We start from the raw sequence: 72,089 nt of genomic DNA on the forward strand, positions 1-72,089 counted from the left end.
ACCTGCGGCGCCCTCTTGCACCCGTCTGTTCTGCCTGTGAGGTGTAGGGCACAGTGGCATGGCTCCCATCCTGGGGCATAGTAATTTGATCAGGGCCCCTGCTGTCGTCAGACGAGGTGTCTAAGGCTCGCAGCCTGGCGGCAGCACGCCTCCTCATTCTCACACATGCAGGCGGTGATGTGGCCGGTGACTCAAACATGAGTGGCGATGCTGGCTCTGGGTGAGGTGATGCTGGCTCTGGTTGAGGTGAGGCTGGCTCTGGTTGAGGTGAGGCTGGATCTGGTTGAGGCGAGGCTGCCTGTGTTAGTGGTGCGGCTGCCTGTGGCACTGCTCCCTGGGCTGAACTTGTGCTGGCCAGAGCTGATCTGTGTGGCCGGTGTGCCCTCTCTCCTGCAGCATGTCCTGTCCTGCGCGATGTCACATCTGTGGACAGAAATGCAACATCGGCTCAGTGTACCTGAAGGGCTGCATTGCAAGCATCACAATTAAATCATGTTACACTCTCAATTTGTCCTCTGCCTGCTTTTGGCTAATGTGTGTAACATGCCTTGTTGTCCTGTGCCATTTACTTCATGGTTGGGGTTTCCCTGACTACATCTCCCAGAATGCATTGCCTGTCTGCACTAACACATGGACTGGAGTGGGATACTCATTTCACAATGGGGGATGTGGGATAGGGGTAGGGGGGGCTACATTGCTGTGCATTCGTCTTACCTTGTTGGGTGGCGGCTCTGGCAGAGCTGTCAGCATCCCCAAGGCCTACGACGCTCTCATTCTCGATTGTGGCCCCCACCAGCTCCTCAAGTTCGGTGAGGGCAGGTGCCCTGTTGGTTCCACCACCAGTCTGGCTGGCCTCCTTCTGGATTTCCACCATCTTTCTCTTGGTTACAATCCTCAGGTCATACCAGCGCTTTTTGAGGACCTCTATGTCCCTGTGGGTCACTCCCACAGCATTGACCTGCGCCTGGATGGCCAGCCAAATATTGCGCTTTTCAGCCTCAGGCACTTGCAGGGACTGCCTCCCAAACAGCTTCTGGTGCTGCTTCACCACCTCCTCCACCAGCACCTGGAGTTCCTTGGGGCTGAATTTCATCTTCCTCCTCCTTTCCCCTCCATCTCTCACTGTCCTCTGCGTCGACATGATGGTTTTTTTGCTGCACAAACAGGCACTGGCTCCCTGCCTCTCCTCTGCACTCCAAGCCTCTCCAGAGTCTGTTAATTGTGTGCACCTGCCTGGGTGTGGCCACTTCCTGGTTGGGTGGGGTGTGGTTGCACAGGATTGGCTGTTTCATCCAGTCATGTGATTTTTTCCCCCGAATCGGTAAATACCGATTCGGTATTTACCGATTCGGTAAATACCACCTCGGTATTTACCGATTCGGTACATTCCGATTCTTGATTACCGAATGTTACCGATTCGGTAATTATTACCGAATTTTTACCTACATATAACTTACCGATTCTTAAATACCGATTCGGTACGGTTCGGTATTTAAGAATCGGTAATTTTTATTTACCTACATGAGGCCCTATGTGTTACAAATGTAAGGGGCTAGCATAGAAGCCCCTGCGTCTGTACAATTAGTCTGTAGACTATAAATCTAGTTATAAGCAAAGTGCCCACCAAGCAAAATGAAATTTGTTAGAAATGACGTTTCTAGTTGGCTCAGGTATATAATCCAGCAAGGCCGAACCCACCACTCTAGTCAGGGTAAGCTAGATATACAACATTCATAACTTGTGCTCACCCTCTGGTAGTTTCGCACAGAGCAGGCAGGCTTATTAACAGAGGCAATGTGTAAAGTATTTGTGCAACACAAACACACACAGTAATCCAATGAATACACCACAAAAAGACTCCACATTGGTTTATAAAAATTGCTCTTTGTATTGTCAAGGAAACAAGAGCAAAACGATATAGTGAAATCAATACTTTCAGGATGTGTGCATTCAAAGTATGCAGGTTTCAAATGAAAATACATTGCGATAATAGATTCCTTTCTTGTGAGCTACATTATGTAAACACTAGCAAGGAAGTTACAGGAGCGTTCTCGTTGTAAGGAGCACCAGCCTCATACTCCCTCCCAACTCTCGTAGAGAAAGCCTCTACCGGGTCCCTCGAAACCGCAATGTGGATAATTCACCCTCAGCCGCCCACGAGGTTTTGTACACCAGCGGTAAAGACCTCATGGGTTTCGGGGAATCACAGTATTTTTCCTGTGAAGAAAAGTGGGCTTGCAGCAAGTCGCGCTGCGGCTCCCTCCACGGCTGGAGACCGGACACAACGTCGTCAGGCATGCTCGAATCCAGGAAGCAGGCATGTCCTGCGGTTGTCAGGGCAACGTGGGTCGTGAGGTGCGCTGGAGTGCTGCGGCATCTGTTGTCGAAGCAGAGTGCCCAGGTGGGCATGGATTTTAGTGCTCAGTCGCAGTCTCCGATGCCATAGAAACCTCAAATAGCAAACTCCTTTCTAGAGTATGACTTTTCAAAAGGGGAAAATACAAAGCGCTCGAGCTCTCCTGATCAGCGGCCGGGTGCAATGCTTGCTCAGTGTATACCACGAGTGGGGAAACACAAAGAATTCGATCAGGTTGTCGTCAAGACCCCCACTGCTGGATACACATATGGCAAAGTCTTGGTTGACCATGAGACTTTAGAACAGGGGCAAGTCAACAAGCTCTTGGAGAACACAGTTAGTCACAAATGCAGAGGTAGCAGGCAGCAGGTAAATACATCAAGGCAGGTAGAAAAGCTGCAGTCCCTCCTGTAGCTCCACAAGCAGCAGGCCAACACAGCAGAGCAGTTAGCCAAGTGGCAGTGGTGCAGATCAGAGCTTCCGAATCCCCTCTACTTCCACGGACGGAATGATTTCACAGTCACACACGCATACACACATCACACGCTGGTGGGGCCCATTACACCAACATTCATCCTAAATCACTCTATCCATGTCCTGTAAAGGAGAAACACTTCCACAGTCACCTTATCCAATCTGCCTGTACTTTGAGGTCAATGCGACCAGCTAGTTGCTTGTAAATCTAGCGAGAACATTTCATAGATTACATAAATAAATTCAATAAACATGACAAGAAATAACCACCCGAGACAGAAATTCAAACAGATTGTTCATTTATCCAAATTTGTAGAAAAAAAGCCAATTAAATGCAAAATTCATTTCTCTCATATTTACCTATTCTGTCTAAATGTCAGATCCTAAGTCAGAACCGGTCCTCAGTAGGAGAAACAGAGTTTCCTGCAGTCATGTAGAGTCATCGTCCTCTCCGTCAGCATGGGGACCTCGGATCATCAGCTCGGAAGAAGTGGCGCTTGACCTCTCTAGTCTGCTAAAATTTATACTAAATTTACATTCTATAAAGTTACAATTCTTTGTTCAGAACGGATGAATGGCGGAAATAATGTCATCTTGGTACATTTTCGATATTGTGCGAGATTTTCTCACACCTAGATTGTCCCAAATAATGAATAGCAGAATTGAACGTCCATGACTAATTCAATACATCTACGGATGTCTCTACTAGGTAAATTTGTTTCAAAAGTGAGTTCATTACAAGTTCATGTGCAACATCTCCATCTTCCAGGGGCACTTGGCTGCGTTCCTGGACTTGTCATCATGTTTATGGCTTTTCAGTTCATCGGAGGTGCAAGGTCACAGGCAGAGCAAAGCCTTTTTGTAAATTTCCATCTACTCGAGTGCAGGCTGTAGATGGTAGCCATTTTCGGGTAGGCCACATTGGACAACTTAAGTAAAAATAAACATAAAACAGAATTACTGCACGGAAATGATTATACAGTGTTATTCCCCTGCTAATACCCTTATGTGTGTGTATTTATCTAGCCATTTGCGACATAAAAAGCCATTAATGCATTTTAATTTAAAGCGCAAACACTATAACATCACATAAGCAACATTGATTTCTGTCAGTTTGCTCACCAACTTAGTTCACTTATTATTGTAGCCCTGCAATAGCATTCCCACGTGTAATTCTCTTGTTAATAAGGTTGATTAGACAACATTTGACAAACTTTTAATACTTAATAATTAATCAGTAGTACTTTTAGTTATAACATGCGAAAATGAAACAGGTATTCGGTTTTAAAGTAAAAACCCTGCTCCATCAGCAGTCCCTCCTGGGAGCACAGCAGTCCCTCTGGCAATATGCAGATGTAGAGCCAGGGATGTCTGGTTACAGGTCCAAATGTGTATGAATTGGTGAGGCCAGAGCCCCAGTAATTATACCCCAAAGTGCCTTTGATCTAGGGGGTGAAATCAAAGGAGTTCTCTGAAGTCAACAAGGGTCCATTTCAGCCCAGCCCTGTCTGCCAGGCTATTGGTGGGGGGTTATTAGTACCTTGTGTGTGGGCAGGACACTAACTATTCAAGTGGGGTGTGAGCCCCTCCCACCCCGCTTAGCCCAGGAAGACCCATCAGAATTCAGTTGAATGCTACCGCTTGACAGAGCTTTTTGTTTATGAAAACAAATGTGTTCCTCAAAAACAAAAAACAAATGGCAGTTAATAGAGCCAGTGCTGAATCATGCGCAACAGAGCAGACACGCGAGCCGACGTGAGAGCCTCGGAGATGAAGACGGGAGCTGTGCGTGGTGCGTGGTGCGAGGGGGCGGAGCTTCTGGCGGCAGGCAGGCTCGTGTGACGGCATTGGTGGCGGTGGCGGCTGTGTGGCGGGCGAAAAGAGAAAGCTTTGCCTGGAGTTGGCCTGGAGTTGGCATGGAGGCGGTGATGGCACTGGGATAACGCTGTTGGGGGTCCCACGTCCTTTCCTTCGGATCTCGTGGCAGGAGCCGGAGGGAGCCAGAGGGAGCTGGTGAGGCTCACTAGAAAAGTAAGTCTTCGACTTTCAGCTTTTCTTTGTGGGCTTAGCCCCTGCAGCCCCCAAGACGCCATCCGCCACCTATTAGCATCTCCTTGGTTTTGAGCTAGCCCGCAGCCCTCTCCCCTCCCCTCTGAGCGTTTTCCACCGTGCCCAGGCTAGTGGTCAGTGGATAGTGTGTGGCCACTATCGCGCACTGTCCTGCACAGCCCCGAGTCACCAGTCCTCCTCGCCCCACCTTCTCGCCTCGGCTTGGTTGGCTCCTGCCCTGGTTGCCCCACCTCAGCACCACGCCGCCCTAGTCTAGCTCTGGGCCTATTCCACCTGGTTTCGCTCCCCCCTGGTCCGTCGTCCAACCAACAACCCTGCCCACACCCCGTCCTGACCATACTGGCCCCTTGTGGGACCCCTATACACACTCCGCATACTACCTTAGCCCCATTTTTGTATTGGCTGGGGGTGTAGGGGCCACAGGGACCGCAAGGCAGGCTACTGTGGGCAGGGAGTAGGAGGGCGGTGGATGAAAGGGGGGGCGTCCAAGAAGTAGTGCTCGCAGCTACAACTCCGGTGAATCTACAGTAGAATCTATAGTAGATTTAATAGAAGCAGTCCCGTCCCGTTCTGGGCGACGCAGCCACACCAAGCGGAGCGATGAGATCCGGGAGAACAAGGAAGGTGCTCTCATCACGAAAAAGAAAATAAAACAGCTGGTAGCAGCGGCAGATGGAGCCGTGGTGCAAACTCTTAATCAGTCTCTGACTACATCCCCATCTGTACCTGCTTCGTCGAATCCCTTCCCTTCTGGTCAAGACTCGGTCAGTAACAGATCCCTTAATTCTCCGTCACGCCTCAAGACCATTCAACCTACTTCGATCTTGGAATTTTTCAAAAAAACACCTCGACCACTTAAGCCCCCTAACTCCTCGCAAACAACGGAGGAGCCCAAGGCTGGCAACTTTCAACAAATAACAGAGGTAACTGTCCACACACCTTTAAACAGCAAAACCATATCGTCACTGACAACCTTCAGCGCCAGGTCACCAGAGGAGGATTTGAAAATGACCCCAACGCCTCCTATGGCAACCCTTTCGGTTACCCAGCAGTCCTTATTTTGTCATCCACTTTCTCCACAAGAATGCCATATGGATATGGTTGATCCGTACCTGATGAAAGCTCTTTTGGTTTATCAGCGGCATAAGGATTTGACACAGGGCTTCTTCGGCCGGAAAGAGAGTTTGTTGAACCTGGATCTGTGCCAGAGTGGATTGCTGAACATTTGGCATTGAAAGAGCTATTGCAGACAACTGGACCTGCTTTATTGGAGTAGGATTCAAAACTCGTTTATTATCCAAGTTCTTGAACAGTGGAAACAATTTAGGAGGTAGCTCCACGGGTTTAGTTGTCAATTTATTTCTTTGTTTGCGTTGACGTTTTTTCTCTCTCTTACTAAGAGGATGGAACGATTGAGAGATAACCTTAGGAAGGGGCGAGCCCGAGATGAGTAATTTAGGATCCAAGACTGCCTTGGGGGCGTCGACCACTTTAGTTGAGCAACTCGCATTTAAATCTCCTACTTGGACTTGAGCATTTTTAGCCTGTAAAGATACTTTCCGATCCTGGGGAATTAAAATCTACCCCCATTTCAATCCAGGCTACCCCACTCTCCGTCACGCCTCAAGACCATTCAACCTACTTCGATCTTGGAATTTTTCAAAAAAACACCTCGACCACTTAAGCCCCCTAACTCCTCGCAAACAACGGAGGAGCCCAAGGCTGGCAACTTTCAACAAATAACAGAGGTAACTGTCCACACACCTTTAAACAGCAAAACCATATCGTCACTGACAACCTTCAGCGCCAGGTCACCAGAGGAGGATTTGAAAATGACCCCAACGCCTCCTATGGCAACCCTTTCGGTTACCCAGCAGTCCTTATTTTGTCATCCACTTTCTCCACAAGAATGCCATATGGATATGGTTGATCCGTACCTGATGAAAGCTCTTTTGGTTTATCAGCGGCATAAGGATTTGACACAGGGCTTCTTCGGCCGGAAAGAGAGTTTGTTGAACCTGGATCTGTGCCAGAGTGGATTGCTGAACATTTGGCATTGAAAGAGCTATTGCAGACAACTGGACCTGCTTTATTGGAGTAGGATTCAAAACTCGTTTATTATCCAAGTTCTTGAACAGTGGAAACAATTTAGGAGGTAGCTCCACGGGTTTAGTTGTCAATTTATTTCTTTGTTTGCGTTGACGTTTTTTCTCTCTCTTACTAAGAGGATGGAACGATTGAGAGATAACCTTAGGAAGGGGCGAGCCCGAGATGAGTAATTTAGGATCCAAGACTGCCTTGGGGGCGTCGACCACTTTAGTTGAGCAACTCGCATTTAAATCTCCTACTTGGACTTGAGCATTTTTAGCCTGTAAAGATACTTTCCGATCCTGGGGAATTAAAATCTACCCCCATTTCAATCCAGGCTACCCCACGGCACTAGCTAAGCAGACGCCCACTCAGATAAGCCTGTGTCGGACCCTGACCAGTGATAGAAGTAAACCATATTCAATCCTACAAAATGCTGTAGGAGTCACATCCCCAATAGGAAACTCATGGTCCATGCTCCCGAATTGCAACGAAACTCAAGACAGGGGATGGTTATCAGCAGCTTTATCGTGCCTGACCATTTGGAAAAAACTTGTTAGAACTTAATCCTTTGGAGGCTGTAAAAGCTAACATCCCCCAGCCTCACTCTATAAATTGTATAAAACATCAATCGGAGCCGTGCCTCTCCCTGTGCTCATGGAACATTAGTGGCCTTCACCTTAAAATGTCCTCACTAGAGACCCGAAACTTTATTCTTAGCCATGATTTAATTGCGGTTCAGGAAACATGGGCCACTGGTAGTTGTCCTATTGAAGGATTTATTGAATTTTGGAAACCAGCTGTCAGAGTCAGCAACTATGGTCGCCCCAAGGGAGGATTGTCTATTTACATCTCATGCAGCCTAAAGGGCCCATCAGAGCTATTAAACATCGACGAGGATTGGCTGCTTGGAGTTAAAGTTAGCTCGTGGAGACAACAGCGACCCCTATTGTTGCTTAACGTTTACATCAATCCAAGCGCCCGGACAAAAAGACCTCACCTAAATCGCCTCTTTAATATTTTGAGCGACTTGGCTGTGGGTTTTCCCGACGCCGACTGTCTGCTGACCGGGGATTTCAATACCAACTTGTTTCAGGGAGACCCGTTGGACCAGGAAGATCTCCCCTCCTTGTCTTTGTCGGCACTGAAATTCCAGTCCAAACCTTCAAATCATTCATACTGTGCTTTGGGGGAATTCTGTGTGTTGCAACTCCTTAGTGCAGGTTTCATTGTAATGAACGGCAGGTTTGCTGGAGCAGAGTTTTCTGTTGAAAATCTATTGGGTTTTTTAAGCTCTGGTTTGTCTATTGTCGAAAGAAATTAAAATTATTAATTTATAACTACTAATTATTTGTTTTGTGTAAATGTTCTGATTAATCAATACGTACTAATAAGAGAAAACTATACGTGGGGATGCATTAATGTTGCTAAATAATAATGTGCGGGTTTAATTAAATAAATGTTGCTGAGTGCTGTTTATTTTAAAGCACAAAAACGCTTTTAAAATGTCGTGTACCAATAATTTTCTTGTGTTGCAAAGGCTAGATAATTACATACACATAAGGGTATTAGTGGGGTTAACACTGTTTAATCACTATGCTGTGGTAACGTTGTTTTTGTCTCTTTTAATTAAGATGGTACGTTTTGGCCTAGTGAAAGATGGCTGCCGTTTAAAGCCTGTATTTGAGTAGTCGATTTGTGATGAGAAGGCCTTGCTGAACATGGTCGAGAGTCATCTGACCACAGTCTTCGTCTGGTTAAAAAGTTTTCCGTGAGGACAGCAGCTCTGGGCGGACATCCAAGTGTCCTTGGAGGACAAAGGAGCCACAATGAACTTTGTGATTACAATGCTGGTTCCGAGGAAATATGAACATAAAAAGAAACATTTTCAAATTTTAGTTCCTTCTTCCGTCTTTTTATTTTTGTGATTTTTCTGAGCGGAGATTTTTCCAAATGTAGCGATGCTACATCCTTTCCTGCTCGCTCTGCTCAGCGGTTCAGCGGATATCTAAAACATTTTATGTTGCCTTCTTTTGTTAAATTTATTATAAATATTGTTAGCCTAGAGAGGGTCTGTGGTCATTGCATTTTGGATTCTGAGGCCACTTCTTTCCAAACTTGCGTTGGTGAAGATCGATGCTGTGAGGACGGTGACTTGGGAGATTTCTACTGAGAGACCTGTCCTGACCTGTTTATGACATTTAGCTAGAATAGGTAATTATGAGAATAATGATTTTGCTTTTGAATTGATTTTCTTTGAACTAATTTTAGATAAATTACCATTATTTGAAATACAGTGTTGGTGGTTATTTCTTGTCAATTATTGAGTACTCTATTTTGATTATTGTTGATTATTATTGGTTAAATCATGACTCAAGACAGTGTCAATTAGGTCTTATCGACCTTAGTGTAGATGCAGGGTGTTTAGAAGGTTTTCTCTCCACAGGTTCAGTGCTGATAGAGTAATCGAGTATATGTTAGTGAAATGGGCCCAAGCGTATGATGAGTGTATGTGCGTGTATCTGTGAATTTACTCTATCCGTGGAAGTAGGGAGAATTTGTACACCCCAATCTGCACCAATTTCCTGGTAGCAGAATTTGATGGTTTTGATGATTGTCTTGATCTGATTAGATTGCTTGTACATTGGCTTTTGATTTATTGATTATTGATTGATGTTGGTATATGTACTAATACTATATGTTGGAGTCGTCGTGTTGAGTTTTATGTAGTGCTTCTGGAATTTGGGAGCTGGTAGTAGTTCCGTAGTAGGGCAGAGGGAAGTATATGCTGCTCTCGGGAAAGACGGGATTGTTGGTCCTGTACGTATGCAGGAAAAACGTGTGACAATTGAAGTTGCGCGTCACATTGTCTGTGTTCGGAATTAGTGACATCGTTGTGTGTTACTATTAGAAATATATTTCTGGTATGAAAGGAGTGTGTATGGTAGCGAAGGTTATTTATGAAACTCTGGTCTTAAGTCCCAGGGATCCGTAAGGTTTGCCGTTAAAGCTTATCGCGGGAGAAGTAATAGGTATTCTCTGAGCTTGTTTGAAGGACTGGGCAGAGGAAAACACTGCTTGGTTAACGTATGTTATAATTCTGTAGTGGGGCAGATTGTTCGCTGTTCTCGGGAAGGCAGGATTCTGTGTGTATGTACTACATTTTCTTGTATGAATGTATATGAATGTATGAGCATTTAGTTGATTGAAAGACTCTTTGGAGCAGTCCTAGAGGAAACAGTTAATGGATGCATGTTAGAAGGGCAGAGTAGAGGGATGTGCTACTGTGTCAACGAGAGTATTAATTCCGTACTGAAACAGAAGTGAGTGAAAGACGGGATTCTTGTGAAATAGATTTTCTTTACTATTCTTTGGTTAGCGAAGCAGACAATGGAGATGTTTATATGTTGTAACTAATAGATTTTGTAGAATCTGACACGAAGTCTACTGAGAAGTTTTGTAAAGGAGGGGTAGACGACTGACAGGAGACAGGAGCAGGAGAGACTGCAGCGACTGTTGACGTCAGAAAGACCGCGCTCTGATTGGATAGTAGATCAGAACAGTGCTCGCGCTGAGATTGGTGCGTTGGTGTGAGCCACGCAGAGATTGGAAGGAGTCACTCTGTACTCTAGTGACGTAGACGCCCCAGGATTGGTGCGTTAGTGTGAGTCGCGCTGTTATTGGATAAAACATCGTACTATTCAGTTGTATTACGGAAGGGATTAGAAAGTTTGGTAAAAGCTAAAATGTATTACCAAGAAGAGAAAAAGAAAAAATCTTTGTTCGGAAAAATAAAACGATGGTTTGACAAGGATAAAGATGTTAAAACGAGAGAAGGTGAATTGTTACCGCCATCGAAAACGCCTGCATCCTTTATGGCTGCGAGATATGGGTATCATACCTGTATATGGTTGGAGAATTGGGTTAGGTATACTAAAGAAGATGGTGTCCTAGCATTCCCAGAACATGGTTCATTTAATTTGGCTGTGTTAAAAAATTTGCGGGAAAAGATGTTGTGTCTTGACCCAAGACCAAGGCCGACACAGTTTGAGGCTTTAGTGGAATGGGAAGAGGAAGTACATGAGCGAGAAAAACAGAGGTCTGGAGGAAACTATAGATACATGTTTGGGAGGAGACATGATCGTGAAACTCATCATGATCGAATGAAGAGATGGCGAGATGCTAGTATGTCAGAGGGATTATACCCTATGAGAACAGTTGAAGAGAAGGGTACAGAAAGGGTTCCTGAGGCAGAAGTGAAAAGATATGGAATTAATGAGTATGAGGATGAGGTCTTGAATGACATGATTTACAAAAGACCACCTCCATATAGACCAGAACCAGAAGAGAGCACACCAGTGGTTTCTCCGATAAGAGATACATTGCGTATCATTGAGACAGAAAATGTGAAACCTGAGTTAAGAAGTGGTAATCCTTTTAGGGAAAAAGAGAGAGAGAATAGAAGTGGTGACGAGAATACGAGAGAATTAGCCAGAACTACATCGGAGTTGACTGAAAAGATTAGAGAGCTGACAAAGAATCTAGAAGCTGTTACGGTGCCTGTAACCATAGGTCCGGTTATGCCTGTTTTTGATAAGCAGAGGACGGGTGAAACTAGTTTGGTGATTCCATATGTTGGGAATAGATTGACAAGTTTGGCTGGTCCCTCAGGAGATTCAGGAAAAAGGACAGAAAATGATGATTTGAGACAATCCAGACATGAGACATGTAGTGAAGGATTAGAGATACAGTCTAATTCGAGATTGGATGCTAGTGAAGCTAGTTGTTCAGGGATGCCGATTTTAGAACCACAGAAGAAAGTGGTTCCAGTGAGAAAATCTACTGAAATAACAGCTGAAGATTTGAATGAATGGATGAAAGTTCTTCAAAAGAAGGATAAAGATTCACAGGCAATTGATGTGGCTAGGTTACGTGTAGAATTAGAAGAGCTTGTTGCAGGGACAGTTCCTACGGAAATTCTGAAAAATCATCATGATGGTGAACTGTTGTTTATGTGCAAGAACATCGCCTTGAGAGCTAAAAATACACATGACAGGTTAAGAGCAATAGCGAATGAGCAGGGAGTTGACATTGATAAGGTGAAAGCTTTGCAGAAGTCTTACAGGATGGATTTCACGGATAAAGATATTGAGAATCTGAATGGTGCTGGTAGAACAGGACAGATTAAAGAGATGATCGCGTTATTGCGAAAATCGGGTGATGTTGAGAAGTGGAAGGATAGGTGGTACAAGAAAAGGGAAGAATCAGGGGATAGGACTTATTCAGCATTTCCTGTGAGAGAAAAAGAGAAAACAGTGGATGCTTATCCCATGAGAGAAATACCTGGAGGAGGATATGTACATGTTCCATGGACCAGACAGGATATTTTATCATTTACGAATGATTTCCCTCGAGTGAGAGAAAAGCCCGTCGAGTGGTATAGGCAGGTAGACAGGTTTGTGAAATTGTCAAAAGTGCTGTGGATTGACCTGAATAGTCTGTTTGATATAATTGTTCCAGCAGACTTGTGGGCTGAGTGTAAAATAGTTGTAAGTTGGCCTACTGAGGAATATCCAAGAGACCAGAGAACAGGAGCACCAGATCTAGAGGTAATGAGAAAGTATGATCAGGTGATGGTGTACCTGAAAAGTAAAGTACCTCCGAAAGAGACAGACTGGGTTAAAATAGATCGAACACACCAGGAAGCAAAATAATCAGTTCATGCTTTTTATGAGAGGCTGATACTGGCTTTTAAACAATTCAGTGGGGATGAACACCGGGGTGACAAAGATTTGAGTCATTTTGTATACAGATTTGTATATGGCCTGAGACCTGAGATTAGTGAGAGAATTCGTGAGCATACAGTGGACTGGCAGAGTAAGAAAATAGATGAGATTTTGAGACATGCAAAATACTTCAGTGATGAAATTGAAGCAAAACAGAGAAAGCTGAAAGAAAAAGCAATGTGGGCACAAGTGAAAGTTGCGGAAAGACAGGAAGCACAGTTGGTGGAACAGGCGAATAATGCAGGAAATAATCCAGGGAATAGGCCCAGGTATGCAGGGAAAGGAAAGGGGAATCTTGAGGAAGCCAAAAAGAAGTTCCCGTGTCACAACTGTGGCCAACTGGTACATTGGAGATCTGAATGTACCAATCCACCATTGGCGAATAATGAGGGTAAAATATTAAATCAACAGGTGCAGAACGAGGGGATTAATCGACAGCAGCAACAACCTTCTGTTGTGAAACAGCAGAGTCAAGAGCCAAAACCGCCCTTGCCGCAGAATAGAGGATCACAAAAGTACAATCAGGATTCAGGATTCTACAATGATGAGCAGGTAAACAAACCAAGGCGTTCTAACCAGGTACAGCAGTACTTGTTAAAGAATGAAGGGAGTGAGTCTGAAGGTGATTATTTACGGTGCCGAAGAGAGGAGGAAGGGTGCATACTTGGTGCAACTCTAGAAATAGACCAGGCAGGACCATTTGTAGATGGGAAAATAAATGAAGAAGGTGTTACTTTTTTAGTAGACACAGGTGCGACAAGATCAACTGTTAGGTCAGTAGATATTAGAAATCTTCCTCTCTCGGATGAAGCAATCCAAGTAGTGGGTGTAGCCAATACACAAATCAAGACACGTCTTACTGAACCAGTAAGAGTACAAATAGGGAAATTTTCAGACATGCACAGATTTATTGTCTGTGACACTAGTCCAGTGAATTTGTTAGGCAGGGATCTGCTTTGTAAGATGAACTGTACAATTTTTTGTACACCGGATGGAATAGCTTTTGAAACACCAGATGAGGATGTTTTGTACCGAATGACTCTAGAAAATAGAGAGAGTGAGTTAATTGGTGCATATGCTGTGTTTGATCCGGAGGATTTGCCTCAAGAGCTGAGAGACACAGTGAAAAGGACAGTTTGGGATTTTACTGGAGAGGATGTGGGATTGATGAATAATGTAGATCCTGTGAAAATTGCAGTGAAAGAAGGAATTACTTATCCTAACATTCCTCAGTATAAAATGACACCAGAAATAATTGAGGGAATAACTCCTATTATTGAGAAAATGATTCAACAAGGAGTTTTGAGAGAACTACTGAGTAGTCCGTGTAACTCACTGATAATGGGGATAAAGAAACCTAATGGGAAGTTCAGGATTGTACAGGATTTGAGAAAAGTTAACAAAATTGTGGTGGCATGTTGTCCCATTGTGCCAAATCCGTCAGTGATTTTGTATCAGATTCCACATGATGCTGAGTGGTACACAGTGATTGATTTGTGTCATGCTTTCTTTTCAATTCCATTGCATCATGACAGCCAGCCGATTTTTGCATTTAGGTTTGGCCAGCGTATTTTAGCCACAGGGGTATACGGAGAGTCCTTCGATATTCAATCAGTTATTGAAAAAATCATTGGAGAGCTTGATTATGCCTGAAAATTCAGTACTAGTGCAGTATATTGATGATTTGCTTGTGGCATCAAAGACACGTGCAGCTTGTGAAGTAGATACCATAGCTTTACTGAATCATCTGGCAGATGGAGGGTTAAAGGTATCTCCAGCTAAATTGCAATTTTGCAAGAAAGAGGTGCATTATCTTGGACACAATATTGAAAAAGGTCTAAGAAAAGTGACTGATGACAGGATCAGAATTATCAGAGAAATGAAAGCTCCAAAGACCCAGAGGGAAGTGAGAATGTTCCTGGGAATGGTGGGTTATTGTCGTCAGTGGATAATTAATTTCTCCCTGATAGCAAAGCCACTGATTAAGCTGACAAAAAGTGAGATGACAGATCCATTGGAACTAGATGGAGAACAAATGGCAGCATTTGAGGAGCTGAAGAGCAGAATGTGTGAAGCCCCTGCTTTGGGTATGCCAGACTATGAGAAAGAGTTTGAATTGTACTGTAGTGAGAGAAATGGATGTGCACTTTCAGTGTTAATCCAGAAGCATGGATTACTGAGAAGGCCTATTGCGTACTTCTCATCGACACTTGACCCTGTAGCTGTGGGTTTACCAGGTTGTCTGAAATCTGTGGCTGCAACATGCAGAAGTCTGGAACAGAGTGAGGGAATCATAATGGGATATCCTGTAAGGGTATTCGTACCTCATAATGTGGCAATTCTTTTGACAAGAAGCAGGACTCAGTACATGTCACATAGTCGGCTGACTAAATATGAGAAAGTCATTCTGGGAGCATCAAATGTGACTCTGGAGAGATGTGTGAATGTGAATCCAGCGACATTATTGCCGGATATTGAAAATGTGGGTGTGAAGACAGAAGATGATCACAATTGTTTGGATGTGCTGGATTACTGTACAAAACCGAGACCAGACATAAGGGATCTTCCCTTGCTTGAGAGTGATCATGTGCTGTTTGTAGATGGATCATGTCTGAGGAATGATGAGGGTGTGCTGAGTGCAGCATATGCAGTGTGCAAGGTTTCAGAAATGATGGAAGCATCACCATTGAAAGGAGTGAAATCTGCACAAGTTGCAGAATTGGTGCCATTGACGAAAGCTTGTGAAATTGGGAAAGATCTGAGAGTGACTGTGATGACTGATAGTCAGTATGGATTTGGAGTTGTGCATGATTTTGGCCAACTTTGGCTACAGAGAGGTTTCTTGACGTCGAGTGGGACTCCAATAAAGAATGCTGAAGTGATTGGGAAATTGCTTGAGGCGATACAGCTGCCTAAAGAATTAGCAGTTGTGAAATGTGCTGCTCATGGACAAGGAGATGATTTTGTGACAGTTGGAAACAGATTTGCTAACGACATTGCACAATATTGCGCGAAGAACAATCACTCAATTAATAGGGAACGAGAAGGAGAAATGTCTTTTTGTTCTGTGATGTTTACTAATGTCCTAGAAACGTGGGATGAAGTGAAACAGTTGCAGGATGAGGCAGGAAAGGAAGAAAAGAAAGACTGGATCAAGGCAGGTTGTGCCCCAAGAGAAACAGACCATGTTTGGGTCTATAGAGATGGCAGAACAGTCATGCCTAACTCTATGCTGTCGACAATGGCAAGGATGTATCATGGCCAGGGACATTTGGGAAGGGATGCGATGATCAGGTCTTTTAAACAGACTTGGTACAATGCAAAGTTCAGGACAATTGCAGAGAGCATCTGTCAGAGATGTTTGATTTGCCAGCAATTTAACACTGGGAAAAAGACAGTGGTGAGTCTGGGAACGATAGGCAGAGAAGGTGGTCCTTTCACGAGAATGCAGATAGATTTCATTGAAATGCCCCAAGTGAACAGATTGAGGTATGTTCTAGTAGTAGTCTGTTTGTTCTCAAGGTGGGTGGAGGCCTATCCGACTAGGAGAAATGATGGAATAACAGTGGCAAAGTTACTGTTAAGAGAGTTGATTCCTAGGTACGGGTTTCCAGTAACGATTGAGTCTGATAGAGGTGGACACTTCTATAATGAGCTCATGAGTTTGATTTGTGAAGCATTGAGCATACAGCAGAAGCTACATTGTGCATACAGGCCAGAGGCTTCTGGCGTTGTTGAGCAGATAAATGGCACAATCAAGAACAGGATTGGTAAGATGTGTTTAGCCACTGGAATGAAATGGCCTGATGTCTTGCCTCTAGTGCTAATGACTATTAGATCTACTCCAGATAGAACTACTGGGTTGAGTCCGCACGAGATTTTGATGGGACGTGCAATGCGTCATGCATTTGTACCTGTCAATAAATTGATGACAATAACTGATGACATGATTTTGGATTACTGTAAAGGCCTGGCTGACGCAGTTCATTCTGTGTTTCACCAGATTGGAGAAGAAGCTACCACACTTGAGAAGAAGCAAGCTCATGATCTGAGTCCAGGGGACTGGGTGAGGATTAAAGTACACAGAAGAAGAAATTGCTTGATTCCAAGGTGGGGAAGGCCAAGACAAGTTATTCTGACTACGACAACTGCAGTGAAGTGTGCTGGTGTGAAAAACTGGGTACATGCGAGTCATACTCTGAGAGTTCCAAACCCAAAGGATGGGACTGGTAAAGAGTATTTTGAAGAGTCAGATTCCAGTGATGATGAAGACACAGAACCAGTGAGAAAAAATCGAAGTTCAGAAAAAGAAGCAGAAAAAACTTCAAGAGAACCATTGAGAATCTCAGAAGGGAGATCAGATTCTGTAAGAGAGCCTGAAGTTCCAAAAAGCAGTGGAGGAAAAAGAAGAGAAAAGAGTAATTCCACAGAGACTACTCCTGAATCAGAAGAGGAGATTGAAGAACCACTTGAGATTATACCTGAAGAAGTAGGGTCAGAAGAAGATAGAGAGGGACAGATTGCGGAAGACCCCCGAGGAGGTGTAGGGAACATTCCTGATAAGCTAGGTGAAGGGACAAGTAGACAGCAAGAAGATTGCGTGTCGGAGACTCGAGGAGGGAAAGAAGTAGGGAAGTCTCAAACAGTGGTGAAAAAGACTGTGGAGCGAAAGAAAATTACTGAAGAACAAGAGGCATTTGAAACAGAATCGGATGAAAGTGAGAATGAAAAATCAGAAGGTCGAGTTCTGAGAAAGAGAACTTGGATTGGAGAAAGAAATAATACAGAAACAAGACCGAAAAAGGTTGTAAGAGGAGATTTTTGGCCTAACAACAGAGTAAAGAGGCTGAGATACAGACTGATAAGAGCAAATACATCGAAAGCTGAACAAGTGAATGAGGTGTCGAGTCAAAATGAAGTGAAGAAAAAGGAGCAAAAGAAATCAAAAGAACCCGAGGAGATAAAGAGAATTAGAAGACCCAACCAAAAGTACAGATCACCGGAATGGTCTTATGTGGCACTGTCTGAAGGAGAAGAAGAAGAAACAGTGAATCGAGACAATCCGGAGGGGATCTTGAGAAAAGTGGTTGAGGAAGAGGAAAAATCTGTTGGAATCTTAAAAGTTATCCTGACTGACATTGGAGAAGAGTCGGATGCACAGGATGTTGTGGATGATCTGATACAATTTGATGTTGCTGAAGAAGAAATGAAAAGTGATGAATATCCAAATTGAGTGAACTGAAGAAATCACTTGGAAAAAAGTGAAAAGGAGAAAGTCTGAAATTCAGCTGTCTGAAGTGATCCAGAAATAAAGAATAGCAGTAGTGGAGTAGTAGAGGCTAAGTCAAAAGACACGGTCAAAGTAGTAAAATGGCTAACATAGAGAATAACCAAAGTAAATGTGCCTTCTTGAAAAGATGGTGTAGAATGTGCTGCTGCTGTACTGGATTATTAATGCTACTATGGGGTGTTTTAGCCTTATTAGTTACATTTAGAGTTACAATAGGTACATTTGAGATGCATACTGAGAATGAGACTAATGTAGAGAAAAGTTCACAAAAAGTAGTTCCAACTAGAATTAGTAATACTTACATACATAAAGATAGGTCAATTAATGATTTTTCTAGCAATGTTTTTTCGAAATTGTTATATGAATATGTGAAGACAATGGAAGTTAGGGATTGCTACGTTTGTATGCAATTACCTGCATCCGTTTGTGTTACTTATCACCATTTACCAGCTACGTATGGAATTTCTTGTAGTGTGTTAAGTAGTGTTTTTTATTTGCTAGGGAAAATAGATTATGAGATGTCTAACAAAGATAGTATTTTTGGGCAATTGCCTATGAATAAAAAGCTGAATCCAGCTAAAGAAGCTAACATTTTTGGTGAGATTATTATTGAGAAAGAAGAATTAACATTAGATTACATTTTTAAGAATAATTTAACTTGCAGTTTGAAAGAAGAGGAGAAAGCTTTCCTAAACATGGTGGAAGAAAGGAGATTGAGCATGCATGAAAAGGCAGGGAAATACAAAGTGAGTGAGACAATTTGGGACATTGAGATGGGAAAAGAATTGAGAAATGGAGCTAGTCCAACTTTAGCTTTAGATGCACCACAGAAGGGTAAGCTGTGCATTACAAGAAGGAAATCCCAATATGATACATACTTTGTTGGGACTAGTGAGTGTCATGATACATACTTCATTGCAACAGGATGGGGTTTTAGAGGAGGAGAGGATCCAGTTTTCCCAGGAGTGAATTATGTTTGTGGGAACAAGGCTTATTACAAGTTGCCTGACCATTGGTATGGCACGTGTTATGTGGGCCTGGTCTTTCCAAAGATTTTTCATATAGATAGAATAGAAGATGTAGAACATATTAATTTATTAACACGTTTTAAGAGAGAAACTTGGTCAGAAATAGTGGGTGACATTTTTGGAGCTTTAATTCCAGCAGTGGGAATTTCTTTGAATGCATATGGAATTCGGAAACTGTCAACAGTGGTGGATCGCTTATCGACAAATACCACTGGAGGGTTTGTTTTGGTGAATACGGAATTGATTGCCGTACGTGCCATGTCTATGCAAAATCGACTTGCCCTTGATATTCTATTAGCCAAGGAGGGTGGGGTCTGTGGAATGCTGAAAGTTCAACATTGTTGCACTTACATTCCAGACGAAAGCAAAGACCTGAAGGTCTATATAAAAAATATTACTGATTTGCATGAAGAATTAGTACCACTGGAAGCTGAGAGTATTTGGACTAAAATAGCTAATAAGATAGTTGCTGTTAAGAGTTTTATTGCAAAAATAGGTAGTACTATTATAGGTAAGATATTGTTTCCTTTGACTTGTATAATTGTTGCTTTATTGATACTAAGATTGGTGTGTTTGTGTTGTAAAAACAGGGGAGGGAAAAAGAAATTAATTAAAAGAAATATTGAAAGGAGAAATAAAAGAAAAAGAGATCCACAAGAAATAGAATTAGAATAATTGAGGGAGAGTGTTTATTTGGAAACAAAGAGGGATGATGAAAGGGAGTCTGGTGTGTAGTGTTGTGTAAGGAGAAAAAGACATTTCCAATTTCTCCTAAAATGGGATTAAAATTTTACTAATTTTTTTTTTGGGTTGTTTATTTGGTGATAATATCACCAAAGGGGGGATTGCTGGAGCAGAGTTTTCTGTTGAAAATCTATTGGGTTTTTTAAGCTCTGGTTTGTCTATTGTCGAAAGAAATTAAAATTATTAATTTATAACTACTAATTATTTGTTTTGTGTAAATGTTCTGATTAATCAATACGTACTAATAAGAGAAAACTATACGTGGGGATGCATTAATGTTGCTAAATAATAATGTGCGGGTTTAATTAAATAAATGTTGCTGAGTGCTGTTTATTTTAAAGCACAAAAACGCTTTTAAAATGTCGTGTACCAATAATTTTCTTGTGTTGCAAAGGCTAGATAATTACATACACATAAGGGTATTAGTGGGGTTAACACTGTTTAATCACTATGCTGTGGTAACGTTGTTTTTGTCTCTTTTAATTAAGATGGTACGTTTTGGCCTAGTGAAAGATGGCTGCCGTTTAAAGCCTGTATTTGAGTAGTCGATTTGTGATGAGAAAGCCTTGCTGAACATGGTCGAGAGTCATCTGACCAGTCTTCGCCTGGTTAAAAAGTTTTCCGTGAGGACAGCAGCTCTGGGCGGACATCCAAGTGTCCTTGGAGGACAAAGGAGCCACAATGAACTTTGTGATTACAATGCTGGTTCCGAGGAAATATGAACATAAAAAGAAACATTTTCAAATTTTAGTTCCTTCTTCCGTCTTTTTATTTTTGTGATTTTTCTGAGCGGAGATTTTTCCAAATGTAGCGATGCTACATCCTTTCCTGCTCGCTCTGCTCAGCGGTTCAGCGGATATCTAAAACATTTTATGTTGCCTTCTTTTGTTAAATTTATTATAAATATTGTTAGCCTAGAGAGGGTCTGTGGTCATTGCATTTTGGATTCTGAGGCCACTTCTTTCCAAACTTGCGTTGGTGAAGATCGATGCTGTGAGGACGGTGACTTGGGAGATTTCTACTGAGAGACCTGTCCTGACCTGTTTATGACATTTAGCTAGAATAGGTAATTATGAGAATAATGATTTTGCTTTTGAATTGATTTTCTTTGAACTAATTTTAGATAAATTACCATTATTTGAAATACAGTGTTGGTGGTTATTTCTTGTCAATTATTGAGTACTCTATTTTGATTATTGTTGATTATTATTGGTTAAATCATGACTCAAGACAGTGTCAATTAGGTCTTATCGACCTTAGTGTAGATGCAGGGTGTTTAGAAGGTTTTCTCTCCACAGGTTCAGTGCTGATAGAGTAATCGAGTATATGTTAGTGAAATGGGCCCAAGCGTATGATGAGTGTATGTGCGTGTATCTGTGAATTTACTCTATCCGTGGAAGTAGGGAGAATTTGTACACCCCAATCTGCACCAGGTTCACACAGGATCCCCCTCCAAATTGGTCATGGACAAATGGACGAAAGTTTTCATTTTTAGACTACACTATTTGCAACGTAGCCATGTTTTCTCACCTGGAAAACGACAGTATCAAAGCTAGGGGTGGGCGGAATTTGCGAAATTAACTTTCGCAAATTATCGCAAAAATGCAGAAAATCTCCGCAAACACGCCGGAAATATCGCGAAGACGCGGAAGTTTTTTTGCCGCCTGTTCGCGGTATTTTTTGCATGATCGCGGGTCGCCAACTTACCCATGCGGTTGCTCACGGGCGCGGCCATCTTGTTTTCACTTGTCCCGCCCTGTCGCGGTGCTTACTTCCTGTTCCGGGTCGCGCAATGCATGTTCGCGCCTGTTCGCGGTTGATATTTCCTGTTCGCGACCGCTTTTACTTGATCGCGTTGCTTTTTGCTTGCTCGGGGAGAAAATATCACGCAAACTTGCGCACGTGGTCGCAATGGGCGCGGCCATCTTGTTTTTCACTCTATTGCATGGTTCTGGGGCCTGATTTTCAATCCTTCCTAAATCTTTTCAATCCTTTGTTTATAGCCACTTTTTTTGGATCTTTATTACTTATTATTTCTCTAACTATTTTCCTGCTTCTATATTTTTGGTTTTTGTCTACTTTTTTTTTGTTTTTTAGCTACTTTTTCTCTTTCTATTGCCTGCTATTTATTTCCTTTACTCCTTTATTTATTTTACCTTTTCTTTCCTGCCCCGTCCCCAGAACCATGTCCAAGGGTAGGGCTGTTCGCCGGCGCAGCCAGAGCCGCGACCACCTTCCTTGCGGAAGGCGGCGCCCACAAGGGGTGCACGCACGGGCCTTATTTGGGGAGGTGGAGTTGGCTGCACTAATTTTCTTTGTGCAGCGCCACCTCCCCTCAACCCTGGCAGCAGGTGGCAGGCCTGGGTCCGGGTACGGCCTCCGGGAGCGTCGGCAGCGGTGGGGGAAGGTGCGCCGGGCAGTGTCGCGCATCTCTGGGGTCCGGCGCACCCAGGCACAGCTGACGCACCGGTGGTCCGACATCCTGGACCGTGAGCAGGACCTGCTGGACCTGCTAGGAGTGGAGGTCCCGGGGCTTGGTGAGTACCTATTTAATTATTACAACTTTGTGTCTGTTCTTCTGCTCTATGTTATATATTGCGAATATCTTTTTTTCCTTCCAACCAGCTAGAATGTTGCTGCTTACAATACATTCCAGGTTAATAACGTTTAAAAGTCTTCTGTGATTATGACACAGGTGCTCTTCTGCGCTACTACTAATCTTACTTGTTTGCAGCTTTGCGTTTGCGCTTGCTTAGCGTGATTCTTTACGAGTTTATTTTAGAGAAATTAAGTTACGTAATGCTACAGTGACTCACGTCCACTCCTTACTTTGTCCTGTCACTAATAGATAGGGGCGGATTGATACTTAGGTTTAGGTACTTTGTATGAGCTTCTAATTGGTTAGTGGTATGCGTGATGCCCCCCCTCACTCAGTTACGTGACGTGCTGCTAGTACGGCAGTCTTTAGAACCTTTTCTAGTTTGTTCAATGAGTGGAGGTAGGCTTAGCAGTTACTTAGCAGTAGCAGATCAGCATCAATCAAACCAAAATTTGGTGTATACAAAAAATGTAGTCATGTTCATGTGTCCTCCATGATTGGACCATACGCATTGTTGAGGAATACAGTGGAAATGCATACTTAATGTACAATTGGCATGCCTGGAATAGGTGGGCTAGGTTGGGTGGTACGTTGTACTACTACTTAGGCTTAGTTGTAACTTAGTTTTCTGGAATCAGAATGGAAGACTGGATTACTGTTGATAAATAGTAACTTAAGTAGTCGAACTGCGAATCCCCCGATATTACATGTTGACCAGATGAGATCGGTCAATGTAGTTATTGCAATTGTTGTTTACATAAGTGTTTTTTGACCGTTTTTGAAAAATATTGTATTTGTTTGACACCATCCATCAATGTTTGTCTCTTTCTTATATCTTTCCTGTTCATCAGCACCCAGGGGCAGACCGACAGCGACTGGGCAGTCGGCGGGACAGGAACACCACCAGGAGGACACCGCTGAGGGCTCCTCTGCTGGCCCCAGTAAGTCTTCTTGTTTTTAATAATATTTCTTATTCCATAACTTTTACTGCCCCATTTTTCCCGAACTATAGTGTGTTTCCAAATGCTATTTTTTTACCACCAATTATCCTTCGATCTGTACGGTTTCAAAAATCTTAGCCCTGCCTCCGCTATGATGACTCTGAGTACTACTACTACTACTACATACTATCAGTCTGTCTGTACTGTAGTAGCTGGTCTTGCCCAGTTGGCCAGTGCCACTCTTTGTGAAAGGTTGTAATATAAAACTCATATTCACCAGTAGCTCGTACAATCCGTTGGGTCGTTGTCTTGTACTACTTTTACTCTTATTGATGTTGAGGCTTTGAAAATTCACAGCAACAACAGCCCTACCAGATTTCTTAATATTTTGATATGATACCCTATAGGACATACCACTGTTGTAGGGATCTTGCACATACATTTGCACCAGAAAATAGGATGTTGGTGATGGTAGGTTGGACCTTCCTTGCACACCTCAATCAGAAATTCTGCACCCACCACAATTCCACTGCTTGACTATAGTACTGTCTTGTCATACCTATTAGGTCTCGGAACCCTCCCCCCAAGATACCCAACAAGTACACAACCCAGAACATAACACACCCAACCTCTGTCGTGGAAGCAATTCACATGCACACCCTTACTTTAATTTGCTCAGTTAGTCCACACCAAATACCACCAAGTCTATGTAAGTTTAAAATGTTTATTTCAATTTGAGAAGGTCTGTACACTGTTTTCTTAGCAGCACCAACCGGCAAATCAATAACATTAAAACAATATACATTGTTACACTTATACAGTTGGGAATTAAATCATGATAACTGAACAGTGGTGGAAGGCAGCACCACCATCCCATAGCAATTTAGTTTATATAAATTTATAAATGAAGATGTGAGTGAAGGGACCCCTCACCTCAGAAGAACCTAGTACTGGTAGTTGGTGCATCGTTCAGAAGCTCTGGTTCGTAGAAGGGAATCTTGTGTCTGTAATGCGAAAAAAGAAATGGTGTGCGTTAGTATATTGCAACTTGCAAGCATTTCTCAGCCGTGCCAAAAAGTGTAGCATCTATGGATAAGCAATATGGACTAACAGTAACAGTAGTACACCAGTTCTTCCTAAAAAAGTGGCTTGTTAATGTTTGTTGACCGCTTGTACGCAGCGCGTAGACTAGACAGTAGCAGTGTGAGGCAGGTCATGTGGGCTCAAAGGTGTCTTAAGAAGCTGCAAGGTAAAGGTAACGTCACATGTGCATGGCTAGGGCTAATCAAGCAAAGGCTACAATGATCATATAACTATTAGTGTCTACTCTACTACTACCTGATTTGTACTAGTGATGTATGTTAGTATTAACTCATTTTTCAACCTTGCTACTGATCAATAGGGGGGAGGTGTATATGACGCCTAATAAATGTGTAATGTTTTCTAGGCGCACTACCGACCACCATTGCCGGGGCCAGCGAAGGCGACGCGGAGGGCGAGGATGCAGCAGTTGCAGATAGCAACGGAGCGGTAGGGGGAGTGGCAGCACCAGTGGCAGGCGGTGGTAAGTTAGATTCATAATCCTTAACTATTGTTGAACTTGACAGCACACTCACTGCAAGGGTGTACTGTATGTATATGTATACAGTACAGATGTGACTTAGGGCCCCATTAGGATGGTGGGCGTATTGCCCCCGCCGGGCCGGCTGGAATTCACTGCCGTCACCGCAGGGGCAAACCTCCCGCCATCCCTGTAGAAAATATTCAGACATGTCCAGGCGGAAAAGGGTTCAATATGGCGGTGGTGTCTCTCTCACCACACTGCCAGCCATATAATCTGCATTTTGGAATGCCTTTGCGTAGCGGCATTGCCGTCCGCCACGGAAAGGCATGCACACATTGCAGAGTATGCTTGGGGGCCCCCATGGAGGGTACCTACCTATGCTATGGTACCCCCCCGACTTTCAAAGCAAAACGTGACAGGCTCCGTGCGGGGCCCGTCATGTTGTGCTTGGAAAAGCAGCACAACATTTTAGCATTGCTTTCAGCAAAGCCAACCAGAATTTAAATAAAAAAAAACAGGGTGTGCCCGCCACTGTGCCGGGCGCATCATCCTAATTAATTGTCCCCACGGGACCCCCACCCTTTTTAGCAGTCGGATGGCGGGCGGACAAATTCCGCCAGCTATCCGATGTCGTAAGTAAGTATGAGTTGTTGGGGACGTTTGAAGAGTGAACTAGAAGACTAGAATTCCCTTTAATTGGTATAGGACTAGGAGCCGGAGTATTGAGTAACCAATGGCCTCATCTATCTGATTTCAACTCCGCTTTGAAAGTTTTATGGAGAAGAGCACCTGGTGCACTGTTCAACTAAAAAGTGTAAGACAGGTGGAAGGAAGAAGGACGGGCGACATTTAAAATGTTATGTACTACTGTGCTTTATTTTATAGTGCTACTATACCATGCCACTATGTGTATAAATAATTACCTTGTCCTACTGTTTTATTAAGACTATATTTTACAATTGTCTTGTTTTTTTCTTTTTGATACACAGCTACTCCGAAAATCAACCGGAAGGAGTTGGCCGCCAAGGCACGGCGCCGGAAGCTGGAGGCAATCCAGCAGGAATACCGGCGGCTGGTGGTCCTAGCCGAGGAGGAGGAGGAGGAGGAGGAGGAGACTGCAGCAGCAATTCAAGCCTCCTCCAGTGCCCCTGGCCCTAGCCACCTCCCTCCAGCGGTACGGCGCCACCGTCTGGCGGCTGCCCGCCGCCACCGTGCCATCTCCGGTGCCCCCCCCCACTGTGGCTGCAACTGCCGCGGCCTTAGACGCCGCGTCGCCCATTTAGAGGACGAGATGCGCCAGATGCGTGTCCTCCTCCAGTCCCGCCCCACCAGTTAGTCCCTGTCACTGCCCCTTTTTTAATTCCTGTTCTTGTTCTTTACTCGTTTGGCCGTTAAGACTTTTTTCTACTGTGGACAGTGGTTGGGGTTAGGGAGGGGGGTGGGTCAGCTTTTGTGGGTTTAGTTTATTTTTGTTAGGGTAAATTAAATATATTTTTCTATGTTACATGCAATGTTGTTAATGTTTTGTAGGTGGGGTAACTGTTTTACATCACACTGTTTCCTTGCTGGTGCATGGCCGCCCATAGCCTGTGTTTGATTTCAATAATTTGCTGACTGTATAAGACACAAACAGATAGATGGGACACACCTCACTCATTGACTGGTCCTTCTAGTACTTTCAGTCTGCCCTCTAGTCTATGCATTCTTTGGAGTGGTGTGTGAAAATGAAATCATTGACAACATGTCCATTATTAATTCTGCCTCCCCCAAACTTCTCTCTTACCGGTGCTTGATGTTTATGTTCAACTGTGGCACAGCACTGGCTGCATGGTGAAGATGGTTTCCTTTTTCATACATGCCATGATTGGGGTGGTGGTGGTGGTAGTATAGTAGTAGTAGTAGACACTGGCAGGGTGGCAGCATTTCCAAAAAAAGAAAAGGAGACAGTCAATCGCCTTTGAGAGACTGTTAGAGGAGTAGTTGAATGAAGTACATTACAGAACTTACCGAGCAATAATTATATGCTCAAATATAATTTGACAAAAAAACTGAATGGTGGTTATGAGGATAGCCTACTAGACAGAGTTACAAACTATAGTTGTGTCGACTCGAGTCACTTGACTATGCCTACAGTCTAACAGTTAGTGCTGTATATGAGGAATGACAACAAACAAATCCAATCAATGCCGGCAATTCATGCTGAGGTATATGTTCCTTTGTTAAATAAAATAACCTCTGAAATATCCTACTCATGGGTGAGCAAGCAGAAGAAGATCACCGCTCTGCATTGAAATTGAAGTAGTGTTGCTTTCACCACATCCGCCCCAGCAAGTGTGTGATTAAGTATTGGTGTAAATTTAATTTAGTTACACCTCGACAATAAGTCACACAGCCCGGGGGAAGAGGGTTAGGGTTTGTTGAATGGATGGGAAGGGGGATTTTGGGAAAGGTTTTACATAGAAAAACAGTATGCATACATAGACAAACAAATGACAATCATTGAAGACTACCATATCCATATGTTAAGGGAGAAAAAGGCAATGCATGCATGATGATGAGAGACCCGGATTACATACACTTCTATTTCTTGTTCTGTTCCGGCCTTAATACTTTAACAGATAGCAAATAGAAATTTTAAATATTGGTAGTGAAGAATCGTAAACACAGAGCAAACCTAATGATGATTGATAATAACAACTCCAAGAACACACTGTTGTAAATATTGTATACAAGATATTAATCAAATTATTTAAAAGAAATTAAAAGTGGATACTGTTACTGTGTTATCCTGGTCAAAAATGTGGACTGGATTTTTGCATCTCGGCATTCCTCTTGCTCCTCTCGTCCATCAATCTTGGGTGTGTCGCCTCGCCCCTCGCCACTGCCCGGCTGGAAAAAAAGGTGATTGATTGGTAAGGTAATTAATATGCATTGTAATGTTTTACAAAGTTTTGGCCAAGGCCCGGACTGTAATTTTAGATTGAAAACCAAAGGGGATATTGAGAAATCAAGTGAAAACAAATGCACAAGTGATGGTGTAGTGTAACAAGAACACTTTCCGAGGTGGCATGTATGCATATGCATCATCTCTACTCTAGTCTGTTTCCAGCATTGACCTTCAACAGTAACAGGAGAGATCAGGCCCACAGTGCTTACCATTAGCACATCCTACGTTAACACTTTAGAGTCCTTTTTTTTTCTCTCAAAGAGTTGGACAAACGCAAAGCACATTATCCATTCCAAACATAGCATTTTACAGTTTAAGTTATTAAAATCAATGCACTGCAGTCATCCCACCGCTACACTCTATTCAACTTCTACACAGACATTTGGGTCTGCTGTGGTTGTTGTTGACGTGTTTACCTTTAGGCTTTTCCGTTTTATGCCACTCCTGAAACATCCTCCTCCTGACTTCATCATCATCTCTGATACTTTTACTGACTGAAGATCGGCCTGCAGTATAAGTATAATTTTTATGACACAACAAGAGTAGAAATATAAATATTACTGACTTGAGTCATTCTTTATTGTGTACAGAAAGATAGATTACTACTAGTACACTTTGACATCACTTTGTGCACAACAAACAAACAACGCAAACACAAAGACCAATAGCTCAGAGTCAGGTGTCCAATGCATGCCATTAATTGTCATCATTCATTACCTGTTCCTTCTCATCTTAAGTTAACGGGCCATCTCTTTTGCCATCATCATGATGGACGGTGCTGTTAAGTCACAGTCATTTGCATTGCGCAGATTGAGCGAGTCCCCTTCCTGTATTGAATTAAAAGCAATGTCTCACCAAGATGCAGGAGAAGTACACATTTCTTGTTTGCAAGAAGGGGAAAATTAGTGTGTTCTGTAGAAAGTTGATTAGTGGCAGTGCACAATTACATCAATTCATGCGCAACACACACAACAAAATCTACATCATTCAGTCTGCGATTCTGCGGCCAATGCATGGCATCAATCATTACCTGTTCCATCTCATCTTGTTAACGCTGCAGGCCGTCTCTTTCGCCATCATCATGATGGACGGTGCTGTTAAGTCACAGTCATTTGCATTGCGCAGATTGAGTGAGTAACCTTCCTGTATTGAATTAAAAGCAATGTATCACCATGATGCAGGAGAAGTACACATTTCTTGTTTGCAAGAAGGGGAAAATTAGTGTTTTCTGTAGAAAGTTGATTAGTGGCAGTGCACAATTACATCAATTCACAACAAAATCTACATCATTCAGTCTGCGATTCTGCGGCCAATGCATGGCATCAATCATTACCTGTTCCATCTTATTTTCAGTTAATGGCCAGTCTCTCTCGGCTCTGAAAGGAGGATAGCTATAGTAGTCATCTGATTCATGGTCCACTTGTTTTGGAAGGATGAGGAAAGTTTGAATTTGTTGTTACCATCATCCAATCATCATTCCTGAGGGAAATGGAATTGAGCAGGAGATTCAGTATGATCGAGCGGAGGAGCTGGATTCTGAGGACTGTAGTGTCAAATGGCAGACACCTGAAACTTGTATCTTAAATTAGAAGAGTAGAAGACGGTAAGAATGGATTTGTTGCGATTCACAAGTTTATAACCGGAACGACAGACACATAAACAAAGGGGGAAAAAAGGGAGGAAGACAGTAAGTGCGAGCCTAATTGTCAGGGAAGTATAGCTCGTCCTGAAACTCTGGGGGTTCTTCCAGTAGTAGGTAATCATCTGACACAATACTTCCGTCACCTGAGCCGCTGCCCTCATCTTCCTCTGTTGATTCATGCATTGTGTAATTCGGTGGTATGAAGTGCTGATTCATTTTGATCATTGTTAACCTCTCCACGTTTTTTGGAGATAGACTGGTCCTTCTCAAGGTTACAATGGAACCAGCAGCACTGAAAACACGTTCGGAAGAGACACTTGCGACAGGGCAAGCCAGATAGCTTATCGCCAGCCTGCTGAGCTGTGGCCATTCAGACCTTTTCCTATACCAATACTGCACTGGGTTTTGATCAACGTACACCTCTGTTGGGTCGTCCAGATAGGCCTGGACCATCCGCTCAATGTTCAGGGTTGCTGCTGGTAAGCTTTTGTGCTGTTTTTTCTGTGCATCAGCACTGTGCTTACAATAGCCCATCTTTACATACCAATCTGATAATGATTGTACTCGGCCTAATGATCCAGTTATTGTTTCTGTAGTCGATGGTGATGGTGAGTGTTGTGATTGTGAGCCAACCACACTGGCCTCAGCCGACGAAGTTGCACTTGATTCTGCATGGCCTGCTTCAGTATCAGTACTTGTTGTGGGTTGATGTGGCGGGCTTTTAATTAGCAGCCCTTCCTTTTCAAACTTAATGGCTGCTTCAGCTATACAACTTTTGTAGCGGGCAACCTCATTGTCGGAAAAAGCAAGGAATGTCTTCACTAGTCCTAATTTTGCACGTGGATCCAGAATTGTGGCACAAATGTAATGTTTTTGTGACAAAATTTTATTTTGTATCCTTACATTTTCAGTTAAGCGCCTGGATAAGCTCTCCACCAAGTCATGGGCTTGCCTTCTGTCCTCTACACCTTTGTAGGATTCAGACACATTATTCAGCTCATGCTCTAGCATTTGCAACAATGGGATAGCTTGGCCCATTGTACAGTCCTCCTTGCTGACTTCACGTGTGAAGACCTCAAAAGGAGACAGCATCTCAGTCAGGCATTTAATTAGGGTCCATTGCTCCCTCTGAAGGGTCATGCCTTTAACACTAGCATCACTGCTTCTGTACCAGACATATTCATGGAGTGACCTGTGCTGTTCATACAGACGATCAAGCATGTAATACGTTGAGTTCCAACGTGTTGCCACCTCCTGGATGAGTGCCTTGACTGGCATCCTAAATTCACGTTGGATGATCCTCAGCTGCTTCCGAGCTTTAAAAGAATGGCTGAAATGAGTGCATATTCTTCGGCAGATGGCCAGTAAATTGCTGACTATGGGTTCTTTTTTAAGAAAGTCTTGCACTATAATGTTTATGCAGTGTGCCAAACATGGAACCCTGAAATAGGAACCAAGTTCCATGGCCTTAAGTACATTACTGCCATTGTCTGTGGCAACAAAACCAATACCAAGCCCTCTGGGCCGCAGCCATTCCAAAACCTTGGTGCGAAACTCTTCTAAAATGTTTTCAGCCGTATGAGATTTCTCCATGGCGAACATGGCTACAGTTGCATGTTTCCGAGTACCTTCAAAAATCGCAGCTGTGTCAACAACACCTCGTGCAGATAGTTGATCTCTAACCCCCACAAAAGAGATCCAGTGTGCAGTGATGCACATGTAATCTGTGGCTTGGCAACTGCTCCACATGTCTGTTGTCAGGTGGATGTTGTGCACAGCACTCTGCTGCAAACCTTGACCAACCAATTCCAGCACATCATGATGTAGTGCCGGAACAGCAATTCGTGCAAAATAGGACCGGCTGGGAACCTTCCATTTAGGGCAGATGGCAGACACAAATTCAAGGAAACCCACCCCTTCCACAAATGAAAAATGAAGAAGGTCCAGCGCTAACATTTTAGCCAGCTTCGCATTGTACAATCGTGCCGTTGGGTGGTTGCGTTGGAACTGCCCCTCCAACCTAAACATGCTCTCAATGGTAGGCTGGCTTACTTTCCTTAGTGGTGCTGTTTTCATTAACCCACTAAGGCTCAACGACACAGATTGTCTCATTGAGGTGGTCGCCGGTCGCCTTGGTGTCTCAGCCTGACTCTGAGTATGGCTCTTACTGCGGTGCCACTCTGATGTTACTGAGGAGGATGTGGGCGTTGCCACTGCAGTACTGGGGACAGGGCTAGAAATGCCTCCCTCTTCTTCACCTTCCACCACAATAATATTGCTCCCTGATTCACCTTGACCAACTTCAATGGGTTGAGTTTTTCTACTTTCTTTTAACTTAAGTAGGTGAGCCTCCCACACGATATTGTGGTGTATTCTGAGATGACTTGCTTGTCCTCCGGTACCATAGTTTGTACCAAGCTTACCACGCCGAACACCTTGGCGACAAATTGAGCATATAGCAACGTTCTCCTCCTTGGCGCTAACAGAAAAGAAGTCCCAAACTGGGGAGGAGAACTTTCTGGCACTGCTGGATGTGCCACTTTCAACACCAGATGAACTTGAGGGGGTGCTTGAAAATATGTGACCCTGTCCACCTACACTGTGACTTTTACTACCACTACCTACTGAGATGGTTGAGCTGGATGTAGGTCCCTGCCGGGCCTTGGAATATATGGCAGCTGGAGGTAGTGGTGGTGTAACCTGTGTTGGTGAGATCCGTGCTACATCCCGCTCAGTAGCAGCCTTTCTGGATAGGGTGAGAATGTCGGTCTCCAATCCCTTTGGGGCGGGAGTAATGTGCGTGATGACTGGCTCGTCTTCATCAACATCATCACCCCCCTCTTCTACATCTACCTCCATAACTCTAAGTTTTTCTGGGACCTTCCTTTTCAGAAGCAATGTCTTGTGGCGTACATCACTCTCAGACCGAGCTGGTGGGACCCAAGTGTCATCGCGATTATCAGAAGCGGGGCTTGAAAAAGAAGATGATGGACTAAGCCTCCTTTTCCTTGCTGGTGGTCTGGAAGACAATTGATCTTCTGAAACAGTGGTTTGACTTCGCTCCACTTTGTCTGCAGGAAGCTCGATTTCCTGAAATGCCCCTACGTCAGGAGCAACAACTACTATGGTGGGCTGTTGCGGCGGCTGCTGCTGTTCTGGTTGCGGCGGCTGCTGCTGTTCTGGTTGCGGCGGCTGCTGCTGTTCTGGTTGCGGCGGCTGCTGCTGTTCTGGTTGCGGCAGCTGCTGCTGTTCTGGTTGCGGCAGCTGCTGCTGTTCTAGTTGCGGCGGCTTGACACTGATCTGCTGAGTTTGCGCGTGCGTTGAACTTGATTGTGTACTACTTTGCGGTAATGACATTTCTTGAACATCGCTGCTCGTTAGTAGACTGGCTACCTCTGCGACACTAAAGCCCTTGGGCCTAGGTTGGTGGGTTTTGACCGCTGTGCTGCTCCCAGCTTGGTTCCCGGACAATGCTTTGGTGCCAAAAAAAACATTGGCCGGCACACCACCAGTCGTGGTTAATGGCACTTCCTTTTTCTGTTCCTTCTTCTCACCGGCAACTTTCTTGGTACTGGACCTGGTACCTTTCTTTGGGGCCATCTTCTTCAGATGTCAGGCAGGAGGCAGATGCACAACAAGTTCTGGTCACACGTGGGCGTGATGCGCAGCAGGACTTCTGTCTGGCTGGCAGTACAACGGGTAGCCAGGTGATGCCGATGACACCTCCTACTCTGTCTTTTGTGCACCTAAAAGCAAAGAAGACAGGAGAAGAACACCAGTGAAATGTTGCATTTGTTGTTGTGGTTCAGTAAACGTAGTACTGTACTAGTGCAAACAAAAGATAGTCTAGCCATTTATGACTATTTTTTTAACTAGAGCTATGTTATACTACTAGTACTGTGTACAGCCACACAGTACACTCTCAGGAAGGATAGGAAAGTTAATAATAAACAACAAAATAAAAATCTAATGGAAGTGGGGTGGACCATTGCATTATTTGAGCATCTCAGCATCCATGGAGCTGCTGTTGGCAAAGGGGGTGGATGGATGGAAGCAGTAAGCCAAAGAGCCAATAGGAAAACCATGCAGGCCTATGGCAAAAGCAGGACACTAATACTCACAGTCCAAACACCCAAAAAGGCCACCACCCACATGGACACACACAAATCACAAAGAAGCCGGGGGCCTGGGAAACACCAGGAGCTGACAAAAGGCCTATAAAAGCCAGGTAAAGGATGCCTGCTGAAGCACACTGCTCTGACTTTTTAATGCAACAACATGTAGGAACATTCACAGGCCCCAAAAAGCTCTGCAGGGTGCATGCATTGCACACCAACACACCAGTGACCAGACACATAAAAAAAGCATGGATTGTCTTTAAGACAACCAACATCAGCAAGGCCACCCCCCAAAAAGCACACTTCCCCAACTCAATCCAATGCCATCCATGCCCTAAATGAAGTCTAAATTCAACAGATCACATAGAAAACAGTAGATTAATAAAGCTGTGGCTACCTGCTCTGGTCCTAGTGGATGAAAGCAGGCCTGTTGGCAGACAAGGCCAGGCATGCTTGCAGGCCTAGGCCTCAAAATGGCCACCAGCCACATGGCCAGGCCCAACAACATCAGCAAGGCCACCCCCAAAAAACACACTTCCTAAACTCAATCCAATGCCATCCATGCCCTAAATGGTGTCTAAATTCAACAGATCACATAGAAAACAGTAGATTAATAAAGCTGTGGCTACCTGCTCTGGTCCTAGTGGATGAAAGCAGGCCTGTTGGCAGACAAGGCCAGGCAAGCTTGCAGGCCTAGGCCTCAAAATGGCCACCAGCCACATGGCCAGGCCCAACAACATCAGCAAGGCCACCCCCAAAAACACACTTCCTAAACTCAATCCAATGCCATCCATGCCCTAAATGATGTCTAAATTCAACAGATCACATAGAAAACAGTAGATTAAAAAAGCTGTGGCTACCTGCTCTGGTCCTAGTGGATGAAAGCAGGCCTGTTGGCAGACAAGGCCAGGCAAGCTTGCAGGCCTAGGCCTCAAAATGGCCACCAGCCACATGGCCAGGCCCAACAACATCAGCAAGGCCACCCCCAAAAACACACTTCCTAAACTCAATCCAATGCCATCCATGCCCTAAATGATGTCTAAATTCAACAGATCACATAGAAAACAGTAGATTAATAAAGCTGTGGCTACCTGCTCTGGTCCTAGTGGATGAAAGCAGGCCTGTTGGCAGACAAGGCCAGGCAAGCTTGCAGGCCTAGGCCTCAAAATGGCCACCAGCCACATGGCCAGGCCCAACAATATCAGCAAGGCCACCCCCAAAAACACACTTCCCCAACTCAATCCAATGCCATCCATGCCCTAAATGATGTCTAAATTCAACAGATCACATAGAAAACAGTAGATTAATAAAGCTGTGGCTACCTGCTCTGGTCCTAGTGGATGAAAGCAGGCCTGTTGGCAGACAGGGCCAGGCAAGCTTGCAGGCCTAGGCCTCAAAATGGCCACCAGCCACATGGCCAGGCCCAACAACATCAGCAAGGCCACCCCCAAAAACACACTTCCTAAACTCAATCCAATGCCATCCATGCCCTAAAGGATGTCTAAATTCAACAGATCACATAGAAAACAGTAGATTAATAAAGCTGTGGCTACCAGCTCTGTTCCTAGTGGATGAAAGCAGGCCTGTTGGCAGACAAGGCCAGGCAAGCTTGCAGGCCTAGCCCTCAAAATGGCCACCAGCCACATGGCCAGGCCCAACAACATCAGCAAGGCCACCCCGAAAAACACACTTCCTAAACTCAATCCAATGCCATCCATGCCCTAAATGATGTCTAAATTCAACAGATCACATAGAAAACAGTAGATTAATAAAGCTGTGGCTACCTGCTCTGGTCCTAGTGGATGAAAGCAGGCCTGTTGGCAGACAAGGCCAGGCAAGCTTGCAGGCCTAGGCCTCAAAATGGCCACCAGCCACATGGCCAGGCCCAACAACATCAGCAAGGCCACCCCCAAAAACACACTTCCCCAACTCAATCCAATGCCATCCATGCCCTAAATGATGTCTAAATTCAACAGATCACATAGAAAACAGTAGATTAATAAAGCTGTGGCTACCTGCTCTGGTCCTAGTGGATGAAAGCAGGCCTGTTGGCAGACAAGGCCAGGCAAGCTTGCAGGCCTAGGCCTCAAAATGGCCACCAGCCACATGGCCAGGCCCAACAACATCAGCAAGGCCACCCCCAAAAACACACTTCCTAAACTCAATCCAATGCCATCCATGCCCTAAATGATGTCTAAATTCAACAGATCACATAGAAAACAGTAGATTAATAAAGCTGTGGCTACCTGCTCTGGTCCTAGTGGATGAAAGCAGGCCTGTTGGCAGACAAGGCCAGGCAAGCTTGCAGGCCTAGGCCTCAAAATGGCCACCAGCCACATGGCCAGGCCCAACAACATCACAAAGGCCACCCCAAAAAACACACTTCCCCAACTCAATCCAATGCCATCCATGCCCTAAATGTGCTTGAAAATGAAATACATTCAAAAAACAAAAGGAACAGTTGCTTCATCATGCACACACACCCATGAGGCCATGCCCATGGCTAGCTCGGGCCTACTACTACAACCCACAAAATAAAAAAAAATAAAAAGGAATGATGATAATTAATTAATTATCAAAAATAAATTGTAGTTACAACAACTGCAATGCCCACAATCAAACACAACAACCACTTACTTTTAAAATATCCTATTCCAAAAATCCTGAAATCCAATTCCAATGATGCAGCAGACAAAAAGAGTGATCTTTCCAGCTCCAAATCCAAAGGCAGAATGAGCAGGTGATGGACAAAGCACTGGGAGGAGCCTGCTGGACAGGAACAGGAAGTTGGAGACTCTGTGTCACTTCCTCCCTCTCTCCACCTTTTAAAAAAATGACTCCTTGCACAAAAAAGGAAAGCCAAATGTCAATGTAAGGAGTTCTTTTAATCCAAAATCAGCATTTGCAGATGGTTTCATGCTGCTAGAGCCGATAGTCCTCTCCAAATTGTAAATTTTACGTTGTTGAGTTCTCGAGCTTCACATTACTTCCGCCGGCGTGTCGAAAACGATATCATCGCGTTCTCTTCTTTGTCCCTGTCGCGTTGGATATGACGTGTTCGCGGTCTCTTTCTCCTGTTCGCGTTCGATTACACGTGCCCGCGTCCTCATCCTCGCGATGTAGAATGACATGTTCGAGATCTCAATCTTCTCATACTCGCGCGGTGCATGATCGCGAGAAGAAAGACGTGATCGCGCGACAAATGACGTGATCGCGTGACAAATGACGTTAATGCGGCCGCGAACTCTCGCGAGACTGCGCAAAATGGCTACCAAAATCCAACATCTCGTGGAGAACGCGACCGGGTCAAGAAAACTTGTCAGAGAACGCAGGGATTCAGGTAATGTGATCGCGCGCGCGCGAGAATGTATTATTTTACAGCGCGAGCAAGAAACAAATTATCGCTAAGCTGCGGAATGTGGAAATTTTGACATTTTCGCCCTTTCCGCGGAACGCGAAAATGCCAAAATATCGCAATTTCCGCGAACGGAACGGAATTTTGGCCCAGGCCTAATCAAAGCACGATCAGAGAGCGACCATCGACCGCAAGTTGTCACCATTAATACTAACCCAGTTTACCACAATACTGCCCCAATAACTCATAAAGGAGTACATTCAGAAAATGTGAAACGCTTACGATGGAACGATGAAATTAGTATTAACATCAAGAAGGAATGCTTGTCTTTTACATTAGGAGGCCTCCACCCCATAGTTTCTCATATCACTGATTGGTCAGATTTTTGCTATCATCTGTTAAACCTCTTTCCATCGCACTCGCATTCTCACACGACTACTTGTAGCTCTCAGTTTTCTATATCAAGTCAAACCATGAAATTAAAAAAGACCAGAAATACTGCCCTGCGGGCCATTAGGAGGCATCCAGAATCCAATGACTGTCTGATCAACTATAAAATTGCTCAGAAAACTATAGACAGGCAACTAAACAAGATAAACGACTTCATCTTGATCAATTTTGAGGTAAACTTCTTTGGGAAAGCAAAAACCGTAATTCAAGAAAATTTTGGGCTTTACTGAACAAGCAACTCAACGGAACTACCAGACAGGGGAGTGCAAACATTGCTGAGGCAGAATGGGTTAATTTTCTGACCGACCACTTTAAGGCCAATGACGGTGCAGACTTTTCAGTAACAAACACCTCCTTCACATCTAAAGATGGGTCTTTGGAGAACCTGGATAACACCCAAGAGCTGACGCAGCCACAATGTGAGTTGATTCCCGTTACCCAGGCAAGGCTGGTCAAAATATTATCAAAAGTGAGAGCGGATGGAGCACCAGGCCCAAATGGCCTGCCACAGGCCCTGTTCAAGGCAAATGTTCCCTATTGGGCACAACAATTAGCAACCCTCTTTAGATCTGTGCTGAGTTGTTCAATTATACCAGACTCATGGCGAGGGGCAGTAATTCACCCAATATATAAGTCCGGCGCCCATTCGTCCCCTAACAACTATAGGTTGATAGCGTTACTGGACAATGAGGCAAAGTTCTTTGCGAGCATTTTGCTTGAAGAATTGAGTGCCTGGGCGAACCAAAAAGGCTTGATTCCAAAAAATCAAACGGGCTTTACTGCAAATTCAGGCACTTCGTCTAATTTATTGGCATTATCAGTACTTATCGACAAATTGCTTATTTCATCAAAGCTGGTCTTCTGTTGTTTTGTTGATTTTAAAGCTGCCTTTGACCGGGTCCCTAGGGAGGCACTTTGGGCAAAGCTAATGAAATGGGGGATCCCGGTCAAACTACTGGAGGCCATTGTTCAACTATACTCCAGCACCTGGATTCAAGTTAAGCTTGGCACTGGCACACACCTGTCTCGAAAAATTCTAACAACACGAGGAGTGAAACAGGGGTGTGTGCGAGCCCCATTGCTTTTCAACTTGTTTATTGCCGATCTCTCAGCTGACCTGGACGAGACAAATAGTCATCCCCCCAAGATCGGCGGGGTGCAGTTCAGTAACCTGCTGTATGCCGATGATCTTGTCCTCTTCAGCCATACCCGAGTAGGGCTGCAACGTTTGTTAAACAAACTACACAGTTATACCGTTAAGAATAACTTAGAGGTCAACTTAAAGAAAACCCAAGTGGTTATATTCGGTAGAAAATGCTATGGAGGTGGTGGCTGGTCATACAACAACTCCAGTCTGGTCGTAGGAAAAACCTATAAATACCTGGGAGTTAACTTTGACTCTAGGGGTACCTTTGCCAAGCATCGTAGTGACATTTCATTGAAAGCCACAGCTCTCCGATTGAATTTTTCAAAACTTTCAAAAAAACTGATGGGTCTGAGTTTGGCCCCAATGATGGAAGTTATGAAAGCTAAAGTCGGCCCCACGTTGTCATACGGTCTTGAAATTTTCAGGGGCAAAATCAGCACAACATTAAATCAACATGTGACTAAGATCTATAAAAGTGTTTTTCACATGCCGAAATCTGCCTCCGCTGCACAGATTAGATTAGAACTGGGCCTCCAAAATTATGAAATTTCCAGCGCAGGTGCCGATTTAAATCTGTGCCACAAGCTAAGGCGGGCTGAAGCCGGTTCTCTTGAGTCTTTGCTGTGGTATGATATTGGCACTAATAATCCAAGTGGGTCCTATAGTAAACTCTTTAATGAATGTCTTCAGCAACTTTCAGCAGTTGATCTCTGGAACCTAAACCCCATTCAAACAGCTTTTAAAACGAGCATTAAGAAGCGTATTCGCATTCTGTCCCACACCACCGACAAAGCCTCTTTTGCCAAACGCAAGCATGCATGGGCAGTCATCAACTCCTATCAGTTGGCATCACCGTCATCTTATCTGCCCTGCACATACTCGTTGTATTTAAAATTGCGATTTATGGCACTTAGACTGGGGGAATGGCACCTGCTGAAACATTTACCTATCTGGCGTTGCTTGTCAATTAACCAACAGTGTAGGGGTTGTGGGGCCTCGGTGGAATCTATGGAGCATGTTACATGCCACTGCCCCGCTCTCCTGACTCAGCGTAGACTAAAATTGAGGCCAGAATGGAACAGACTGGGAGCTTGGACCTGTAGGCAGGCAATCATTGCCGCTTTGAACCGAGAGAATACAGCTTTAAACATAAGTTTTACTATTTTTATTCATCATGCATATCGTAAATTTAATCAGCAAATTGCAGGCCCGGCATCAACTTTAAAAAGAGTCACAGATGTCTAAAACTAAAACTGTAGGCCCACAAGACTTCATTCTGGTCTCTCCTTGGCTCTCAACACCTGCAATATCAGGGTATGCGACCCCGATGATTTTTATCGACACTGCTACCTGATGACTGTTTTAATGAAACTCTTACTTTCTCTGGGTTTTCTTATAACTTCAGGCTCCCATCTTAGCCTTTGACAATAACACTCATTTCTTTGTCACATTATTAACACCCTGCCGCTATATATTTTTAAAATTCTTGCCCATTTTAATTATCTTTTTTGTACATGTGTGGTGTGTATGTTCTGCTTTTATGATTATATTTTTTTTAATCAAATAAAGTATTTTCAACGACTCAAATGGCCCTGATGCGCTGGGAGTTTTCTCCTGTGTGTGTAATGAGGGGTCGCTTAGTTTGATTCTTGTTCTGAACTGCCAGAGTGACCTGTGTTGTGGCTATCTAGAGTGAATATACAAATGAAGCTATCACCCAGCCCACCCCAAGCATGTATTGGAGACAGCCACATAGAGCAGTAGGTGCTGAGAAAAGTCCACTATCTAAAGGTGGCATTTCTAAAATAGTAAAGTTAAATCCAACCTCACCAGCAAGTAGCATTTATCAGTACCATTACAAACATATGAAACATCAAAAAAGCTATTCCTCTCTGATCAGAAATTGCTACTTAAAAAGTATACCAACTTCCAATGCTAACCTATGAATGGGTTAGGACTCATAGTAGTGAAAAATGAAATAGGCTGTTTGTCACTACCAGAACATGCAAACCACAGCAGAACATGTCCTACCTTTTACTTACATAGCACCCTGCCCTTATGGCTACCTAGGCTACCTTACGGGTGGCTTATATGTAATAAAAGGGGGGTGTAAGGCTTGGCAAGTATTTTTTTATGCCCAGTCGAAGTGGCAGTAAATTGCACACCCAGGCACTACAGTGAGAGGCCTGAGACAGGTTTCAAAGGCTACTTCTGTGGGTGGCATAATCAGTGCAGCAGCCCACTAGTAGCAATTAAGTTACAGTCCCTGGGTATATTGTATACCACTTTACCAGGGACTTACAAGTAAATTAAATATGTCAATCAAGTATATACCAATTAAACACGTTTTGGGAAGAAGCACATGCACTTTAGCACTGATTAGCAGTGGTAAAGTATCCAGAGTCCTGAGGCCAACAAACAGATACAGCAATACGTGAAGGTAAAAAACAAAACGATTGGGGGAGGGCCAACTTAAATATGCCAGGTCTACCAAAATTCCATATTTGATTGCTCGTATAACGAATCAGATGGAAGCAGTTTATAACATGCAACACCCAAAAATAAGCATGGAATATTAACTGTGTGTATTCCTCATTATGTGGTACTGCCTGTAGAGGATTTACTACATTAGGAATTATATTTGGTAGCAAATATAACACAATGCGTGGTACACCCTTTTTAGCTCTAATGCTGGATGTTCTAAAAAAATACAGAATGAACCTGGAGCTTCCCCAGCAGATGATTTGGGTATCACGCTAATAGTAATCATGGTACTATTTCTGTGATAGTTCTTAGTAGTGTTTGGCGAGAGGCAGCTTTGTTGCCAATATATTGGCATTGTAAACTAAGGGAGGAATCCCATTGTATCTTGTGACTTGAAATGACTTCTTCAAGCAAAAACAACTTGCAACATCGAAGTCCAATGCCAGATGGAAGGAGTGTGCGGAACATGTATATCTACAGCCACACATGCTACAAACATACAGTTAAAGGGTGATATATTGTGTAAAATAAAAACTGTAAGGTCACATTTATCTGATGCTGATGACATCTTCCTAGCGGTGGGTGATTGGCCATCACCCTTCACAAAGGGCACAACTTGTGGACAGAGGGTAATACTTGAAATGTTTTCCTTCTTGTTGCCTAAAGAGCTGAGGACAAATATGCTCACAAATGGGCTTTTTAGAAAGCTCCAGCATTGTATAGAAATCCTAAGGATTGGGTAGAAGTTCTGAGCCACGTGGTAAAGTTTCAGAATGAACCACAGGTACACACTTAATATTAATTGAAGCCAAATGGGAAGTGTGATACAATGACCATCCTTGATCAATTACAGTGTCAGCGTGTGATAGTGCCTTGTCAAACAACCATGAACACGCCTTTTTTCCAGACAATGCCTATAGAATGATACCGGATTATTAATTTGAACTCACACACATGCACACATGCAGTTCAAAACACTCACAGTACTGAAATGATGTGGAAATTAGTTAGGAAAAAGTACAAACCATCTTTAGGCATTGCTAATTGTTTCTTTAATCAGAACATAGCGCCTGAATTAAAATATTTAACAACTTCACATTTAGTAGTATGCAAAATAGTTATGCAAGACTCTTACAGGGATATAACATAGTCTGGGGTTATACGCAGCAAGAAAATGGAGATATCACAAGAGGATTCTGAAGTTTAATTGTTCATCGATGACATATATTACCGATGATGATTTAAATGAGCACCTAGATAAGGCAGACAAAATAATGACTATTTTACTTTGACACAGATGTAAAGTACATTTCAGCGAGTCAAAGATTGTATTCTTTGGTGTGATTTGCTCAGTGCTTGGATTACCTAATGAAGGCAAAGGAATGACACCAGATTTCATGCAGAAATATGCATTAAAGAAGGGTATGCAGTTCCTAAGGGCATGAGGATATACAAGGTCAGGGGGTTCTAAGTTCTAAGTGCAGGAGTACCAGTGAATGTCCTGTGATTTATGGCGAGAGGGGGAAGATCCTCTTTGGAACTACAGCCCTCACACACCCAGCAAGCGGTTGTGCTGACAGCCATTTTGACAGAGCGGCCTCTGACACAGCGTAAACAAATTATCAGTTCCCCTATTCCTACATTAGAGGCAGCTACTAATGTAAGCAACCCTAGTATGCATTACAACTGCACTGGGTGCAATGGGCTGGAATTCAAAATTCTAGCAATATAAAATTTGAGTATGATCCCACATTCAGAACTCGACTTCGTACAATATCAACAGACAATAACACAAATTTCATAATACAACCTGAACATGAAAATAAGAACATGTTCTATATGGACGGCATTGCACAGACTGCTATTGGCACTTAACCGAATATCCCTCTGCTTGCGCCACAGAGCAGGTACTGTTCTAAGATGGCGACTTCACACTCATGCGTAAACCCTGAGTGAGTCAACTGCACATAGAGCCGATATTCATGTCCTCATCTTGGCACTTCAGGATGCTGATCTGTTGGTTCCTGAATTCATGGTGTCAGATTGAGCATTCTGTGCACAAGATTGCAAAGTAGGCCTACTCCACTGGCACTTGAATGGATTCAGAGATTCAAAAGGTAGATCAATAAAAGTTAAACATTTTGGGTAAAAGTGACTGTCTTACAGGACAAGCTATAATTGGTCCATGTACTACATATGATGGTCCAAAAACGTGAAGATATTCACGTTAAAATGACTATGCAGCTCACTTGGCTGCTAACACAGCAGTGCAAACCTTTACGGGTGCTGTTGTGACTCGAAGATGGATGCAAGCATTATGGTGGAAATACAGGGAATTATGAATGAGGAAATGTTTCCCTTCTAAATATTCTTTGTGCTTCACCACAGATAATTTTCCCATGGTACCCGAGTTGACAAATGTGAGAGGGAAGTCATCCGTTTCTATTCGCACCTTCCATCACAAATCACAAGGCTAATTTTTCTCATAATAATTTTGAGAATTAGTATATAAGGTCTGCGCTAGAGCCTCTCGAGATGAGTGGAATATCCAGAAGGATCATCTATCCTTTAACATTTTGCATCACTGCAGCCCACTCAGGGCACTGGCACTTGCTAGACCTACCTATCTGCTTCTAAAAACAAACAGCAACATAACATAGCCAAAGACTGAAGTGGCTTCTCTGAGCAAGTCTAAAAAACTCTGAATTATGAGCAGGTGTGCATGTTGGGGGCCATTTAGGAAGCTCATATTTACGGCAAGAATGTGGTGCCAATGAAGACACTGGCTACAGCTGGAACAGAAAGGAGTCCATCAGATATTTTATTCAAAGATTGCCTTGCCATCTATTATGCAAACATCTTGCCAGTTTGTATAAACTTTGCAGGTATAGTCTTTATTTTGTTGACCATAATGTTTATAACTGCAAATACCCTTTTTCTTATACTCTGCAATTAAGCAAAGTTTTAACACATTAAGAAAGCTTTTTTTAAAGTAATAGTGTAGATTTCTAATGTATGTGCATCTTTCTGGAAAATTTGCTGGCAGTGTATGGCAGAATGATTAGTTACCCTATTTGCTTTATGTCCAGGTAAATAATAATAGAATGAGAGCAGGGCCGGACTGGCCGTAGTGGGCACTGGGCATTTCCCCAGTGGGCTGGAGGTGTGGGGGCTGGTTTTGTCACTGGGGGCCGGTTTTGCTGCAATTCCCCCCCCCAGTAATGAAAGCGGGAGTGGTGCTTTTTACTAGCACCCCCTCCCCCACACCCGGTGCTGGGACTGTTTGCTGTTCCCAGTCCAGGCCTGAGCGAGAGTCATAGCCTGCCTGTCCCTTCTGCTAAAGCTAGTAAGTTACTTCAAACCTATGCCTACCTGAAGGGTGAAGGAAAGTCTACTGTGCTATATTTACTGGCGGACCCGCCAAAACTTGTTCACTGCTGTACTGTGCCATGGAAATATAACCCTAGATGCTCAGGAAAAGACGACTGTCAGTCCTCCGAAACTAAGTGGGCAATGCATAAGGTTTACCGTCCTCCACACCTTTTATTTCATGGTCCCCTAATTAGGGCACTGTTTGCATGAGTGTATACATTAGTCATGTACAGATCAAGTTCTGCCCTGAAGAAGGCCTTAGACACATAAAGACAACATATAGTTTGAAGCCTGTTGGCATTTCTTAGGATGCTTGAGTCATGGTACTCACTGGCATCCCTCTCTCTCCTTTAACCTTAACTTGGCTACCCCTGATAAAACATTTGGGTTTACCCATAAGTTCATTTTAACTACCGCATCCCTTTAACTATCCAGTGCTACTTAATCAGGAACTCCCCCTGGAAGGAGGTTGAGTCCGTCCAGGTAGTTTCATGGAGTAAGGTTACTAATAATGAAGCATGGCACAAAAGAGTGGCTGAGGTTTCCTTATACAGAAATACTGGATCCACTGGGACCCTTGTAGTCCCCTGGAGAGCAGGTTGCTGCATTTGTTTGGAGATAATGTGTTGAAACTGAAGCTTTGAACTGTTTTCTGAACATTTGACCTCAGTAGTTAATGCCTTTATATCCTACAGGTGTTCTGTACTTACCAAAGAGGCATTATCTGCCACATTTACCAACAAATACTTAAATTACGACAATGAATACATGTTTTCCTGCTTCAGGGTGTTTCCTAAAACATATTTATTTCTTCTATAAAGCGGTATGTTTTTAACACCAAGTGAGGCATAATCTATTCTGTAACAGTTAATCACGATAGATTTAGTAATACTATTCATGTCAAAGGGTTGGGGATTTCATTACATAGAAGAAGAAGTGGCCATGGATGATCACTCCTGCGGGATGTATGGTATGTCTGCCACACCTAATTTGTACACAGTGCATTTGGTCGATATACATTTCTTTTTTCCTCTCACCGTAATGTATCTTGCACTAACAGTGAGAAGAATAACGAGTCTCAAGTAAAAGTTGAAAATAAAACCTAAACCTGTTTTACAAGTTTGGCAACCTAGAAAAACATAATGGATCGCTTTTTAAAAACAGCAGTAATCTTGCTAAACTATTTCTTAAAGCCACCTTTTTTAGGTCTCGCCTGATCCAGCGCATGCGCTGGTCTGGCCGAAACATTTAGTGTACAGGTTTTCGAAGTGCTGCCTGTGGCCTAAAGCTTGCGTGCACGTGAGCGTGTGCTCCAGCGCGGAGTGCACAATCCCTCCCTACCGTCACGGACCAAAGATCTCACATACACACACTATCCATTCATTCGCTGGTGGGGCCCATAACACCAACATTCACTCACCATCAGTCCGTGTGCGAGGCGATTATCCTTCCAAGCGCTGGAAATGAGAGAGAAAATACCACTTCTTCCCTAATGAGCGACAAATCTACACAACCTTCTGTTACTCATTAGGCCCTAAACTTCACCTTTAGTATTCCTCTCATAGAACGGGACGGATCAGTTAGTTGTAGGTTTAAGTGAATTTCTAATTCTCTAATTAACCTTTTCATTAACACATTTCAATGAATAAACAACCCAACTCATTTCTGTAGATGTTCAAATTCAAATTTATATTAATATTGCAAATTAAATCATTCATTTGATGAAGTTGCCATTCATATTTACCTATTCTATAAATGTCGTCCTCTATGTCAAATCTGGCAGTCTCGCAAATCTATGCCCATCAATCTAGCAGGTTCAGTTCATCAGGAGTTTGGCCATTAATTCAGTCCGTCAAAGATTCAGGCTAACAGCTGTCCTGCAGTGTCACCGTCCTCTCCGTCAGCATAACGTCAGGAAATCGAGAAGGTCAGAAACGAACCCGCTCTATCTCTCTATTCTACCATAATTTATAGTAAAATCAATATCAAATGTATCAAAGTTTTGGACATCCGAGTTCCCTGATTGGACAATCAGGGATCATCCTTTTAAGTTCTCACGAAAGTGTCTTTTGGGTTATGACCCTTGTCAGTTCCGGTTCACACAACAGTCTTTGTTCGGAATATTTGGATGACGTCCCAGGCTGTCCTTGGAAGGTACATGTTCATCTGGGGTCAGGTTCAGGCCACAGTGTATCTGTTGTCAGCACAGGCGCACTTCACCCAAGCCTTGTTCAGCGTTGGCAGTCGGGTTAGGCACCAAAGGCAGCCATCTTTCGATACGCCAAAATGGTCAACTTAAGCAAAGAAACACAAAAACGTAATTAATACATAGAAGTGACTAATCAAATGTTATTCCCTCGCTAATACCCATATGTGTATGTATTTATCTACCCAAAGCAACACTCAATGCGGTTTATACTTACTAAATAAAGCACGAATCACAAATACATCACAGAAGTGACATATATCATGCAATATTCTAATTGTCTATTATTAATATGCGTACGAAATTTAGTTCACGTATTAATTAAGCCATGCAAATGCAAATCCCACGTGTAATTCATACATTAGTAAGGTTGGTAAATATTTTCCACATCACTCCAATCTGTTAGTTCGATTATAATTAATTAACTAATTTAATTAATAAAACAACATGCAAAATGAGGTGGGTATACAAAATGTTGCATAACCCGCTCCAGCAATCCCCCCTTTGGTGATTTTATCACCACACCACCCACATTTTATTCTGTCTTTATGGAATCTTTAAAATGTTTTCTTGCTCTTAATCATAATTCAGTTTCACCTACGTCTTCTCTTTTTACTGATTCGTACATACTCTCCTTCCACTCCTCCAATTCTACTTCCTCAATTTCTCTTTCTTGTTTCTTATCTTTTCTTTTTGAATTTTCACTTTTTATTCTTTTCTTATTTTTCTTGTTTCTACAGCACATACAACATAATCTTATCATTAATATTATGCAAATTACACGTTAATGGAAACAATATTTTACCTATAAGGGTACTACCTATTTTTACTAAGAAATTCTTAATAGCAGCTATTTTCTCTCCAATTCTTTCCCAAACACCTTCAACCTCCAGTGGTGCAAGTTCATCATGCAATTCAGTAATATTCTTAATATAAGTTTTCAGATCTTTGCATTCGTCAGGAATGTAAGTACAACAATGTTGAACCTTCAGCATTCCACAGACTCCACCCTCTTTTGCCAATAATATATCAAGGGCAAGTCGATTTTGCATTACCATAGCACACATGGCAACCATTTCAGTGTTAACCAATAAGAATCCTCCAGCGGTGCTTGTTGACAAGCGATCCTCTACTGTTGACAATTTTCTAATTTTATTTGCATTCAGAGTTATTCCCACTGCTGGTATCAATGCCTGAAAAATGTCACCTACAATTTCTGCCCAAGATTCTCTCTTGGTTCTAGCTAAATGATTACGTAAGCTATGTACACCATCTTCTCCTCTATCCATATGAAAGATTTTCGGAAAGTCCAGGCCTGCGTAACATGTGCCATACCAATGGTCTGGCAAACGATAATATGCCCTGTTCCCACAAATAAAATATAATCCAGGAAAGACTGGATCTCTACCTCCTTTGAATCCCCATCCACCCATGATTCGATATGTATCATGGCACTCACTATTACCTAGAAAATAATTATCATACACAGTTTGATTCCTTCAAATGCAAAATTTCCCTTTCTGAGGCCAATCTAAAGCTATAGTTGGACTAGCTTATCCTTTTAAATGTTTTTCTTTCTCTATATCCCAGATTGTTTTCTCCACCTTTCCTTCTGCTGCCTTTCTTTGCATTTTCAATCTTCTTTCCTCAACCATGTCTAGGAATGTCTTTTCCTCCTTCTTCAAACTTCATGTTAGATTGTTTCTAAAAATATACTCCAATGTTAGTTCTTTAGTTTCTAAGAAAAATTCACCTAATACCATAGCAGGTTTTACTTTGTTCAATTTATTATAAGAAGGCACTTGCGCAAAAATTTTATCTACATCTGAGAAATAATATTCTAATTTCCCTGTCTCATAAAATAAACTAGCTATTACACTACATGTTATTCCGTACGTTGCTGGAAGGTGATAAGTCACTCCCTCAGAAACAGATGCAGGTAACTGCATACATACGTATCAGTCCCGTACGTCCATTGTCTTTACATATTCATACAATAATTTTGAAAACACATTATTAGAAAAATCTGTTATTGACCTGCCTTTATGCAAATAATTTTTATCTATTCTAGTTGGAACTACCTTTGGAATTTTCCCTATATTAGTTTTGTTCTCACTATGTCCTTCTAATGTATTTATAATGGCCTTAAAGGAAATGACAAGAGCAAGGATGCTCCATAAAAGCATTAATAATCCTGTACAACAACAACACATTTTACACCATCTTTTCATGAATGTACATCTACCTTTACTACTTTCTATGTTAGCCATCTTGTTAAAAATGGACCATGTCTTTTGACTTAGCCTCTTTTACTTCACAACTAGTTTTTCTAACCTAAGGCTCTAACACCTATTTGGTTCTACCAGTCTCTATCTTTTGATTCAAAATCTTGTTTTCTTCATCAATAGTTTTCTTAACTTATTCAGTATGGCATCTTATCATTCTTCATTCTCCTCTGGTGATCCAAATATGGATTTTCCTGAACTTCCGTTTCTTCTTCTCCAATGTTGGACAAGAGAACTCTCAGGATTTCTGATTCTATTTCATCCTCAACCACTTACAGTACAGCCTCCTCTGGATTTCCTTGACTATCTGCCTCTTCTCCCTTTTCAGGCAGAGCCACGTACGTCCATTCTGGTGACTTATACTTCTGGGTAAGTTTCCTTGTTCTTCTACTCTCTTTGTCTTCAGTTAAGTCGTCTTCTTTTGATTTTTCTTGACTTGTCACTTCATTCAACTGTTCAGCTCTCGATGAATTCACTCGTGTCAGTCGGTGTCTCAGTTTCCTTATTTTATTGGGCCAAAGATCATCTCTTGCAACTCTTTTTACTTTGCTCCCTTTGTCATTCTTTTCATTCCTCCAAGCTCTCTTTCTTTGCTTCCGATGTGGGCATTCTCCCGCAGATGATATACATATTTTCTTCTCTTGTCCTTCTTTAGCTACACTTTTGCATCAGATGCAGCAGCTCTTGACAAAAATTGTTGGTGTTCCAATACAATTAACAGCTGTTCAGATTTTGTTGGGGGTGGAAATGGGAATTGTGGTAGAAGGGATACCAAAGAAGCAGATATATCTAATATTTCTTGCTACTGCAGTTTTTAGGTTAAGTATAGCTTCATATTGGCTCCAGAAAGAACCGCCCACATTCGAGGCATGGCGTGCACAGTTTTATCAGGTTTATAATATGGAGTATAGCCTATATGCTATTAAAGGCCAGCGTAAAAAGAAGTTGGGATGTCAAATTTGGGGCTCAGTCAAGCAATATTTGTCTTCGGATCTCTGAATATAAACTTTATCTAGTGTCTATAATCACGTTGTGGTCTTCGGTTTTCTGCTGTTCCGCTTAGGAAGTGTTGACATTTACTTTAACCGTATATTATCTAGCCATTTTATATGCCATTTGTTTACTAAATGACTTTATATTTATGGTTTATGTGTACATTATGTTGTATATTGATTATTTCGAATGTACTGACTCATGTATTTTCAATAAAAAAATTATAAAAAAAAGAAAAACAAGCTCTCTTTCTTAGAACTCGACCTTCAGGTATTTCATTTTCACTCTCTTCAGACTCTGTCTCAACTTGCTTTGTCTTTTCAGCGACTTCTTCTTCCACCACTTGTTTTGTTTTCCCTACTTCTGTCCCTCCTCGGGTCTCCGACACGCAATCTTCCTGCTGGCTACTTGTCCCTTCACCTAACTGGATGTTGCAGTTCCCTACACCTTCTCGGGGGTCTTCCGCAGAAATCTGTCCCTCTCTCTCTGTACCTGTCCCTTGTTCACTTAAATTTGTTACTTCAGGTGGAATTTCTCTCAGTCTCTCATCTGGTACTTCCTTTTCACGAATTTCTCTTGTTGTGTCTTCAGTACTCTTCCCTCTTCTCTTTCTGTGTTCTTTCATAGAACCCTGCGCTTCTTGCTCGTTTCCAGAATCGCTGGATTCAGAAATCTGTAATCTTCTTCTCAGAGAGCTACTTCTGGGGACTAAAGCTGAACTCTGTTCTGTTTCCCCCCTTTCAGAGTTTCCTCGTGTCTTTGACCCTTCGTCATCTGACTCAGTACTTGATTCTGATTCATCAAAGTATTCTTTTCCTGTGCTGTCCACCGGATTTGGAATTCTCAATGTATGACTTGCATGGATCCAGTTTTTCAGTGCAGCACACTTCACAGCTGTGGTCGTGGTCAGAATGACTTGTCGTGGTTTTCCCCACCTTGGAACCAGACAATTTCTTCTTCTGTGGACTTTTATCCTTACCCAATCACCCGGGCTCAGATCATGGGCTGGCTTCTTTTCAAGTGTGGTGGCATCTGGTCCAACCTGATGAAACACAGAATGAACTGCGTCAGCCAGGCCTTTACAGTATTCCAACACCATGTCATCAGTTATTGTCATCAGCTTGTTGACTGGTATAAACACATGTCTCATAGCACGTCCCATGATTATTTCATGAGGACTCAATCCTGTAGTTCGGTCTGGAATTGACCTTATTGTCATGAGTACTAGAGGCAAGACATCAGGCCATTTCATACCTGTGGCCAAACACATTTTCCCTATTCTATTTTTGATAGTACCATTCATCTGTTCAACCACACCAGAAGCCTCTGGTCGGTAGGCACAATGTAGTTTTTGTTGTACATTCAATGCTTCACAAATTAATCCTACAATCTCATTATGGAAATGTCCTCCTCGGTCTGACTCAATTGTCACTGGGAACCCGAACCTGGGGATGAATTCTCTCAGCAGTAGCTTAGCTACGGTCAACCCATCATTTCTTCTTGTTGGGAATGCTTCCACCCACCTGGAGAATAGGCAGACCACAACCAAAACATACCTCAGTCTGTTACAGGGAGGCATCTCAATGAAATCTACTTGCATTCTGGTGAAAGGCCCTCCTTCCCGACCTATTGTTCCCAGACTCACTACTGTCTTCCTTCCAGGATTGTACTGCTGACATATTAAGTATCTCTGACAAAGACTTTCTGCTACAAGTCTGAATTTTGCATTGTACCAGGTCTGCTTAAATGACCTGATCATAGCATGTCTCCCAATATGTCCTTGGCCATGATACATCCGTGCCATGGTAGACATCATGCTCTCAGGCATAACTGGTCTTCCATCTCGATAGACCCACACATGATCCTTTTCCCTTGGGGCACATCCTGCTTTTACCCACTGTCTCATTTCCTCATCTCCTGCCTCATCCTGCAATTGTCTTACCTCTTCCCAAGTTCCCACAATGTTAGTGAACATCAATGAGCAAGAAGACATTTCTCTTTCCTTAGCCCGATTGACCGAATTCTGATTTCTTGCACAATACTGCGCCATGTCGTTTGCATACCTGTTCCCGGTGGCAATATAATCACCACCTTGACTATGTGCAGCACATTTTACAACAGCCAATTGTTTAGGGAGCTGTATCGCCTCAAGCAACTTTCCAACCACTTCTGCATTCTTAATGGGAGTTCCACTCGAGGTCAGGAAACATCTTTGTAGCCATAGTTGGCCGAAGTCGTGGACGACTCCAAAGCCATACTGGCTGTCAGTCATCACAGTCACTCTCACACTCTTTCCAATCTTGCATGCTCTAGTCAAAGCCACAAGTTCTGCTACCTGGGCTGATTTCACTCCTTTCAAATATGATGCTTCCATTACCGCTGCGACTGTGCATACTGCATACGCTGCACTCAGCACTCCTTCATCTGTTCTCAAACATGACCCATCAACTAACATCACAAAATCACTTTCTGGCAAAGGTACATCTTTTATGTCTGGTTGTGGTTTTGTACAAAAATCAAGTACATCCAGACAATCATGATCAACTTCATCTCTTACCTCCACAATCTCAGCATCAGGCAACAAAGTTGCAGGATTCACATTCACACATCTCGCAAGACTCACATTAGTTGCACCCAATATGACCTTTTCATACTTAGTCAGCCGACTGTGTGTCATATACTGAGTACGACTCCTTGTCAACAGAATTGCTACATCATGGGGTACAAACACTTTCAATGGATATCCCATCACAATTCCTTCACTCTGCTCCAAACTTCGACATGTTGCAGCCACTGCTTTCAAACATCCGGGTAAACCTACAGCTACTGGATCTAGCATTGATGAAAAATATGCAACTGGTCTTCTCATTTTTCCATGTTTCTGCGTCAACACAGAAAGTGCACATCCATTTCTCTCACTGCAATACAACTCAAATTCTTTCTCATAGTCAGGCATACCTAATGCAGGTGCTTCACACAAACCATCTCTCAATTGTCTAAATGCTGCCAATTCTTCTTTGTTTAATTCAAGGGTATCTTTTACATCACTTCTCGTTAATCACACCAAAGGCTTTGCGATCAAGGAAAAGTTACCTATCCACTGACGACAGTACCCAACCATTCCCAAAAACATTGTCACTTCTCTTTGAGCCATGGGAGCTCTCATTCCTTTTATTATTCTGATTCTGTCTATGGTTATTTTCCTTAGTCCTTTCTCAATGTTGTGTCCCAGAAACTGTACTTCCTTCTTGCAAAACTGTAATTTTGCTGGTGACATTTTAAGTCCTCCATCTGCCAAATGATTCAGCAAGGCTATTGTTTCTACCTCACAGGCTTCGCGTGTTTTTGACGGTACTAAAAGTTCGTCAATATATTGGAACAATACAGAGCTTTCTGGCATTTCTAGACTCTCCAAAGACTTCTTTAATAACTTATTGAATATTGAGGGGCTTTCTGTATAGCCCTGTGGGATTCGGCACCATGCAAAAATACGTTCACCAAACCGAAATGCAAAAATTTGCTGACTGTCATGGTGCAATGGGATGGAAAAGAAAGCATGACACAGATCAATTACTGTGTACCATTCTGCATCATGGGGAATCTGAAATAAAATCACAGATGGATTTGGTCCAATGGGACAACATGATACCACAATTTTATTCACCTTTCTCAGATCTTGCACTATCCTGAATTTCCCATTAGGCTTTTTCAGTCCCATTATCGGTGAATTACATGGACTACTCATTATTTCTCTCAAAATTCATTGCCTGATCATTTTCTCTATCACAGGAGTTACACCTTCAATTATTTCAGGTGTCAATCTGTACTGTGGAACATTTGGATATGTTACTCCTTCTTTTACAGTTATTTTAACTGGATCTACATTTCTCATTAGTCCTACATCTTCTCCAGTGAAATCCCACACTTCTGCCTTTACAGATTGTCTCAATTCTTTAGGTAATTCATCAGGGTTGAATACAGCATATGTTTCAGTAACTTCATTGTCTCTGTTAGCTATGATCATCTTGTACAATACATCATCATCTGGTGTTTCAAAAGCTATTCTATCCGGAGTACAAAATATAGTGCAATTCATTTTGCACAACAGGTCCCTACCTAATAAATTCACAAGACTGGAGTCACACACCACAAAGCGGAGCATTTCTGAAAATTTCCCTATGCTAACTTTCACTGGTTCTGTAAGGTATGTCTTAATCTGTCTGTTGGACACACCAACTACTTGGATCGTTTCATCCGAGAGAGGAAGATTCTGACCATCAGCTGATCTAACAGTTGATCGAGTAGCACCAGTATCCACTAGGAAAGTAATATTTTCATCATTAACCCTCCCATCTACAAAAGGTCCTGTCTGGTCTACTTCTAGAGTTGCGCCAAGTACGCACTCTTCTTCCTCCCTTCGGCACCGTCAATAGCTCTCTTCTGCGTCACTCTTATCGCGTTGCAGCCAATACTGCGAGATAGCGCTAGCGCGTGGCAGCTTATTTACCTGTTCTTCATTGTAGAATCCCGATTCACTACTATACTTCTGTGTGTTTCTGCTCTGTGGAAAAGGCGGTTTTGGCACCTGATTCTGTGGGGAAAAAAACTTGCTGCTGTTGCTGCAGTTGACCACTCACCTCATGCTGCACCTGTGGGTTCAATTATGGATTTTCATTGTTAGTACTCGGGGGAAACTTACACTTGGATTTCCAATGCCCTATCCTGCCTCAATTATGACACGGGAATTTCTTTTTAGCTTCTTCAATGTTCCCTTTGTACTTCCCATTATTAAATTTTGGCTTTGTCCCTGCTTATTCCACCAATTGTGCTTCCTGTCTCTCTGCTACCTTTACCTGTGCCCACATTGCCTTCTCTTTTAGCTTCCGCTGTTTTGCTTCAATTTCATCACTGAAGTATTTAGCATGTCTCAATACTTCATCTATTTTCTTGTTTTGCCAATCTACCGTATGCTGTTTAATCATCTCACCAATTTCTGGTCGTAAACCATATACAAATCTGTATACAAAATGGCTCAAATCCTTTTCACTCGGATTCTCATCTCCGCTAAACTGCTTAAAAGCTTGTATTAGCCTCTCATAGTATGCATGCACTGATTCTTTACTTTCCTGGTGTGTTCGATCAATTTTTACCCAGTCTGTCTCTTTAGGGGGCACTTTATTTTTCAGAAATACCATAACCTGCTCATATTTCTTCATTACCCCGGGGTCTAGTTCTACTGTTTTAGGATCCCTAGGATATTCCTTGGTGGGCCAATTTATCATTAGCTTGCACTCTGACCATTCGTAAAAGACAAAATATCCTGCCTCGTCCATGGGACATGTACATATCCTCCTCCTGGAATCTCTCTCATAAGGCATTCTGTCACTACCTTCTCCTTTTCTCTGACAGGAAAGGCTGAAAATGTCTTATCTGAGGCTTCATCTCGTTTTCTATTCCACCTGCTTCTCCATTTATCCACGTCTCCCCATTTTCCCAGCAAAATGATTATGTCCTTAATTTGACCTATTCGTCCTGTGGTGTTCATATTCTCAATGTCCTTTTCAGTGAATTCTACTCAATATGGTTTCTGTAAGGCTTTTACCTTTTCAAAATCAATACCCATTTCATTTGCTACTTCTTCTAACCTTTCATGCAAATTTTTCGCTCTCCAGGTCACACTTTTGTACAAAAATAATAGTTCTTCATCCTGATAGGTTTTCAGTTTTTCTGTCGGGATAGTCCCTACAATTAATTTCTCCAATACCATTCGTAACTTGGCCACATCAATTGATTGGGATTCTTTGTCTTTCCTCTGCAAGCTTCTCAACCATTCACTTAACTCGTCTGTTGATGGTCCTACCGGTTTTTCTATACTTCCGTGTCCAGAATCTTTTTGTGTTTCTGACATTGTCTCTATCATTGTCATACGTCTCTCTGCACAATTCTGATCTACAAATGGATTATTTGTAAAACTTGGTTCAATTACACTCATAGTCTGCCTCCATGGATTCTCATTCTGACTCACTCTTGGTTGTTCTACGGGTTTATCACTTCTGTAAGGGACTGTCAAACAATGCTCACTGTCCTTCTGTTTGTCAAAAATAGGCATTACTGGACCTATCGTTACTGGAACAGTTACAGCTTCTAAATTCTTAGTCAGTTCTCTTATTTTCTCAGTTAATTCCAGGGTTGTTTTTGCTAATTTTGCAGAATTTTCTCCATCTGTTCTTTCTTCCAACCTCTTTTCTACTTCTCTAGTAGCACTGTTTTTACTCAAACTTAGGGATTCTGGTTCCGATTTTATAATTTGCATCGTTTCTCTCATTGGGGCACTTGGAGTTAACATTTCTGGTTCTGGTCGATACGGTGGTGGATTTTTATAGAACATATCATCAAGAACATCATCCTCAGACTCATTCGCTCCATACCCTCTCGACTCCAAATTATGCCTCTTTTCTGCACACTTTCGACCTTCATTCTCTCCTACAGTTCTTACAGGGAACCCACCCTCAGTCATATTTGCATCTCGCCATCTTTTCATTCGATCGCTATGCGTTTCGTGTCCATATGGTCTTCCAAACCAGCACCTATATCCTCTACCACTTCTTTGTCTCTCTCGTTCATGCATTTCGTCTTCCCATTCCGTCAAAGCCTCAAACTGTGTCGCTCTAGGTCTTGGTTCCAAATTCATCATCTTTTCCCTTAAATTTCTTAAAACAGCCACATTAAATGAACCATGCTCTGGAAAAGCTAATACTCCGTCGTCCTTGGTGTATCTCACCCAGTTATCCAACCAAATACAAGTATGATACCCATATTTCGCAATCATAAAGGATGCAGGGATTCTCGGTGGAGGAAGTAACTGTCCTTCCCTAGTCCTAACTGGTTTGTCCTTCTTAAACCACTTCTTGATTCTCCCTAACCAGGTTTTTTTCTCCTTCTCTGGTGGGTCATAATACATTTTCTTGTCCTTTGCGCAACGCTAGTCCCTCTTGACAACTGTACCGCTAATCACAATCCTCAAATCCCAGCGTGATTCACACTAACGCACCAATAAGGAGCGTCTACGTCACCCTGTTTCCTCCAATCCTAGCGCGGCGTACACTAACACACCAATCTGGGGCGTTTCACAGTTCTGACCGACTGTCCAATCCCAGCGCGGTCGTTTTGATGTCAGCAGCCGCTGCGGCAGCTCCTGCTCCTGCTTCTGTCTACCCCTCCTTTACAAATCCGCTCAATACGTTTTTGTTTCAATTTCTACACTTCTGTTAGTAACAACATAGAAACATCTCCATTGTCCGCTTCGCTAACCAAAAAACAGCAAAAAGACCTTTCTCACGAGAATTCCGTCTTTCCCGAGAGCAGCGCTTACCTCTGCCCTACTACGGAATCATTACTTCCGTTGATATAGTAGCACATCCCTCTACTTCATCCTTTTAACAAGCATTAGCTAATTGTTTCTCTAGCATTTAAGACACATAGTTGGAGACCCAGAAACCTAGAGTTTCGCAATCAACCCGACTGCCTTTACATTCACACTCGTTCACACAAGAAAATGTAGTGCATTCGCACAGAATCCTGTCTTTCCCGAGAACAGCGAACAGTCTGTCCTACTACAGAATTATGACATACGTTAACAAAGCAGCGCTTACCTCTTCTTTGTCCTTCTAACAAGCTCAGAGAGTACCTATTACCTTTCCAGTGATAAGCGTTATCGGAATGCCAGTTGGATCCCTGGTACCTAAGACCAGAATTTCACAGGTAACCTTCGCTATCATACACACTTCTCTCACACAGAAAATATCTCTAATGGCAACACACGACGATGTCACCGAATCGAACCCAGACAATGCGTCGTGCAACTTCAATCGTTACACGTTTTCCCTGTGTACCTACAGGGCAACAACAATTCCGTCTTTCCCGAGAGCAGCGCATACCTCTGCTCTACTACGGAACCGTTACAAACTTCCGACTTCCTACATCCCAGAAGCCATGCAAACAACGTATAACTCAACATAACTCAACATAGAGTGTTAGTACACAAATCAATACCAATCAATAACCAAAATCAATAAGCAATGTACAAGCAATAATCACTAAACCAAAACAATAACAACCATCATCTTGCTACCAGAAAAACTGCTCCAGCGCGGAGTGCAAAATCCCTCCCTACCGTCACGGACCAAAGATCTCACATACACACACTATCCATACATTCGCTGGTGGGGCCCATAACACCAACATTCACTCACCATCAGTGAGAGGCGATTATCCTTCCAAGCGCTGGAAATGAGAGAGAAAATACCACTTCTTCCCTAATGAGCGACAAATCTACACAACCTTCTGTTACTCATTAGGCCCTAAACTTCACCTTTAGTATTCCTCTCATAGAATGGGACGGATCAGTTAGTTGTAGGTTTAAGGGAATTTCTAATTCTCTAATTAACCTTTTCATTAACACATTTTAATGAATAAACAACCCAACTCATTTCTGTAGATGTTCAAATTCAAATTTATTTTAATATTGCAAATTAAATCATTCATTTGATCAAGTTGCCATTCATATTTACCTATTCTGGCTAAATGTCGTCCTCTATGTCAAATCTGGCAGTCTCGCAAATCTATGCCCATCAATCTAGCAGGTTCAGTTCATCAGGACTTTGGGCATTAATTCAGTCCGTCTAAGATTCAGGCTAACAGCTGTCCTCCAGTGTCACCGTCCTCTCCGTCAGCATAACGTCAGGAAATCGAGAAAGGCCAGAAACGAACCCGCTCTACCTCTCTATTCTACCATAATTTATAGTAAAATCAATATCAAATGTATCAAAGTTTTGGACATCCGAGTTCGCTGATTGGACAATCAGGGATCATCCTTTTAAGTTCTCACGAAAGTGTCTTTTGGGTTATGACTCTTGTCAGTTCTGGTTCACACAACAGTCTTTGTTCGGAATATTTGGACGACGTCCCAGGCTGTCCTTGGAAGGTACATGTTCATCTGGGGTCAGGTCCAGGCCACAGTGTATCTGTTGTCAGCGCAGGCGCACTTCACCCAAGCCTTGTTCAGCGTTGGCAGTCGGGTTAGGCACCAAAGGCAGCCATGTTTCGATAGGCCAAAATGGTCAACTTAAGTAAAGAAACACAAAAACGTAATTAATACATAGAAATGACTAATCAAATATTATTCCCTCGCTAATACCCATATGTGTATGTATTTATCTAGCCAAAGCAACACTCAATGCGGTTTATACTTACTAAATAAAGCACGAATCACAAATACATCACAGAAGCGACTTATATCATGCAATATTCTAATTGTCTATCATTAATATGCGTGCGAAATTTAGTTCACGTATTAATTAATGCAAATCCCACGTGTAATTCATACATTAGTAAGGTTGGTAAATATTTTCCACATCACTCCAATCCGTTAGTTCGATTATAATTAATTAATTAATTAAATTAATAAAACAACATGCAAAATGGGGTGGGTATACAAAATTTTGCATAACCCGCTCCAGCACCTGCACGCGCGCAGCCGCCATGTGTCTTACCACCGCCGTGCTTGATCGCGTCCGCGATCACTTTCACTTTCATGGGCCACGCAGCCGTGTCATTTTCACGGCCGCGCGGCCAATGTTTGTTTCTACTGGGTCACGAGATTATGTTCAGGCATTTACCATTAAGCACGCCAATTATTTCTCCTAAACTGTGATTCACACTGTGTGCATCTTTGTAACATAATTCCATGCTGGAAAATGTATGCCGAATCTTTCTTTCTCACACACACCTGCATTACAGAGGAAATGAAAATGAACAGATTGCCGCATGATTTCAATTTTTGTGTTAACCAAGTGATTTGTGTCATAACTTGTTGCAAAAGTCACTGTTTTCATCTGGATAACCAGTTGCTAAATATTTTGGAAACTGTGAAAGGTTTTAAAGATGTCAATAGACTTTCTACAAGGTTGCAGAATTAAACTTTGAAACTTCACGCACTCTAGACACCAGTACCAGGGCTTCTAGGGAACTTATTGGGTGGCCGCGTTAACATAGGAACCGAGTGAGTGCATCATAAAATCCCAATCACGTGTCTTCTTTCGGTTAAAGGTATAAGGATTTGAAGAGATTATTTACTTCAGCGAACCTTCCTTGAACATCATGCACTGTTGATAATAATTCAGAGTAACTTAGAAAGTAACTGACACCCTACCCTTTAAACATGTTTCTACCACCGACAACCAGCCAATCTCCATAGTATTCTCTTTCTCTCTATAACCCTGCATCCACTGTGGTTCCTCTTGCCCCCCCGCACACCCATCACTCATTTTAACCACCCCAACGTAACAAATTATTAATATTGGTGCCACAATAAAAATATAATTGTTGGCAAAAGCATCATTGCTGGCATTTTGGAACAATTCCTGCATGGCACACATGCTTTTTTGTTTGCAAAGCACTCTAGTGTCCCATCTAGAGGTAGTTTATCCCACCCTAGTGTTGTGGGCATGGCTGTAAGGTTGCCATTTTGCCCATCTCTGTACTGTTTGTAGATTATTCTACCAAACTGCCAAGTGTTGTCCATTGAGCCTGGGAAAAAGCTGTCTTTTCATTGGCCAACGAAAACCTGTCAACCTCTTTACCTAAATTTGCAGGTCATGTGAAGTGTTTAAGAGGATACTCCCATTAAATTTATAGTAAATTGACCACAGTTGTAGCATGTTGTGTTACTTCAAGCCCACAAACCCTATAGTTAGCTGCAACAGTAACTGGATGATGTCATCATGATTTCATCAATGAAGTGTCATGAGTGATATAAGATGTAAGGTGATAAGCAGTGAAAGGCAAGAGTTCAAGCTACAGTCAGGACCACTGGCATTATGCAGCAGGGGTGAGTCAAATTGTAAGACAGAGATGAGTAAATTACTTGGCAAGAAAAGGCAAATTATACGGCATTATGTGTCACATTTTTGGATAGCATTACTTCATTATTTTGTAATTTGTAAGCTTGTTAACACTATATGGGCATTAGTTGTATGTCATTAGTACCAGTTAAACACACAAATATAGCAATATGTTGCAGAAAGTTGACCAGACACCCTTTGCAAAAGGCCTTTCACTACGCTGCAACAAGTATCACTGCATTTTTACTAACTTTTGTATCGTTTGAACTAGAAACAAATTTTTCTTTGTTAAAATCTGCAGACTATGCGGCAGTTGATGGATTATTTGGCAAATGTGACAAATCAATAATTATGTGAAAATAGCTGCAGCCACACAATCGTATAATTCCAGTGGCTCTGGTTATAGCTAGCTCGGTAAACTTTAACGAGTGAGTTTAACCCCTTCGACGCGCTTGACGGAACGGTTCCGTCATGCACGTCGGTTGGGCTGTGCTTATGACGGAACCGTTCCGTCATGGCCCCGCCCGCGCACGGAATCTTCAGCGTGGCGCAGAAATCCGCGCCGCGCTGAAGGGGTTAAGGGTGTTTTTTGTTGTTGTTTTTAAATGTTAGTTTTTATGTTATTTCAACAGCTAACTATAATATCACTTTATCCCTTCTGTTTTTTCCAGGTAATATCTAGTTTTTTTTTAAATGTAATCTAAGATCATCTTACCATACCTAACTGTAATGTCACTTTAACCTTTGTTTTTTTCAGTGAATTCCTTTTTTGAAACGAATCGTATTTAGTCACCGCTTCTGCTGCGCACAGCCTAGTCCAGCAGGGTGTTGGTGCTTGGTCCTGCACACATCAAGTCTTCTGGTGACCAACCCCCTGCTGTGCACAGCCTTTGGCCGTGCGTAGTAGGGGGTTGGCTGCTGGGCTTGTGTAGTTATAGTTCGATCAGAGATTCCAAAGAAAAAGCATTTTTTTGCTAATAACGTTGACCCCATTGGAGAAATCTGTATAAAACTTTCCAAAAAAACAGTTTATCCACCTCTACTCCTTCATGCAAAAATGTGTGTTGACCCTTCAAGTAGAGGACACAATCGGGGGTGTGAACCTAAACTATTTATTTCCAATGTTAATTGTCATAGGAAACATTGCTCTCCGATACAAATAAAACACAGCCAAAATGGAATTTCAACAAATTTGGCAAAAAGTTAAAACTATACTCAGAAAGTGTGCTTTTTGTGATTTGGTTTAAATCTGTTCATCTTTTTCAGAAAATGTGCATTTTAAGAGGGGCTTGGGCTGGGTATTAAGACGTTAAAAAGTTAGGCATATAGCTGGATGGTTGGTCCAGCTGACATTCCACGGTGCCGAAAATTGATAAAAATAAGGTCTTCTGATTGGCTGAAGGAGCGTTTTCTACTGTGAGCTATTTCAGTGCTGCAGGTTGAGTACTGATTTCATGGGACCGCATGATCTGATCGGCCAGCCACAACTTGAAAGAAAATTTTGTGGCTGCCATTACAGGAATCAGGGACTTGGATAACAAGCATTGGCTTAGCCAATAGGTCTCGCCTTTGGGACCTTATAAGTGTTTAGCCATGCAACAGTTTATGTTGTTGCACCAAGGATATTATGCTGCATAACTAAATACTTATAAGGTCCCAAAAGCGAGACCTATTGGCTATGCCAATGCTTGTTATTATATTCCTACACAGCCAAAACAAATATTATCTTTAAGAGTCCAGGTAACATTCCCTATCTACCCTAAAATGTGAATTTGCTCCTTACTAACTTCCGTAGTTGTCACAGTAATATAGAACCTAAGATAAATTGGCCGTGTTTCTATTAATGGGTTCAAGCAGTGCAACATTTTGCTTTCCTGTACATATAAGAAGTTAGTATGCTTACAATAATTATGTTCATACCCATAGATGGAAAAAGGACGATTTAATTATCAATTCAATGTACTGAAAATGTTACACTACTCAACTTTATAATCATTGCTCACAAAGCAACATTTTTATAAAATACCGTCAGTCAAAAAAAGAAATATTACTTAAATGGAACAACACTTCCCCAGCATTGGTAACTTCCATAGAGTCACATGTTCTTTAATTATTATTTGTTATCATGGTATGAATTCTCATTGGACACAGCAGTATCTTATTCCAAGGACCTTTGTTAGTGTTCAGTCAAGGGAAGGATTTCCTCCACTCGTCTGATGAAAAACAGCCCACCCTACTTAGAGGAACTAGCAAGGAGGTGGGGATCTCTGTGTCTTTGGGGGTGTACTTGGAGCCGCCATGTTTAATGCTCCTGATTGACTGAGGTTTTTGTTTATGAAAAGAAATGTGTTCCTCAAAAACAAAAACAAAAACAATGGTACTGGTGCGCTGGGGGGTTTCTCCTTGTGTATGATGGGGAGAGGGGTTTTGTCACCTAGTTTGTTTCTTGTTCTGAGCTGCCAAGGTTTTGTAGTGGTCATGAAAAGGAAAAATTAACATAAGACTCCCCGTCCTAAATAGGATAGATGGTCTGATAACATTGGCCGATGACCCAATGGCGGACATGCCAATGGTTAAAGGTTTCTGCCATTGGAGCAAGTAGAGGCTCTGACATTGTAAACTCGGCGCTTCCCACTACTCTAAATACAGTGGTTTAAACAAGACTATGGCAATTTCCATATCTACCATTTTCTGGTGGGTGTCCCATAGCCGTCTAACTCTAAATGGTCCACTAATCTTTGGTAAGCATTAGCAAACAACACAAAATAACAGAAAGCATTCAGTAACATGAATGATAGAATAGTACAAGCTTGCCTGAAAAATTAAAATAATTAAAAAGCCCAAAAAATATCACTAATATCTGAACAGTCCCTAACAGTTTAAACATTTTAAGCAGTAGTTATCAGAATTGTTACATACTCTTATCACTTGTTTCATTATCATGAGAACAGACTAAATGGGGATGAGAAGGTAAGAACAAATCAATAGTCATCTATGCAGAGAAATTGTATAATACATTAGACCCAGCAATTCATTATTATCCAATCTGCAATGCATTATTGAAAAATATTTCTAGCAGCATGTAACAGCCTCGTCATCCTGAATTTTAGGATTGTATGTTCCAACAAACCACTTATGCAATAAAAGGGCTTTTTCAACCATGACACGTCTAACAACTACAATTGCGATGTTTGTCCATCGCAAGGCAACCTGAGGTGTTATCAAAAACAATATAATTTGCTATGTGAGTGTCACTTTTGATGTGACAAGGAGAATTTCCTAGAACAACCTCGTCTCATCAGTTTATGATCTTGCTACATTCCACAAATACGTGGACTAAATGACCTTAATTTTGATAGAGTCTGTAAGGGCAGTTACTGATTCTATGAGAGCTGAAAAACAAAATCTCTGGCTTAAACGCTTGGGAGAAATGAGGAATTAGAGGTGGAATCATACCCAGAATTACTGTCTGCCCCAGTAATTCCTTATTTCTCAGGGGATCCTCAGTGTCTCACTTATAATCCCTGGGGAGCCTGCTTTTGGTATCGCCAAAAGGTAGAGTCACAGGGAGTATTACCAGGCCAGTTGTAGTGACGGCCAGTGTATTTTGGGAGCCGAGTACCATCAACATTTATCATTACCCTTTGAAATGAGCTTCTTCAGTATTTCTTGTTGAACATAGACTACTTGTATATTTGAATGAAAAAAAATTAAAATGCAAATAACCAGGAAACGGATTTCCTGGTGCTGACAGAGGACACAAACGAAAACAACAGATTTACAAACTTCAGATTGAAGAGGTAGGTTTCAGTGCTTTGCGCATGATATTGTGGAAGTTATTAGAGAGGAGATGAAATGGGAGTAAATACCTTGCTTTGGCTCGGTTACAGAAAAGGCACAATTGCTCATTCATGGTCTGGGACGGTTGAGGACCAACAAAGGTTGGATGATGTGGAGTGAAGAGTCGTGAAGTCTCAGTACCAAGTGGAGATTGATTTTATGTAGGAAAGAGGTGATGGAAAAAAGAGCTTTGTGACACAAACAAAGCACATTGTAAGGACAGTACTTGTGGATGTGGAGCCAGTGAAGAGACTCAAGGTGACCAGATATTTTAAAGTGACGATTTAGACCCAAACAAACTTGTCCACAACATTTTGAACATTTTGAATGTGCTGTATTCTGGCCAGTGCATTGGAGGCAGTTTGAAGCAAAGAGAGTTACAAAAGACTAAATGCAAGGTGATGATGATCTTGACGAAAGATTTGTGAGATTGCTTGTAAACGATGGGAATTAGATTATTGATGTCCCGAATAATGAAAAAGCAGACTGAAAATAGCATGTTCAATCAATCAATCAGATAGCTTTATTCGAATATTAAATATGATCATAAAAGTAAATGCATAAAATCACACTTGATTATAAAACCATTAAAACAGTGCATGAAAATCCTGACCTTGTAACATCTTAAAATCAAACGATCATAAGACTCCTAACATGGAGAGTGCGTTGAAGAAATTAGCTGACACTAAAATTAATCAGTGGTGAGCTCAGTGTCTGTAAGTGCAATCGGGAAGGTCTACACCTTGTTAGCCCTGAGCTCCTCAATACTGAGTTTAGTAAGCGTCTTGTAAAATAAGCGTAAAATCTACAGAAATCTACAGAAAAACATGAAATGCAACAAACTCTGTGGGGAACTTTCATTGCATGTGCAAACTCCAAATATGGCTCAAGCCCTAGGGTGGTTTGGATTGAAATGTAGTCCTTATTCTGGGTTTTAGTTAAATATCCCGCTTCCCTTTTTTGCTGTCTCATTTCGAGAAACAATTATTTCAGTTGGGATCTATCATCCTTATGTAGCTCTGCTGGCCTAAGGAAGTAATTCTGCCTACCCAATAAGTAATACATGTGATTGAGATGTCAGCCAAGGAACTTGGAGACCCATGCTCCTTGTGCAGTATGAAACGTGGGCTACATGGCGTGAGGCCAAAAAGCCTTCTACATGCTCCGTTTCCATGCTCTTGGAGCACAGGCACCTTTTTGTAACCCCAAATGCTCGACTCCTGAGTTGAAACCAGAAGACATTTCCTCCTACAAACTTCTAAAAAGAGGGCAATGGTTTTTTTACCAATAAAATAAACCAGGTTAGAAATGCACTCAACACAATTAACCAAACAGATTTTAGCCCTGGATGTACATGCCAGCCAGGAAAACTCCTAATCAAAAGTAACCCCAAGATAAAAAAAAAAATTAATTAACTCTTGTTATTGGTTTACAATCTATGATCAAGGTCTGCCTTTTAGCATTCCTTGGTTTGCAGGCCATTATAAAGACTTTGGTAGGAATCACTTCCAACTTCAAAGAGACTATAAAGTCAATGAAACCCTCCTTTAACAATTTCAGGGCCTTTGGAGTACTGGCAAATAACACTGCACCCTCTGCATAAGTTAGGGCAGGGATGGGAATATTTTGAATCACTTGAATGTCAAATTTACAATCAGGTCTATTCCTGACGGTGGTGGAGAGGTAGTAATGTAAGGCTCTCAAAAACTCTATAAGGTCTTTGTCAATCTCTAAGCTCTCGAGCTTATCCCACAATTTGGACCTCACCATGCTAGGTCCATGAAGGCTAAAAAGATAGACCTTTGTTTCGCTGCAGTATGTTTGTTAATTTTATTATACAAATTGAGATTCTGTTCCATTGTCCCCAGCCCGGCTCTAAGCCCATACTGGAGTCTAGAAAGAATACCATTATCTTCCACACAGGCTAACAGCTTTTCTAAAATTGCCCTTCCCACTATTTTAAGTTTGGAACCTATAAGAGATATTGGCGATAACAACTAGGATTACTTTGATAACCCTTTTTAAATAGTGGAACAATTATGGCCGTTCTCCATGATTGGGACATGACGATTTTGCATGCCAGGTTAATATAATTTGTAATAAGAGGAGCCCATGATTCCAAATGTAACTTAAATAGATCCATCAGAAGTCCATCAGGTCCAGGAGTTTTATTCAAAAGACTGGTGTTGATTGGCTCGATACAATTTTTTAAGGAGAACTCAATTTCGAGTGGGAATTTTGGCTGATATTGATTCGCACCCTCCTTGCTTGCATCTCCTGGACTGTATACATGGGAAAAGTGATCTACCCATTTAAAAGGACTGACACTAGTATACAGAGACGAGTTGCTACCATTGGATGGTTTACTTTTATCTATCATATGCCAGATCCAACTGACGTTTTTAACCTTACATGCAGTAACTAAATTGTCCCATGCTTGTTACTGATAATCCACTTTCTTTTTCCTCAAGATTAGTTTGTAGTCTTTCCTGCAACTGGCTTTTTTTTTTAGCATAATCTCTAGGGACAGCTTGAAGGCATTGATGTAGATGGGTGCAAACTAGCCTACACTCCCTGTCAAACCAGAGCTGGGATCCTTTCTCACTAGTCCTGAATGCTTTTCTCAAATAATCTTTGATAAATAGCCCTAACGTTTCAAAGTCCCCAACTGTCAGAGAAAAGGCATTTGTTTACAAGGGGCAGTTGATCAGTACAAAACCTATGCAAAATCCTTGGGAAGTCAGCCCCTCTCCACACTAGCCATCAATTAGTGTCTTTAGTAATGAGCTCCCCAGTATCCATTACCAAGCCAGTCTTTTTCACATCAGGAATACCCATGGTAATTACTAGAGGGTTGTGATCGCTGTGAATTCTAGGTTCAATACCACCTGACACCAATCGATTCAAAAGATGTCTGAAGACAAAGGTATAGTCTGTTTCTGACTGGCTCCATAAAGAGTCATAGGTGGGAATTCACATGGGGTGGTGACCAAGAACTCAAAAGTGCTGCAGTGGTTATATTCAAGTATATAAGTGAGCAGCAAACTTCCATGTTGATCCATCCCCTGGGATGGTGAGTCTCCTTCACTCCCCTGGAAGACATCCCAATTGGGGATGTTACAATGACTACCTAACCAAGCGTTAAAGTCCCTGTTAAAACAATGTTAAAGTTTCCACTTTCTTAGGAGGATGCTTTAATGTAGTTATCCATAAAATCAAGGAGCTAACAATGTCATAATTAAAAGTTAGATTTAACATCCATGCCAACAGGAAGTCTTGAAATAAAACAAAGTTAGTCATAATAGGTTGCATAGAGCATCCCAATGTTTTGAACCAGGCATTCACCCTGAGTGCCCTCCACACTGGTAAAGGGGTTGCAGGTGTGGTGAAACTTACAAAACAGACTAAAAACACCCCATCAACTGCCCATGTTTCTTGGAAAAGGACTATGTCAAGTGATTTAACATATTCTAGCCAACTGTCAACTTCAAGTTCCCCAGCTAACCCCATGATATTGCATTTTAAAATCCTGTTCTCTCTGAGTCTCCCATTGGAATTACAGACTCCATAGATGTGGGGCTTGGCATGCAGATCCGAGAAATGGTGTTTATCTTAGGAATTATGGAGGCTGGGCCACGATAACATGTTAATTAAAGTTTCGAAGGAAAGTTTTTTTTTAAATTTATTTTATTTATTCAGGTCAGCAAAAAAGAATACAGACTTACACAGCATAGTTACCAATCTACACAATTTTCATATTACAGTGACATTTCACGTATTGACATGTACATCCTACTCTGTTGTCTTTTTTAAGTATGTTACCCAGCTACATCCTTGTAACTAATCAAGACCTGTCCAAAGTGTCCTCAGCCTACATGTTTTATGCACTACCACACCCGTTTTCCACAGCTCCCTTCTCTTCTCTTGTTCCATAGAAACCACACATTTAAAGGTTACTAATGTGCTGCATTATACATTCATTTGTCAGTTTGTGTGGATCGGAGGTATTGTACAAGTGGTTCCCAAAAATCCCTAGGTCTAGAGGCCTGCGGCATTTCTTCTGCATATGTCTTCAGTGTCTCTTTGCAATACGTCATGTCTGCGACCCAGTCCTGGTATCTAGGCAGGCGCCTGCTCCCCCAACGTAGGGCTATGCGGCTCTTGGATAGCATTAATGCCACAGCCAGAAAATTACGCCATCGGACCAGCCGGATCTTGTACATCCCCAACAGGCAAGCTTACGGCTCATTGGGTATCTGCTCCAACAGCATTAGAGCTAGTGCTTCAGTCACCTCTTTCCAGTATGATTGAAACTGGTGGCATGCCCACGCCATGTGCAAGAAATCTGCACCTGTGGCACCACATCTTTGGCATTAGCATTTGTCGTCTATTCATAACCCATATTTGTCAGTTTCGCCAGTGTGTAATATACTTGATGTATAAATTTGTAGTGTATAATGCGCAAGTTGCAGTTTGGTGTAAGCATTATGCATCTGCACACAACCATAGTCCCAGTCCTCTTTAGTGATAGAATTGCCGAATGCCTCCTCCCATCTCTGTAGCGTTTTATTTTGTGCATGGACCTGTTCACTCTGGGCCGCGTTACACAGGCATGTTACTAAGCGTTGGCGTGTAGGTGACGTCAAGAGGATCTGCAGTGCATTAAGTGTCTGCGGTTCGCCTGGAAATGAAGGGTCACCGCCATACGCAGGCGCAAGTACGCAAATATCTTTAAAAGTGTGCAGTGTTTGCTAAGGGAGACATCAGACTGCGATATGAATTGGCCATGAGGGAAGATATTACTCATAGTGCTTAGGACCATATCCCCCAGTAAGGACAGCATGTTCTTTTCTTGCATTACCGTTAATAGCGGGTGGTGGGACATGGGCAACGCTGGTGCATATACTGGAAGTTTCTGTGCACGTTTGGCTAGCATATGCCATGCCTGCGATGTACTTTGCACAAGATGGATCGCAGCTCTCGGGATGGTCCATCTCGAGTTTGATATAAAGGTAATCAATGGAGTTGGCTTTACACTTTCCTGTTCCACTGCTATATGTGGTATATGGCTATATGGATGTAACCAGTAATGAGCATGTTGCGCCTGCGCACAGTAGAAATATAATTGCAAATCTGGTGCTCCAAAACCCCCTTGAATATATGGTTTGGTCAGGTTGTTCCATCCAACTCTCGCCTGCTTCCCTGCCCATGTAAGTCTTAACACGGCAGTGCGCAGTTTGGTGAATATTGATTGTGTAAGTCATATCGGTATGTTCATAAATAAGTAGAGGAATCTTGGTAGTACAACCATCTTTTGTATGGCTATCCTGTCAGCTAATGAAAGCGGTAATTTAATCCATCCCTCTATATGGTCCTCTAATTTGGATATAGCTCTGCCATAGTTTTCTCGGATCACCGTTTCCGGATCCCTGTGTATGCAGATGCCAAGATATTTCACAGGTTCAGACTGCCATTGCAATGGGTAATCCAAATTTTGCTGAGTTGTGAGAGGGGTTAGTGGTATCACCATTGATTTATCCCAGTTTATACTGTGTCCCAAATAGTTTTCTCTAATGAGTGTGTTTAGGTTGGTGTCCGGATGTCGTGTATATAGGACCATGTCATCAGCATACAATGATATACTGACTGGTCGAAGCTGGAATTGCAGTGCAGTGTCTGCATGTTTTTGGCGTATTTTACATGCCAGTGGTTCTAACGGTACAGTGAAAAGAAGCGGCGACAATGGGCACCCCTGCCTAGTCCCACGGCCTATCCTATTCGGGGCTGATGTATTGCCGTTGACTCTTATACATGCACTCGGCTCCGTATACAGTAGCGCAATACAGCGCAAAAATGGTTCAAGAAAACCCATTCTACGTAGTACTGTGAACATAAATGACCATTCCACGGAATCGAAAGCTTTCGCTGCGTCTAGTAGGGCCTCAGCAGCTGGCAAGTCTGGGTTCAAGTGGTGAAACATTGCAGCTTGTCCTCAAATTTTGCGTAGTGGATCTTGTTGGTATAAAGCCAGCCTGATCAGGCAAGACCAAATTGCGCAGCAGAGGTTGTATCCGCATTGCAAAATGTTTTGCTAAAATGTTAGCGTCTATGTTTATTAAGGACAGGAGACGATAAGATTCACATTCAACTGGGTCTTTGCTCGGCTTGGGCGAGTAATCAACAGCGCTTCACATAGAGACGCAGGTAGTAAGCCTTCTTCATAGGCCTCCTCATACATCTCAGCCAGATGTGGGATTAATAATTCCCTGTACTCTGTATAGAACTCCCCAGGGACTCCATCCAAACCAGGCGCCTTATTATTTGGGAGAGAGTTAATCGCCTCTTTTATCTCTTCCTCTGTAATGTGGTGACAAAAATATTCACGGTGTTCATTTGACAACCATGCCAGGGCAATGTCTTCTAAATATTGGTGTATCTCAGGTGGGGACATGTTAGACCATGTTGAATAGAGACTGGTGTAGTATTCTGAAAAGCAGTCCAGAATCGATGTGGTGTCACACGTTGATTGACCCTGCATGTCTGTTATTTGCGTTTTGTAGGACATCGTGTGTGCAGGGTATAATCTGTTTGAAAGCGCTCGTCCTGGTCGCCCACCCTCCCCGTAATTTCACGCTGCATATCTGCGCAAGATATACTTTATCTCGTCATCTGCAAATTAGCGAAAGGTATCTAATTTTAGCCTAATTTCTGACAATATCTTGAGGCCCTGTGTGGTTGTGAATTCCGTTTCTAACTGTTTAATGTCTCGTTCAACCCTGGTCAACTGCTGTTGAATGTCTTTTAAAATACCTGCATGTTTGCCGATACAGTGACCAGCGAATCGTGACTTTAAAGGCTTCCTATAATGTCCTTGCATTGCTCACAGATCCCACATTGTGTTCAAAATAGTCCACTATGGCCTGATGTAGTTCGGAACGAAATACTTGGTCAGGCAGTGCACTTTGTTGTAAACACCATGTTAACTGTCGCGGAGTGTGAGTGGGGATAGCAAGCTCAAGCCGAACTGGTGCATGGTCTCACAGTGTCTTAGGCATGTGTTCTATAGATGTGGCCCTCATGCAGACCTCCTGCATGGCTATCCAGAAATCAATTCTTGACCATGTACTATGGGTTGTAGATGTGCAAGTGCCCTCTTTATGGCCTGGGTGTCGCAAGTGCCAGATATCTAACATTGCATATTCATCCATGTCTTCTCTAAGCGCCTTTGCTGCCTGTCTCCCATACCTTTTGTTACCTGTGGACCTGTCCAGTGATGGGTCTAGACATGTATTGAAATCACCACCCCATATGACTGCTGTGGGTGCTAGGGTATGCAGTTTAGCCCATATTTGTGAAAAGAAAGCTGGGTCGTCTGTGTTTGGACCATATGTTGTGACGATACTCAGGGT

This window comes from Triturus cristatus, chromosome 1_2, assembly GCF_964204655.1.
Source record: "Triturus cristatus chromosome 1_2, aTriCri1.1, whole genome shotgun sequence".
NCBI classification, from domain to species: domain Eukaryota; kingdom Metazoa; phylum Chordata; class Amphibia; order Caudata; family Salamandridae; genus Triturus; species Triturus cristatus.